The sequence below is a fragment of the Heptranchias perlo genome, chromosome 22 (genome assembly GCF_035084215.1).
Source record: "Heptranchias perlo isolate sHepPer1 chromosome 22, sHepPer1.hap1, whole genome shotgun sequence".
NCBI classification, from domain to species: Eukaryota; Metazoa; Chordata; class Chondrichthyes; order Hexanchiformes; family Hexanchidae; genus Heptranchias; species Heptranchias perlo.
Window position 1 is genome coordinate 38,243,852 of NC_090346.1, and position 72,089 is coordinate 38,315,940.

Consider the following 72,089-nt stretch of genomic DNA (forward strand, 5'->3'; position numbering starts at 1 on the left):
GCTCCGCCATTCAATGAGATCATGGCTGATCTGATTTTTACCTCAACTCCACTTTCCCCCCTTTTCCCCATATCCTTTGACTCCCTTGCTGATCAAAAATTTGTCTAACTTAGCCTTGAATGTATTCAATGACTCAGCCTCCACAGCTTTTTGGGGTAAAGATTCACGACCCTCTGGGAGAAGAAATTCCTCCTCGTTTCCATCTTAAACGGGCGACCCCTTATTCTGAGACTATGTCCCCTAGTTTTAGATTTCCCCATGAGGGGTAACATCTTCTCAGCATCTACCCTATCGAGTCCCCTCAGAATCTTGTATGTTTCAATAAGATCTCCTCTCATTCTTCTAAACTCCAATGAGAATAGACCCAACTTGTTCAATCTTTCCTCATAAGACAACCCTTCCATACCTGGAATCAACCTAGTGAACCTTCTCTGAACTGCCTCCAATGCAAGTATGTCCTTCCTTAAATAAGGGCACCAGAACTGTACACGGTACTCCAGGTGTGATCTCACCAGCACCCTGTACAGTTGTAGCATGACTTTCCTGCTTTTATACTGCATCCCTCTAGAAATAAAGGCCAATATTCCGTTTGCCTTCCGGATTACTTGCTGGACCTGTATGTTGACTTTTTGTGTTTCATGTACGAGGACACCCAGATCCCTCAGTACCGCAGCATTTTGTAGTATTTCTCCATTTAAATAATAATTTGCTTTTTTATTTTTCCTCCCAAAGTGGATGATGTCACATTTTCCCACATTATATTCCATCTGCCAAATTTTTGCCCATTCGCTTAACCTGTCAGTATCCCTTTGCAGACACTTTGTGTCCTCATCGCAACTTGCTTTTCCACCTATCCTTGTATCATCAGCAAATTTGGCCACAAGACATTCTGTTCCTTCATCCAAGTCATTGATATATATTGTAAATAGTTGAGACCCCAGCACTGAGCCCTGCGGTACCCCACTAGTTACAGATTGCCGTTTGAAAGTGACCCTTTTATCCTGACTCTTTGATTTCTGTTAGTTAGCCAATCCTCTATCCATGCCAGTATATTACCCCCCAACACCATGAGCTCTTGTGCAGTCATCTTTTATGTGGCACCTTATCGAATGCCTTTTGGAAATCCAAATATACTGCATCCATTGGTTCCCCTTTATCCATCCTACCCGTTACTTCCTCAAAGAACTCTAATAAATTTGTCAGACATGATTTCCCCTTCATAAAACCATGTTGACTCTCCTTGATTGTACTATGAGTCTCCAAATGTCCTGCTACTACTTCCTTAATAATGGATTCTAGCATTTTTCCAATGACAAATGTTAGGCTAACTGGTCTACAGTTACCTGCTTTCTGTCCCACTCCCTTCTTGAATAGGGGTGTTACGTTTGCGGTTTTCCAATCCGCTGGGACCTTTCCAGAATCTAGTGAATTCTGGAAGATTACAACCAATGCATCCACTATCTCTGTAGCCACTTTCTTTAAGACCCTCGGATGCAAGCCATCAGGTCCAGTGGACTTGTCAGCCTTTAGACCCATTAGTTTACCTAGTACTTTTTCTCTAGTGATAGTGATTGTTTTTAGTTCCTCCCTCCCCTTTGCCCCTTGATTTTCTACTATTATAGGTCTGTTATTAGTGTCTTCTGCTGTGAAGATAGATACAAAATATCTATTCAATTCCTCTGCCATTTCCTTGTTTTCCATTATTATTTCCCCAGTCTCGTCCTCTAAGGGACCAATGTTTACTTTAGCTACCCTCTTCCTTTTTATATACTTGTAGAAGCTTTTACTGTCAGTTTTTATATTTCTTGCTAGTTTACTCTCATAATTTATTTTCTCCCTCTTTATTATTCTTTTAGTCATCCTTTGCTGGTTTTTAAAGTTTTCCCAATCTTTGGGCTTACCAGTAATCTTTGCCATGTTGTATGCTTTTTCTTTTAATCTGATACCATCCTTTACTTCCTTAGTTAGCCATGGTTAGTTCACCCTTTTTGTGGAGTCTTTCCTCCTCACAGGGAAATATTTTTGTTGTGAGTCATAAAATATCTTTTTAAATGTTTGCCACTGCTTATCCACCATCATACCATCTAATCTGTTCACCCAGTCCACTTTAGTCAATTCCACCCTCATTCCTTTATAATTGCCCTTATTTAAGTTTAATACAGTAGTTTCAGACCCAAGATCCTCGCTCTCAAACTGGATGTGAAATTCTATCATGTTCTGATCACTGCTTCCCAAGGGATCCTTTACTTTGAGATCATTAATTAATCCTGTTTTGTTACCCATTACCAGATCCAAAATGGCCTGTTCCCTGGTTGGTTCCCTGACGTATTGGTCTAAGAAACAGTCCCTAATGCACTCTAAGAACTCCTCCTCGGGGCTATTTTTGCCAATTTGATTTGTCCAATCTATGTGAAAGTTAAAATCGCCCATGATTATTGCATTACCTTTTTTACAAGCCCCACTTATTTCCTGATTAATATTTTGTCCTACAGTGTAGCTACTGTTAGGGGGCCTATATACTACTCCCACCAGTGATTTATTTCCCTTGCTATTTCTTACCTCCACCCAAATTGATTCAACATCTTGATCATCTGATCCAAGATCATTTCTCACTATTATACCAATTTCATCCTTTATTAACAGAGCTACCCCACCAACTTTAACATTTTGGAAGGATAGGAAAAAAGGTAAATAACCCATAATATTTAGCTCCCAACCTTGGTCACCTTGCAACCACATCTCTGTAATGGCCACGAGATCATCCCCATGTGTTTCTATTTGTGCCGTCAATGCATCTATCTTATTACGAATTGTGCGCGTTCAGATAAAGAACCTTTAATTTTGTCTTTTTACCATTCTTTCCTACCCCATATATTCAACACTGAGGAGATCCCTGTACTGCATTCCAGAAAGAAAGGGTTATAATTGAGCAGTGCAATAGTTCCTGTGCTGCTTTCATCATGGATGGGTCATTGGTGGACTATGGTTGGTCAGAGCTGTTTGCCACTTGAAAGGTTGGGTTAATACATGTGTAGAAAACTTGAAAATGAAGGAGAAAGGTAGATCATGTATTATTAGGGACTAATCTTTATTCTCTGAATCAAGGTCACCAAATATCCAATCTGATCCAACCAACTTAGAATAGATGATGCTGTATAATGAGTTCTAAAACAAGAAATCTTCACTATTCTGTTGGTAATTTGATCAGATATATGGAGAGAGGAAAACCCACTACTTCAGATTTTATTTCTGCTAATTCTGGTGTAATGTTGAATATTAGCATGAAAAATTTATTAGTTTGAGTCCTTTCAGAAAATTCAAAGTTAAACAGTTTAATATGGAAGGGAGACAACTGAAGCCATGATGCGCAATAATTGTGATGAGAGGTTTCATGTGTCCAGGATTACCAAGTGCAAGAAGTGTCTCCAACTGCTTAGGCTTGAGCTTGAGGTTTCTGAGCATGTGGAGCAGATGGTGATGCTGTCACATCTGGGAAGTTGATAGGCACCCATCAGGCAAAACAAATTAGTGACAATAGGAAGCAGGTGACCATATATTAGGGTAGGAAGAAGAGACAGAATGCAGTGCAGGGATCTCCTCAGTGTTGAATTGACGAACGGGTATTGCTGTGACAATAACAACTCTTGAGAAGAACCAGGACCTAAAACGACAGCACTGTGGAACAAGTGGTTGCTAAAGAGGGTGAAGTGAAATGCAGAAACAAAGCAACAATAGGGGATTCCACAGTTGGGAATAGATATGCACTTGTGGTTGCAGCCTGAAGTCATGAAGGGAATGTTACCGCCTTAGTAAGTGATATCATGGAGCAGATGTAAAAGATTTTGGAGAGGGAAGGGAATAACGGAAGTCATGGTTCATGTTGGAACCAGTGACCTAGGAAGACATAGAATTGAGGCCCTCGAAAGGGAGTGTCAGTAGTTAGAAGCTAAAGAGTAAGACTTTGAGGGTAATAATCTCAGGAATATTCCTGCTACCATGCCCTAGGCAGTATAGGACTAGTAAAATAATGAATTAGGTGCATGGCTGCATAGGAGGGAAGTGTTCAGATTCACTGGGACCAGTGCAGGGGCAAGAATGTCATGTATAGGATGGACAGGCTTTATCTGAACAAGGCTGGGACTAATGTCACTTAAAACTATGAGGAAGCAGAAAGGAAAACACATGAGATGTAAGATCAGAGGGAGGAATTAAAATAAGTGCCAAATGTAGAGGTAGATTTGAGTTTATGTATGAAATATTCTAAAAATGGGTTAGCTGGAAACACATTGCTTTGGGGGGGTATGATGTAAAGCATTAATAGGAATGGGTCATAGGCCAAGGCAGGACTGGAAGCTGAACATTTCTGGTTACAAAATATTCTGAAGAAAAACCACTAGCAATGTTATTCAAAGATTTCATTACAGCAGTAGGACAGGGGAATGATATAGGGAATAGTGCAAGAGCTAATTCCTTTTGGTTAAAGCTAAAGAATATGAAAGGAAGTGGTACTCTATTAGGAAAAATATTAAAGGCTGCCAAACAGTGGTAAGGAAATAGAAAAGTGAACTGTACACAGGGACATAATGGATTTAATTAGCTAAAGATAGACTGGATAAAAATAATGCAAGTAGCAAAGATGGGTCCAGGACTGCTTTCTAGATCAGATTTTTAGTGCCAGAGGTAGTGCTGGATCTAATTCTAGGAAATTAAGAGGGGCAGGTAAAGCAGGGCAATATGTAGGAAACACACATCAACCTTAACAATTAGGCTTGATATAAAAATTGGAACAGCATGGGCACAAAGATAAAGGTACTTGACTACAAATTTAGATAATTAAAAGACTAACTCAAATTGGAAAGAAAAACAAGGATGGGACCTCTACACTAAATGGCAAAACTTAAGAAAATTACAGGATTAGATACACATCTTTAAAGATGAGAGGACAAGTTGCTTAGCTGTTTTAAAAGAATGTATTTTTTTAAAATCAGGGCATAGAGCACTAAAGCAGAGGTAGAGCTAAATTTAGACAAATCATTATTAGACTAGTATGCCTAGTTTTTAGCAACTTTAGGAAGGATGTCAACGCCATGGAGAGGGTGCAGAGATTTAAGATAAAACCATGATTGAGAGACCTTAGTTGAGACAGACCAGAGAAAGTGAGGCTATTAGAAGAAAAAAAGTTAAGATCTGATTGAAGTATTCAAAATTTGATGAGATAATCAGGAAAAAGTATTTCCAGGAAAAACCGAGTTAACTAGAGGCCATAAATTTAATGGGAGAGATGTTGTTAGGACATGGATTATGCTACCAGGAACAGAATCCATAATGGCTATTAAATGGAAACTGGATAATTTTTTTTAAAAATTAAGGAATGGGACAGCCAGCAATGGGCTGAATGGCCTCCTTCTGTGCTGTAATCAGTTTGCTTATTCCTAGCTTTGGGACATCCACCCTGGCAGAGGCGCTCAGGAGATGGGTGCATAAGACTGGCTGTGGGGATGTAATTACCCTGATTGATTGTGCAGCTGCAATCTTGACACCGCCCCCCCGCCCCCCCCAATATGTGCTGTGAACAGGCCCTGATCCTACACCAAAACATGTCAATTGGTAGTCATCCTGAGTATCCAGGATCAGATTCTCTAAATTGTTTAATCTCACCCACCTACTGTGGATAAATCCCTTCAGTTTATCTTCTTTACATGAGGATAACAACGACATGTTTATATAATGCCTTTATTCTAGTAAAATGTCCTAAAGCATTTGACAGCAGCGTAAATAGACAAAAAATTGACACCAAGCCAAAGGAGACATTAGGGCTGGCAACCAAAAGCTTGGTCAAAGAGGAAAACTTTAATGTGAAATAATGGTCCAGAGGAGAATTTTCTTCGTGTGGTGGGTTGGAGAATGAATGAAACACAGTGAGAAAAATCACAGCAGCCAATATATTTATTTAAAGCGTTTTTACAGCAGTGTATTGTTACTTCTGGAAGGATTCAGAAATCACAATGTAAAATAAACTCTATATAAATATTTTTAAAAATACTCTAGTCTTAAGAAATATAACAAACAATATAAATGATATGTTTATAATACAAGTGTAAGGAAGACTTTATTTTATGAACCTTCAGTTTCTGCTGCAACCTCAAATTCAACCAGATACCATGCAGGAGAGCTCCATTGTAAAAATTCTTAACAAAAAAGGAAAGCAAGTTAAATAAAGTCTTTATTTCATTACAATTTCACATAAATTGTACATCCGTCCATGGGTCGAGGTCTTCCTATCTGTGGAATGTAACCTACAGACACTGCAATATTCTATTAAGTATTCGCAATAAAGCTTCAAACAAAAGCTAATGGATAACCACCAAGTCACCTATGCAATTGAGGTTAAGAGTACTTTTCACTAAATGTCATTATTTTGATTATGATTCAGAAATGGGACTCCTGTTTTAAAAAAAAGTTCCACTTCATCCCACTGCAATGGCAGACGACGAAGAAAAAGAATGTGACATTTGCTTTGCCTACACTCTGCAAATTCAACTTGGTTATTTTATGAATTTTTTATTGGATTTTCTAAATGAGGCAGCAAGATTGGATGGTAACTGTCATTTGGCTGAATTCACAATGCATATTCTGCCCCACTTCAGGTCTAGGATATTGCTTTGGTTGAAGCGATTGCTGGAATGCTGCTGAGGTTCTTGCCAATTGGGGAATTGTACCTTCCAGAAAATTATTAGCTACAGGTAGGTGCTTTGTAACCACAAGTTTAATATGTTGTACACTTGCTCTTTACAATGAGCACACTGACTGATGATCAGAGCCTACTTAAACCAGAACATTTTTAAATTCTCTCACACAGATTGCTAATTAAAATAAGCAACATTCTATGCTTTATTTTTAAAACTCCGCTTGCAAAGCTGAATGGGAAGTTTGCAGAATGGTTGTTGATGCCTATTACATTGCCACATGATCCGCTCCGTGGGTCCTAAATATCACCCGACATTAAATTAGAAATAACACCTAAATAAATTTCCCACCTGCTCTGGTCCCTTCAACAACAAAAAAAAAGTCCAGAACATTAACACACTGATGTTTTACTTGAACTTGATGGACAGTTTTGTGCACAAAGTGCATACTATACAGAAGGCAGTGAATAACCCACTTCTGACTGCTAATAAAATTGGTATTCTATCACTGATGTGAATGATACTGAACATCCATATAAGCCTCTAATAAAAGCTTAAGCAAAATGCTTACTTTTTGAAGATAAGATTGGAACTGCTTCAGCTGTGTTCCGTCAAGTATCTATGTGTGTGCAAACAAATCTCAAAAGTATTCTGCACACAAACATCCAGCTGCTTGGACATGTGGTTAGTCTGAAAGTCCCGTTAGGCCTTTTGACCCACGATAAGTGGCATCCTACCCACTCTCTGAAACCAAAGTGGGATCAGTGCCCTTCGCTGTAATTAGCATCTTGATATATTAGTTTGTGGCTTTGAACCTGTGGGAGACATATTTCAGTACCTCTCGCCAACTGGAAAGCAAGCCAACATTTCACTATCAATAATGTTTTCACAAGCAAGTCACTGATTTGCTTTATGCAATAAGTTGTATTCATAGCATATCCCTTTTGGTAATTGATTCTTGATAATGCTGAGGGGACAGAAAACAATTATAACGTGAAAAAAAACTTCAAACCAAAACACTTCAGCCAATTGTCAGTCATCATATTTTCCACTATTTGAATTTAGCTAAAGATTTTCATGGTGAATGAGTCAACTTTCACTGACTGCACCCAACTTTAGCCCATTTTTTTGGTATCTGCAGCATATATTTTAAAACATCTCCGGAACAGTTACAGCGATGCCCACATCAAGGAGGACTTCAGCAGTTATTAGTCAGCCAGTGCTTGTTGGATGTCACTGAGTTTTTAAGCACAGCTTTCTCAGGTATATTCACAGAGGTGCCCACATCCAGCTGGGCAGTGGGAACTAGTCCTTAACCAGTTCATGATGTGCTGCAAGTGTCCACCATGGCTACATCCCTGGCACCAAACAAACAGCCCTTTAACAACTTGATGGCAAACAGCACACATGCTAGCACACTGGCGGCATCTAAAACACAAAGAAAAACATGCAACAGCAGGTTAGAGCGCAGATAATACTGGCAGTTACATTAAAACATTACTCTTCCAACATTGGTTCTACATAGTGGCCCTGAAATTCTACAGGCACTCTCCCACTGTAACTTTGGCAAGAAACCTGTGGAACCCCATGAGAAACAGTGTAAATGACCTATAGAATTTCAAGGCCAGTATGTTTACTGTAACAGCTTTATTTCCAGATTTTAGTGAACATTAAACAGTAATTACTTCTAAATGTATTTCTATCATCATTATTTAATGGAATGTACTTAACTCCACATTACAAAAGGTCGATATGCAGCCAGAAAAAGAAAAACCCAGTGCACCTTGTTCATTCAGGCAAGAACAAAGCCATCTTAAAATATATATTTGCAAAGCCATATTCATTCTTCTCACTAAAGATAGATATTTAGCATAAGGATCTTATTAGGAAATGTGTAGATCCACTCAGTCAGCTCATGATCATATTGTAATTTCAACTTGTAAATACCTAGTTTGTATAGTTTAGGGTCAAAGACTGGTTCGGCCACAACTGGAATATTGTGTCCAGTTCTGGGCACCGCACTTTAGGAGGGATGTGCGGACCTTAGAGGGTGCCGGGGAGATTTATTAGAATGATTCCAGGGATGAGGGACTTCAATTACGTGGATAGACTGGAGAAGCTGGGGTTGTTCTCCTTGGAATTGGAACAGAGAAGGTTGAGAGGAGATTTGATAGAGGTATTCAAAATCATGAAGGGTCGAGATAGAAAGAAACTGTTCCCATTGGCAGAAGGGTCAAGAACCAGAGGGCATAGATTTAAGGTGATAGACAAAAGAACCAAAAGGTGACATGAGGAAAAACTTTCTTCTTGGGATCGGGAATGCACTGCCCGAAGGAGTGGTGGAGGCAGATTCAATCATGGCCTTCAAAAGGGAACTGGATAAGTACTTGAAACGAAAAAATATGCAGAGCTACAGGGATAGGGCAGGGGCGTGGGACTAGCTGGACTGCTCGAGCAGAGAGCCAGCATGGACTCGATGGGCTAAATGGCCTCCTTCCGTGCTATAACATATGATTCTAAGAATGAGAACTCTGACAAAGTGGAATAATTCACCTTTATGGACTTTTTTTTGATTAGTTCTCAGGATGTGGGTGACATCGCATTTATGGTCCATCGCTAGTTACCCAGAGAATGTGGTGGTGGACATCGTCCATGAACCACTGAACTTTGTAACAATTGTTTACAACTGGGCAGCTTGCTAATCCACTTCAGAGGGCATTAAGAGTCAACCAGGTAATGTGGGACTGGAGTCACATGAAGGCCAGACCAGGTAGGGATAGCAGATCCCTTGCTTGAAGGACAAAAGTGAATCAGTAACGATCTGGAAGCTTTCGTGGTTGTCCTTCTGGTGCTAGCCCACCAATTATGGACTTGGATCTGGTTACACTGTACATACCAACTTTTCCTGGTTGCCCAAAGTGGTGGAAGGAAAAGAGATGGATGACACTATGGGGCTAATTCTATGATCAGGCCCTCACAGGGAGCGCTTTTCAGTACATTAGATGGAAAATGACTAGCTACAGACCGGCACTCATCTGAGCTGCGCTCCCTGGATCACAGAATCTGCCCTTATAATCTTAAGGAACAGAGAATCCAACACTACCATCACCACTGTCCAACCAGATATTACTTGATTTTTCTCATGTTCTATTTCTCCCCCCCACCCCCACCCAAAGATTAGTGATGTTCTACATTTTGAACCTTGGCCTGTAACCGAGGTTTCTCAATAAAACCTAAAGTTGCCTGTACTGCATCAGTAACTTGCATGTGGTGGAAAGAACTGCAGAAAACTCAACAAAAGGAGTAGATCTTAAGATGCTGTAACATGACAGCCAAGGACTCTCCCGATCTTTCCTAGACAGAAAAGAATAGCAAAGCTGAAGAATGAAAAATAACACTATGCCAAATTACTTTCAGTATTAAAAATGGGTTTGTTGGGTTCAGTCAGAAAGCAATTTTCTACGAGTGATAAGTTCAAACATTTCCAGCTTGCCCCCAATAGAATTTAATCATTGGGATTCTAGCTGTACTATCAGCAGAGGCACTGCACTCTTCCAGCTTTACTCCAAAAGCAGTTATTACAAGACACAGCCCACCTATCACAGATCCAGCCCTTGCTGCTCATTGGCCGTTTACAGTTGCTGCAGTTGATGTGAAGGGTGGTTGATGCCTGGTTAAAACAATTGATGGAGCTGCATGTGCTCAGCTTGATCACCTCATTTGAGACGTTCCACAGTTTGAAACGCTGTAGGAGATCGACGTATGATGTGTACCAGTGTTCCTGGCAACAAAGAATAAAAGGGAAAGTTCTAAATATTCAGTGAGATGGTCAATATTTCCCAAATAGGTTTAGTCAACAACTTGTATTTTTGCAATAAAACATCCCAAAATGCTACACAAAGAGAGCAGACAGTGAGCAACAACAGAAGCATTAGGAGGGAGAACCAAAAGCATAGCAGAAAGGATAGGTTGAGAATAAATTTTAAATTAGGAAAGTAGCTTAGGGAAGGAGTTTCAAAGAGTAAGGCCAAGATGGCTAAAGGCTGTCACCAATGGAGGAGTGATGGTACAGGGGAGGCAAGAATGCACATGAGGTCAGAGTTGGAGGATTGAATAGGATTGCTAAGACATAGGGCTAGAGGAGGTGACAAGTAGGGTGGGACAAGGCCATGAAGAGATGTGTAAACTAAAGAAAAAATTGTGAATTTAGTGCATTGTAGGACAGGGAGCAGCAGAGGCCAGTGAGGACAAGTGATGGGTAAGCATCCAGGGTGCAAGTGGCAGATTTTGGATGAATGGAGTTTGTGTAGGGTGGAGCTCAGGAGCAAGAGGAGTTGAGTCTTGAGGTAACAAAAACATGGCTAAGGGTTCCAGGGCTGTGGGAATGAGGTAGAGGCAGAGCTGGTATTAAGAGACTTTGTTATGAATATGATTTGGGAATGGAAGCTCAGCTCATCAGGAAGGTTGGACACTATCTGATTGAGCCTGATTTATGTAGCTGGGGAGAGGGATGCAATCAAGGGCAAAGCTACAGAGTTTTTGGCAGCAGCCAAACAAGATGTATTCAGTTATCCCAATGTTCAGCTAAAAAAAAGTTCCAGCTCATCCACAACTTGATGTCAGACAGACAAGTCTGACAAGGCAGGGACTGAAATGGATCAGAAGGTGGCAGTGGGCAGGAAGGTGTAGCACAGAAAGGGATTATAATCAGAAATGGCTGATTCAAATCACTTACTGAAATTTCAGAAGTGGCAGCGTCCATACATGATGACACCAAACGGCCAAGGGTGTAGGAGTGTCTGTGTGTGTTGGGCAAGGTTAAATAAGGATAGGAGACTAAAGAAATAGGAAGAGAAAAAACTAGGATTTTGTGGAGCTGAAGTTGTTATGGATGAGAAGTGGCTTGGTGCAAAGGCTATAGGAGATCTCAGCAAATAAATCATGGGACCTGGAAGGGTGGCAGACAACATATTAGCAGCAGTTGCTGCTCCAGGAAAGACAGCCTTGGGTGCTGTGGTGGAGGACATCTGGTGGAGCAAAGGGAAGAATGTGGGCATGTCCAGGTGGGACTCAAACCAAGAATGGCAGGAAAAGGGGTCAACATGGGTGTAGGGCTGAATGGGGTGGTGAACTAAGTGTGGCATGTTGCAAAAGAACACAAATGGGTTGGGGGTGAAACTATGAGCTGCAGAGACAGGAATTGAATAGGAGGGCACACAAACTTAAATTTACAATTATCATTTTTTACATTCAACTAAAACAAATTTAAATGTTGCATTCTCATAAAATCAATCATGGGGATCTGGGTGGAGGAGCTATTGAATTCAACAGTACGAGGCAGCTGAATTATTTGTAACTCAGTAACTCCTCCCTCATAACCTCAGCACTGAAGTATATGTTGTGAAGTCCACTCACTGAGTGGGAAAGTTGCATGCATGAATCTTTGTTGTATGGTCAATGGCACCCAATGTTGTGTACCACCAGGATGCTGGATATTTTTAGATTACAACTTCATAGCATATAAGTAACCATATTGTCCCCAGTTAAAATTTAAATGGTAAAGATCACTGATCTGATATATGAAAATTAGCCATCAGCATTTGGACCCCTTTCAGAAAAAAATACCCAACATTCAAACAATGGAAACTGATTTATTACCATATCTTCTCGACTTTTGATTAAAATCAAGATCACTGGTGCAGAATGCAAATGAAGCAGCATCCAATTCAAATAGATTGACTAACATTACATAAATAGTAGAAAAAAAGGTTTGACTTGTCATTTAAAGATATTGTAATTATAATTTCAGGAATTTTGATGATCTTCAGTAATCCACACAAGTTTCACATCACAGAACAGCTACAAGCAAATGTCATGATATTTAGATGAAGTATTAGGATGAAGAGGAAACCTTGGTACACAATGGGGATCGTTTCATTAAAGCGATTCCAATTTTTCATTTGATGGAGGACAATGCAACTCTAGTTTCAATACTATTTCGATGAAATGAGACAGAAATCTTCTCTCTCATGGCCATCACTGACCCAGACCCATTAGAAATGAAGTGACTATCATGAACTCTATTCCCAAATCTTATGCATAAAAAAGGCTCCCACCCCCATGATCCGAGAGCAGTATTCCCTTCTTTGCTTAACACTGAAATTGGCAGAAAACACGGTTTATTCCAACGTACACTTACCTGTGTCTGTTCATCAATTTCTTTCCGTATACGGTCACCGAGTACAATGAGGACTGATACAGCCATCTGTACATCTCCCTGCTCTGCATAGTAATGCAGCATGTCTTTAACAAGGGAATTAAAGTAATCAGTGGGCAGATAGGCATCATAGAGAGGCTGAGAGATTGACATGAGGGAAAAGGATTCAATTGGGGTCAAGCACACAGTCTCCGCTTCGTTTCCACTGACATGCGGAGAATCCACTTTATCCTGAAGATGGTCTGGAGCAGAAGGGTTATCAATAATTTCGTGACGCAGTTGAAACGCTTCCTGAGGCAAAATGTACTCGTGTTCTTCTGCTAACAAACAGGAGGCACTATATAAGGAATTTTTGGCATTGTTTAAAAGAAACAAGACAATTGAAATTCTAAAACAGCACTTTTACACATACAGACATAAAAAGGGGTAATTTTGAGAGTCCGCGCTGCCAGTGCAGAGCCTCACAAGCGGTGCAAATCAGAAATTTGGGTGTGCACTGGTTGCGATTTTTATGACCATTCATTGTAATAATCTGAAAAATTGTGCCTGAAATTCTGATGTTCCCTGCTGGTGGGCAAGGTTGGTCATCGGCAGCACCAATTTGTAAAATTACCCCCATTTTTGAATTCACATTAAATGGGGAACAAGAATTGTTGGACCAGTTTGGTTTTATTTACAAATTCACAGCAGCACTGACAGAATTGAGAAGCAGCAGCAGCTTGGCCACTTAGTCAAGTAATGCTGCATGGCACAAGGGAGGGAACCAAAAGTGATGGGGTGAGACAAGAGAAGTGAGTAACTACACCATATAGACAGGAAGTTCTTAAACTTGCATTCATATAGGACCTATTAATACTCTCTCAAATGCTTCAAAGCACTTCATATACAACAAATTAACTTAAAATGCATAGACTCAGCTTCACGCCCAGTTCTGTGCTGAGCTAGCTCATCGCAGTGCGGGTGACAAGGCGATAGAGGCAGTACAATTAGCCTCAGGGCCCTGGGTTAGGAAGGGGAAAACTGTCTGAGATTCCCATTCCTGATCACTACAAAACAATCCCCTCGATGAAAATGTGTGTGTAAAGGTGAGGTGAGGACTGGATCAAACTTGGCTGTGATGCCTTCTTGATCGAATAGCCTCCAAACACTCACAAAGTTCACGCGTGAATAATAATCACTAGAATGTGGTACAAGAGGGTGTCAGTGGAACCTTACTCCAGCAAGGAGTCAACACCTTCAGAAAAGTAAGCCAGGAGTGAAAATTGGCAAGTAAAAATGTCCCAAAGCATATAGCAGTAATTTGTCAAGAGGAAAATTATTTTCAAAATGGTTTACAAATGTTAGAGTCATAGAGTCATACAGCACGGATAGAGGCCCTTCGGCCCATCGTGTCCGCGCCGGCCATCAAGCCCAGTCTAATCTAATCCCATATTCCAGCATTTGGTTCGTAGCCTTGTATGCTATGGCATTTCAAGTGCTCATCCAAATGCTTCTTGAATGTTGTGAGGGTTCCTGCCTCCACAACCCTCTCAGGCAGCGAGTTCCAGACTCCAACCACCCTCTGGGTGAAAAAGTTCTTTCTCAAATCCCCTCTAAACCTCCTGCCTTTTACCTTGAATCTATGCCCCCTTGTTATAGAACCCTCAACGAAGGGAAAAAGCTCCTTAGTATCCATCCTATCTATGCCCCTCATAATTTTGTACACCTCAATCATGTCCCCCCTCAGCCTCCTCTGCTCCAAGGAAAACAAACCCAATCTTCCCAGTCTCTCTTCATAGCTGAAGCGCTCCAGCCCTGGTAACATCCTGGTGAATCTCCTCTGCACCCTCTCCAAAGCGATCACATCCTTCCTGTAGTGCGGCGACCAGAACTGCACACAGTACTCCAGCTGTGGCCTAACCAGTGTTTTATACAGCTCCATCATAACCTCCTTGCTCTTATATTCTATGCCTCGGCTAATAAAGGCAAGTATCCCATATGCCTTCTTTACCACCTTATCTACCTGTTCCGCCGCCTTCAGGGATCTGTGAACTTGCACACCAAGATCCCTCTGACCCTCTGTCTTGCCTAGGGTCTTCCCATTCATTGTATATTCCCTTGCCTTGTTAGTCCCTCCAAAGTGCATCACCTCGCACTTTTCCGGGTTAAATTCCATTTGCCACTGTTCCGCCCATCTGACCAACCCATCTATATCGTCCTGCAGACTGAGGCTATCCTCCTCGCTATTTACCACCCTACCAATCTTTGTATCATCAGCGAACTTACTGATCATACCTTTTACATTCATATCCAAGTCGTTAATGTAGACCACAAACAGCAAGGGCCCCAGCACAGATCCCTGTGGTACCCCACTGGCCACAGGCTTCCAGTCACAAAAACAACCTTCGACCATCACCCTCTGCCTTGGCCTTCTGCCACTAAGCCAGTTTTGTATCCAAAGTGCCAAGGCACCCTGGATTCCATGGGCTCGTACCTTCTTGACCAGTCTCCTGTGCGGGACTTTATCGAAGGCCTTACTGAAATCCATGTATACCACATCCACTGCGTTACCCTCATCCACGCGCCAAGTCACCCCCTCAAAAAATTCAATCAAATTAGTCAGACATGATCTTCCCTTGACAAAGCCATGTTGACTATCCCTGATTAATCCTTGCTTCTCCAAGTGGAGACTAATTTTGTCCTTCAGAATTTTTTCCAATAATTTTCCTACCACTGATGTTAGGCTCACTGGCCTGTAGTTCCCCGGTTTTTCCCTACTCCCCTTCTTGAATAATGGTACTACATTAGCGGTTCTCCAGTCCTCTGGCACATCCCCTGTGGCCAGAGAGGTTCTGAATATATGTGTTAGAGCCCCCGCAATCTCCTCCTTTGCCTCACACAGTAGCCTGGGATACATTTCGTCCGGGCCTGGGGATTTATCCATTTTTAGGCCTGCTAAAACCGCCAATACCTCCTCCCGCTCGATGTTAATATGTTCGAGTATATCACAGTCCCCCTGTCGTATTTCTATGTCGACGTCGTCCTTCTCCATATTGAAAACAGATGCAAAAAATTCATTTAGAACCCCTCCTACATCTTCCGGCTCCACACACAGATTGCCAGTTTTGTCCCTAATGGGCCCTATTTTTTCCCTAGTTATCCTCTTACCCTTAATATACTTATAAAACATCTTAGGATTTTCCTTTATTTTGCTCGCCAGTGTTTTTTCATGGCCCCTCCTTGATCTCCTAATTTCCTTTTTAAGTATCCCCCTGCACTTTTTGTACTCCTCTAGGGCTTCCTCCGTCTTTAGCCTTTTGTATCTGCCAAAAGCCCTCCTTTTTTTCCTAATCCATTCTCGTATATCCCCTGACATCCAAGGTTCCCTGGAGTTCTTGGAACCACCCTTGACCTTTACGGGAACATGTTGCCATTGTATGGTCTCAATCTCCCTTCTGAAAGACTCCCATTGCTCCGATGCGGATTTTCCTACAAGCAGCTGATCCCAGTCCATTTTGGCCAGATCCTGCCTTATCCTATTAAAATCGGCCTTCCCCCAATTTAGAACCTTTATTTCCGGCCCCTCCCTGTCCTTTTCCATGACCACCTTAAATCTCACCGAATTATGGTCACTGTCACCAAAGTGCTCACCTACTAGCACTTCTTCCACTTGGCCGGCCACATTCCCTAGAATTAGGTCCAGTACCGCCCCCTCTCTTGTAGGACTTTCTACATGCTGGCTCAAAAAGCTCTCCTGGATGCACGTTAAGAATTTTGTACCCTCTAAGCCTTTTACACTCTGAGTATCCCAGTTAATATTGGGGAAGTTGAAATCCCCCACTATTATTACCCTATTATTTGCACAATTTTCTGAGATTTGCCTACATATCTGTTCCTCTATCTCCCCCTGACTGTTTGGGGGTCTATAGTACACTCCCATCAAAGTGCTTGCCCCCTTTTTGTTTTTAAGCTCCACCCATATGGCCTCATTTGAGGAACCTGCTAATATATCATCCCTCCTTATGGCAGTAATTGATTCTTTAATTAATATTGCGACCCCCCCTCTTATACCTCCCCCTCTGTCTCGCCTGAAGATTCTGTACCCCGGAATATTGAGCTGCCAGTCTTGCCCCTCCCTCAACCATGTCTCTGTGACAGCAACAATATCATACTCCCATGTGTTTATCAACATCTTCAGTTCATCCACCTTATTTGCAAGACTCCTTGCATTAAAATAGATGCCATCCAGCCTTGCTCTTACATATTTGCCCTGTCTTCCAAGCTGACTTGTTTTTTTCCTCAATATTTGGCTGCACATCACCCCCTATTGTAGCTCCACTCTGTATCCCATCCCCCTGCCAAGTTAGTTTAAACCCCCCCTGGGTAAGCATTGCCATCATTTGACTACTATGTACAAGTCCACATGTAGTTGTTGGCTACATGTGGACTTGTACATAGTAGTCAAATGATGGCAATGCTTACCCAGACTCTGTGACCCATGAGGCTTTTCACCTTCAGATGGAACATGGGAAAGCTCTGTCATTCTGACCAGCATACAGTGTGAGCCCAAAGCATGAATTTGCATACTCAGCATTAGTGTTTGTATGTAAGTCAGATAGAAACTATAAGAAATTTTTAATTTGTATGCTAGCAAACTTTGCATGTAAATAACTAACTGTGAGGACCACGTTAAAGCATTGGAATATGCAAATCCTAAGGGTCATTGTTTCCATCAGTAATTTTTTAAGTTATCGGGGGGGGGGGGGGGTGGGGGGTGGAGGGAGTACTTTCAGGGTACAATACATTCCACGCATGGTTTAAAAATTTTCCTACATCATTGAGAGAAACTACCAGGTTTAACATTGGTTATCAGCCTGCTGAAGATCAGCCATGTTGGGTCTCCTTTGTGGTGAGCAGCCACTCTGTTGACACAAACAGTAAGTAGGCAGCTCTCATTGTGACAGGACATTCTGGACATCTCTAAGAATCCAAGATGACTAAACAATTTAGTACCAAGTATCTTCTCGCCGCCATTTAATCTTAGCTACCATTCATTTTCTTTAATCACCGTAGAGCATTTGGCACCAGAAATAGATCTAACTTTTGTTTACACACAATAGTTAAATAATGACTTCCATTTGTACCAGCGGGTGGGCTCTCTAATGGCTAGAAGACTTAATACAGTCAGTCTTCACTATGCAAGTGATAACAGAGGCAATTTCTAATAGGTATGTGAACAAATTCTCACCAGGAGCATTTTCATGGTCCACCATGTAAAGGTCATCTTCATCTCCTTCCACATCCCCAAATAGGTAATCGGCAGGCACATCACTACCTTCTGTCTCCTCATTCTCTGTGGTATGTCAGAAGGAAAATATCAGAGATAGATAGATAGATAATGAAAATCGATAGATAAATCTATATAAAGTGAGAACTTTGCTCACAATAACATTTAACCCACCGCATACAAGAAATCACAAACTATCAAGAGGAACACTAAACCAAGATGGCAATGGTGGCTGATTATTATAGCACTAACATACGGTACAAGGAGTGTGGGAGGGAGGGGGCACAGCTTCTACCTTTCACTCCCCTGCTGTTGAGTTCCAACCTTATTTTGATTGGGATAGAAGTGGGGGAGTAGACAGCTAAGGTTTTACACTGGTGTTGTTTACCTGCCAATGGGCAGAGATTTCACGTCCTGAACATCCTTTCTCCAAAATTTAAAAAAAGGAAGACGAACCGAGATAACGCAATTCTTTTGGTATTACTAAACCAAACTGTCCTGTGATGAAGAAATCCTAACTAGTGTGATGTGTTGCATGTGTGTCATTATCTTTCAGTATTTCCATTGAGGTCACAAAGCTGCAAGAAACAAGACACTCAATTTTTAGTGCCCAAGATGTAAGGTTAGGTAGCAATAGGATATAACAGAAGTAGGTGTAAGGCACTTCACGGGGAAGAAAGGGGTAAAATAAAAAGACTTAAAATAAGTCAAGCTAAGCTGCACTCGCCACCTTAGTGGTCAGTTACAGACCGGTGAACAGAATGTCCATCTGTCCTGTCAGTGTATGGATAACTAATTTGAGAGAGGAAAAATAAAACTATTTCAAGTGAAAAATACATTTCGTAATAGTGGAGATGGGTGGTGAGCACAGAGTTCTTTACTAGAATTATTTCACAGTCTACCACGAGAGAGATCACTGAAAAACTGTCAGTGTATTGATGGACATACGTTGCTCTTTGACACTGTAAAATCGACTTACATAATTTTTTGAACAATGCCATAACAATGTACATTCATCAGAACCTTTAGCACTCAAACCAGAACAGGCCAAGTAGCACTAGCATTGACACTGCAGTACTATATTTCATTAATGAGTTTAATTGGATAAACTTTAACTGGAGTCCTATTAAGTATGCACAAAAAGTAACAAGGCAAAAATCAAGTATTACTGTACCTTCATTTGCAGTAATCAAAGGGTTTGAGGAATCTAAATGATTAATTTCTTGCCAACTTTCAGCCTTCCCCCTCTCCAACCTTGTCTCATTGCTTAGTGCTGCAGAGATCTCTTTAAAACTGGGAAGGAAAAATAAAACATGAATCTATTAGATTATCTACTATAGTAAATGGAAAGAAATTGTACAGCTTCAAATATTCAACAGATCTGAGAGAAATTCAAGAAGGGAGGGGACTTTTGTATGTGGAAATTGTAACACATTAAAATAAGAAAAACCATACCTATAGTAGGTAACCAAACATACATTCAACGTGTACAAATTAATTATGCCAAAGTAGGACAAAAGGTAGAAAGCCAAGGCCAAATGGTATTGCTGATAGGCCAACTAATAAAACCCATTTATGGGCCATAAATATGGTTTTACCAAAGTATGCCACATCTAGAGCATAAATTATATTTTTAAAAATTACCTCTGCTTTTCTTACCTGTTCATAAGAGGTAAGCCTCCACTCTTGCCTATACTTTGATTCAAGTTCACAGATGAAATAGCACCTGGATTAGAGTACACAATCCTCAGCATCGTCCATGTTTGAGCCACCTAGACGCAGAGCAGGAACAAAGTTAAACCCCGATTGTATCATCGGTGCAATGCATCGGGAATACTGACAGTGCACAGTGAATCGGGGTACAGATTCAATTCCACCCCCCTCCCCACAACTCCCCGAGTTCCTAATCTCAGCTACATTATTCTAACCAGTGTTTTTATTTCATAGTGACAGTTATAATTGAGAACAGACTACATTAAGGGGGGGGGGGGGGAACGTCCACTGCAATGTCACCTGCACCATTATTCACTATGCATATCAATATAGTTCAAATTTTAAATATCTGTACCCAATGTTTACTATTCTAAGTTAACATATAGCCCAAATAGAATATATGACAAGCAGCCTTGATCAAATAATCTAAATCCCATTCCAAGGACTGACCACAACTCACTCAGAGCTTTGTCATTTATTAGTTATCAAGGCACCCTTTTTGGGAGGGGGGGGGGGGAGGGGGCATACAAGTCATATTTACTGTTCACGTGTCACATAACTTGACATCCCTCAGTCATGACTGGAATCAGAGCACATTTACTTTCCAGTTAACTGCAGAGTCCATGTATAACTGATATTGTACATACACGAACAAAAATTCTCCCCTGATCTCTGCTGAAGACTTTGATTTATTTTGAGGTGCAATTTCATGTGTGCCAGCAGCCCCTGCACACGCCCCCCCCCACCAACAACCAAACGCGGTACCCCAAGGGGTTATTTTTCAAATGTTAAATGATGGCCAGTAGGCTAATTGACTGTGGTGGAAACTTGTCCTCAACTGGCACACATGCAATTTCCAGCAGGTGTCACTAAACGGTTGTTTACACCGTTTCTCCTGGTCGTCCGCTGAAGTCACAGCAGATCAGAGAACTCCTGCAGAAATTCTACCCCTTTAACTTTTGGGCTGGGGGAATATATATATTTCCATCTTTGACCCAAGTAATCACAGTACCTGATAACGATACAATTTTTTAGCAATTTTGGCATTATGATCACAGAGCTCAGCCAGTGGCCGGCCAGTCAGAATGTACTGTTGTGCCATGTTGACAAACCAGTCCATGGAGTTGCTGCCCAGTTCAGTTTCAAACACATTAAGAGCACTGGATACATTTGCAAATTGCTCTGATAAATCTGGCTTCTTGAAGAAAAAAATGGGGTAGCGTCTGTCTCCGCCATAGGTTTTCCTATTCGAGTCACTAGCAAACAAGCTATCTTTTCCTGCAAAAGCCAAGTCTCCAAATAACCCATAGCACAATCCTTCAGGATTAGCACGATCGACAGGCCGGCTGGCATCCTTGAACATGTGTTGGTACAGAGTACTGTCTTTCGATCCTGAAAGGAGGTAATAAGGATCGTGAATATGACGCCACACAATTCCTGTGGTGACGTCCTTGTGCTCCTCAAACATTGCAAATGGAATGTATGGGCGTCTAATGTCCCAGACATAAATGTTGTGATCTACCATCATGGAGCAGGTTGCTAGATGGTACTTCATTTCTGGCCGCCATTTCACACGCGCTACGGAGGCAATAGTCTGGACACAATAGATCTCCTTGGCCCTGTTTGTCGTCATGTCCCATACTTTCACCATTTTATCCCGTCCTCCAGTTGCTAACCAGCCCCTGAGAGAAATCAAAAAAATACACATTATATCGCATTTAGTACTTACTCATGGTGACTACTAAGACCTATATACAACATGCCCAACCCCCAAAGAAATTTATTCTAAAAACAGAATAAATCAGATGTACATATCAGATTTCAACAAAAACATTGTAGCAATGTATGTTATGTGTGAACAATGTGTTACATGACCCCTTTAATTAAGGCACATGGTATTAAATGGGAGAGAAAGCAAGAGTACGGGTAAGAGCACGTTTTCAGTTTAGTCCAATGTGAGTAATGGTGTACGCAGGGAGTTGTGCTAGAACCTCATTTTCAATTTATATGACTGTTTTGCACGCAGGCACAAGAGGAATGATACTGAAGTTTGCTTATACTACTTATACTTAGGGGACATGGACAATTATGAATAAGAATGCTGGAGGATATAGGCAGGTTAGCAAATTGGGTAGATAGATGGCAGATGCAATTCACTGCAGAGAAATATAAAATAGTGCATTTTGAGAAAAGGAACAGCAAGCAGAAGTATACCTTAAATGGCAAGATTCTTAATAGAGTTGAAGAACAAAGAGATCTTAGGGGTGCAGATACATAAAAGGGGAGTACAGTGGAAAGGGCAAAGAAAAAGCTAAATGGGATCCTGAATTTTATATATAAGGTCATTGAGTTGATGTTGAATTTGTAAAGACGCTGCTTATACCACATTTGGAAGAGAGTGCGCAATTCTGGACACCACTATGTGAAGGAAATTAGAGCCATGGAAATGGTACAGCAATGATTCATTATAATTGCCAGAAATTAGAGATCATAATTAGAAGGAAAGGCTTGAAAGATTGGTGCTGGTTTCACTGGAACATTGAAGGGTGAGTGACTCCCCCAAGATCTAATAGAGGTTTTCAAAATCATGAAAGATTGAGGGTAGATGGTGTAAATGTATTTCTACAAGTTGTAAATATCAGTAACAAGGGGCATAAATTCTGCTTATGATTATGTTTTCACAGAGGTTATAACGTGGAATGCCTTACCACAATGGCTGTTGAGGCAGGGACTAACAATGTAAAAAGGAATTGGATTAGTTTTTGAAAACAAATATAAAAGTGTATGGAGAAAGGACAGGGAAATAGGATTTAGAGTAGATAGCTCCAGCTGAAGAGCAAACACCAATACTAGTGTGATAAGCAGACTAGCCTCCTATGCTATCATTTCTATGACTCTATTAACAAGGGACTCAAAGTGTTCCATATCAGATTATTGCAGTTAGGGGCAACTGCACAAGTTATTTTCTAATTTTTAAAAAGCTCAAGAGATTTGTACAGCAAAATCTACGTTTAACAAGATGGGTAAACAACTGCATCGTGGTCTGTAGTCAAATTAGGTGCAAAAATGGTATAAATGCCCATTCAATACAGCTTGCAGCATTCCCTAGGCTCTAGTTATAGATATATTTTACTGAACTTGAATGGTGCTGCTCATGAGCAGTTAAACTCTCTGGCAGCATCTAGTTCAGTCCATCTGAAGGACACAGAGGATTTCTGAAGATCCTCCACAGTCTTTTAGTTCAGCTTTAAAGAAGCTGCGCGTAGCTGGCACAAAGTGTTGAAGCTCCAATATGCTGTCACCTAGCAGGACGCTGTCACAATATTTCAGTTAACTATTAGCAAAATTTCTCTGCCTCTTCCCAATTTATTTACTCCATCTGTACCGCAATCTTCTTCAGCCTTTCCTTGTCTCCAGGGCTCCCCTGTTTTGTGAATAGCTGCAAATTGCTACAAGATCCATTGAAGTGACATGCCTGCCAATTTTCCCCACTGTATGTTTATGGGATGCAGCTTCTTCTCGCATTAGCACTTCCCTTTTTAGTTCCTAAGTGATGATACGGTCTGGTAAAGAATTCCACAGGCGGAAGCTGCGTATTAAGCTTTCCCGCTGGCTGCTGCCTGTGATTCCCCATATGCCGAGTTTCCAGTCTCAACTGTTTAATTAGCAGGTGTTGAGTACAGAAAGCAAATATGAAAAAAAGAAAAACATCCGGACACTGCAGTGCACCTGCTGTAGCTACGTTTACAGCAGCTTTGCGAAAAGCTTGCAAACAGGCTGCCTGCCCATCATCTTAGCCATGGTAGAGCATTGCGTAGCTTAGGAGAAAACAAGAGAGGGGTAGCGGAAAATAATTTACAAAACAATGGATGTTATTCAGGTCAGTTACAACAAAAAGAACGGAGATGCTTTAAGGTATTACATATTTGTTGGAAATTTGACTGATTAAGACCTGCTCAATAAATCAGGGCTGAAGTTAAATATTCCACAATTAGCCTGCAATTTTCAAAAAAAAATTTATTGCTTAATATTGCATATTTTCATAAAATTTTGACAATTAATTTCTTTCTAGTTTTTGTCTGACGCAAAAATAACGTGGGTTAAATTTGGCACGGCAATAATTTAGGAGTGGCTCTATGTGCCTGTGCAAAGTTTGAGTGTTCAGACCAGTGACTGAACCTTTGTGCATGATGCCCCCTCTGATTTGTATATACTACATACAAAATAGTAGACAGGCATCAATGGGTATGAGCCAAGTTATACCATAGCTCACTTCAAGATCACCCAAGATCAAATTACACCTTGATGAACTCTCAATTTGGCAAAAGAAGTCAGTCTTATCAGGACTCTAAACGTAAATACCGAAGGTTGCAAGAGCCTCTCTGTACTCACCTATCATCTGGGTGCCAATCACAGCAGAAGACAGGTCCATTATGTGCTGTAAACATGCGCTCATATCTATCTGGCCGTCTTATGTCCCAGAGCTGAACATTACCATTTTCAAATGAGGCAGCAAATGTGAAATAGTCTCTTACACTGAACTGGACATCCCGGACACTTTCTGACTGACCTATAGAAGATAAAGTTCCACTCGCAAGATTACCAAAATAGGCTCAATAGTTATGGCAATTAACATCTAGTAGGACTTATTGCAACACAAATATTTAAGTCAATGAGTATGACTCACTGACAGACTAAAATCTAAAGAGATCAAAAGTCCTCAGGAATATTATCCATACTGCAGAATTAGCAATGATCTTGGAGATCAGCAGATCCATACACATCTACTGAAGACTAGAAAGTGGAACACACGGAATTATTCACTTTTAGATATATAGATGATCTGCCCACATCTTGCGTACTTTCCACTGATTTTCCCCCAGTACCCGAATATTTTCCCCCGAAACTGCAAGTAAAATTTTATGGAGTTTTTCAGGTAGGGTCTTAATTTGGTAAATGGTACTCATTTTTAAATGACAAAAGACACAGCATTCAGTTTGGTGAATAGTTTTCTGGCATCTTGTATACAAAACGGAACTATCCCAGGATGTAAACAATTTAACTACTTAAAGACAAGGAGATTTTAAAAAGTTTTATGGTGTCAAAGTGTGGGTTTTGCTGTATTTATATAACTGGAAAGTTAACAGAAGGGATAAATACTTGAAGGGGAAAATTTTGCAGGGCTATGGGAAGAGAGTAGGGGAATGGGACTAATTGGATAGCTCTTTCAAAGAGCAGGCATAGGCACGATGGACCGAATGGCCTCCTTCTGTGCTGTATCATTTTATGATTCTATAAGCACTTTGTAGTACCTTTTCATTCAATTTTAAATGTGCTTGTCTTTGCCCTGCAACCAGATCATTGTCCAGTCGCTTCTGTGCTCCTTCCCTAAGAAGGAGGGAGGGAAAGGAATCAAAAAGGGCTCCCACTCTATCCAGTGACCTTTATTGGGCAGTGCAAGTGTTTTGGTCATCAAACAAGGACTGGATCAGGTTCAGTTGTCATTTCTGAACACATGCTAGTAGTGTATTGTATTGCCTTCTGCAGTCAAATAACTAGTCAAGCATCATTGTTCAGTAAGACCAAGAATGGCCAATTGGGTAAAGTGCCAAAGAGCTGCCAGCATCCATACCTTAATTAAGAGTTATGCCTTCAGAGACATGGGGGGATGAAAGTGGTAAATAAAAAACAAATATGGGTCCTGGGGCGATGTGTGGGTTAAGAACACCCGTCCTTTACCTTGGAGACCAGAATCCAGCTCAGGCTGATGAGATGAACGTCTTCTCTGTGCAACATCTAAGTGTTCTGCATTAAATAAATTTGATAGTTCCTACTGCTTGTGGGGCTACAGCCTAAACCAACCTACAATTCAGCAGCAATCTTATTAAGAAAGGTACTGAGGACAGCTGGTGTGAGATGTGGAAAGTATCAACCTAATGCTCATTAGGGTGGGTTAAGACACATTGTTGGAGCAGAGTTTGGGGGGGGGGGCATGGAAAGGGGGTTGTTCTGTATCTAATTCACACAGTAATTAATCTGGCAGCACGTACTAAGATTGGGTACTCAATGCAGAAAAGGATGTTCTATTCTATAGCAGTCACATCCCTCACCCTCAAAAGACAAAAATACAATGTAAATATATATTTTTTTCATTCAACCTACAAAAGGGCTCCAACAGCTGTTTAGATAATTGAGTTTCCTCTCCCTCCCACACAACTATGTTATCAAAAGTCCAATTTTCTCCACAATAAAATGGAAACATTTTAAAGTACAGAAACAGACAACGGGACAAGGGAACACAGATCCAAACTAATAAAAGGCAAATAGGGACCGATATCAGAGTTCTCTTCACACAAAAAAGTGATCAATACATGGAATGGACTTCTGGATAGAATAGTGGAAGTCTTCCTGAATGGATGCAATGAATCACCTCCTTCATCCATAATTATCTTGTAAACAGATAATTACTATAAATAGTAGTGGCTGCTTCAATTAAACTTATCAGTAGTAATCTTTTCTAAAAGAAAGGTATTAAAGGCACACCACACTGGATGGCAGCACCACAAGCTGAAAAAACTTGCATTTTAATTTTGTCAATGCTTCACTATCAGAGAACTCAGAACAGCAACAGGTGCTGTTCACCATTCAGATGTAGAAGCAGTTAACTTTTCACTTAGAAAAGATTGTGTGTTTTTGTAGTACTCAAACAGCAAATGGGACAAGTTTAGACATATTCTGCTATAATATTTCAGGGAGACAGGCCATTGAGGGAGAAAATACTACTTAGTGAAACTTTAACCTATTAGCCATCACTGCTATTATTTCTACAGCTCATTAACAGACAGGAAATTAACTTATAAAACACTTTCATTTTAGTGGAGGATTTTCCAAAACATGAGAAATTATGCAACTAAAATTTTAAAATATGAATTGCTAATAAAGGAATACTGGTTTTATAATTAAACAGGTCACACTGACTTTACAAGAACATAGGTAACTATATCCTTTACCAGAGAAGGTGCTCACAGATTCCCTCTTCCTGAGATCGAAGCACTTCATGTAGCCATCCTGGGAGCCACTCAGCAGCATATGGACCTCAGTGGGGTGGAAGCACACCTTATTGACTGTGCGCTTGTGCTCAGTGAAAAGCTGGTCCTGTTTGTTGCGAGATGGTTTGCCCAGATTCCACGTCACCACGGCTCCATTTGTGGCTGCTGTCGCCAGCAAGTTGTCATCCATCTGATGCCAGACCACATCAGCGCAGCTGAAGTTCAGAGAGAGCTTGCGGCCCACTCGGAGATTTGCCTTTTCCACAAATTGTTCCTCCTCTATAGAGTAGATTTTGAAAATGTTGCGTCCAGCCACTACCACCTGGGCAGCGTCCCTACACACGCTAATAGCATTGGCAGGTGCATCAAGGTGGCAGAACATAGTTCGCCCTGTGATGGCTGTGCCACTCAGGGCTGTGGTCACTCGTGCCATCTTCTCCATTGAAAACACAAGTAATTTCTGGCAACACTGCCAGTTAGGAAATGAGAGTTGTTGTTATCAATTACTTCTGTCCTACCAATCTGAAAAAAATATTGTAGTTCCACACTTTAAGCAGTTTCCAATGGGTCCTTATTGGCAAGCCAGCTTATCCAGTTTTATTGTACATCAGTGCAGATACCAGCAGATCTTGAAGAATGTGAATCGGCATTATTTCAATGCAATGAACACGATCAGATTGGATTACACCCATTAAATTTAAGGCATTTCACTTTACGATAGAGTCTTTGCTCATCAACGGTCGACAGTATATTGAAGAGAATATATAAAATGAGTGTCAGTTACAGTAGAGTCTAGGGCTAGCAGAGTGCAAAATTCATGTAAATTTCATTAAAAACCTGAAAGCAAAAGAGGCAAATATTAAGATTTAATCATCAATAGAGTCAGTTTGGAAATAAACAAAGAATTTGTAATTGGCCACAGCAATGTCACCTCAAGACATAACATCACTCATTCATATTGCAAGTTCACACATTTCCGTGTTTCTACGGGCTATATAGGATATCCCACTAGAGCATGCAGAATTATTTTGCACTGCACCCCCTTCAACATAAATATTAAACAGTAGAGCTATTTATAAAACAATTATATTTAAAGTTATCCATATTGTCTCAGGGATCCATCATTTGCCCTCTTTGCAGTTCCTTTGGGTAGAATAGCATTAATGCGTTCAACTTTTATTAGAAAAACGCACAGGAACCAAAGCAAAATTTAAAATATTCTTTAGATACATTTTTAAGATATATGATCTGTTTCCCCGCCCCCACAATTGTTACAAAAAAATCAAACTGTAGCCCTTGACAGTTAGGTACAGTTTGACTGAAAGAGCAGCCACGCAGAAAAGATGAAAAATTATACAAGTTTACAACTATTCAGTCCTTCATAACTGCAATACGTTTCCTTTCAATGTGGCATACTGCTGCATATTTTTTCATATCATGTGTAGTTAATCGTATTATTTTAACACTATACTGAAAATGTAATGGGGCGCCCCTTCTCCTAACTTGAACACTAAGCAGACGTGTGTATTAAAAACACTAAGATGCAGTGTAGTACGTTAGATGTTCTAACAGTTATGGATGATACAGAACACTGATTTGGGAACATAATCTCTTACACAATAAACTCCCAATCTTATTTGTGCCATCACGTGCAGGTGTCAAGCTTCTGTGTCAGGCAACATCGCAATCTGGAGGGTGGGCAGGTTATTTTTTTAAAATTTGTTCATGGGATGTGGGCGTCGCTGGCAAGGCCAGCATTTATTGCCCATCCCTAATTGCCCTTGAGGAGGTGGTGGTGAACTGCTGCAGTCCATGCGCTGAAGGTTCTCCCACAGTGCTGTTGTTAGATAGGGAGTTCCAGGATTTTGACCCAGCGACGATGAAGGAACGGCGATATATTTCCGAGTCAGGATGGTGTGTGACTTGGAGGGGAACGTGCAGGCGGTGTTTGGTGTTGTTCCCATGTGCCTGCTGCCCTTGTCCTTGTCCTTCCAGGTGGTAGAAGTCGCGGGCTTGGGAGGTGCTGTCGAAGAAGCCTTGGCGAGTTGCTGCAGTGCATCCTGGGATGGTACACACTGCAGCCGGTGGTGAAGGGAGTGAATGTTTAGGGTGGTGGACGGGGTGCCAATCAAGCGGGCTGCTTTGTCCTGGATGGTATCGAGTTTCTTGAGTATTGTTGGAACTGCACACATCCAGGCAAGTGGAGAGTATTCCATCACACTCCTGACCTGTGCCTTGTAGGTGGTGGAAAGGCTTTGCGGAGTCAGGTGAGTCACTCGTCACAGAATACCCAGCCTCTGACCTGCTCTTGTGGCCACAGTATTTATGTGGCTGGTCCAGTTAAGTTTCTGGTCAATGGTGACCCCCAGGATGTCGATGGTGGGGGATTCGGCGATGGTAATGCCGTTGAATATCAAGGGGAGGTGGTTAGACTCTCTCTTGTTGGAGATGGTCATTGCCTGGCACGAATGTTACTTGCCACTTATCAGCCCAATCCCGGATGTTGTCCAGGTCTTGCTGCATGCGGGCACGGACTGCTTCATTATCTGAGGGGTTGTGAATGGAACTGAACACTGTGCAATCTTCAATGAACATCCCCATTTCTGGCCTTATGATGGAGGGAAGGTCGTTGATGAAGCAGCTGAAGATGGTTGAGCCGAGTACACTGCCCAGAGGAACTCCTGCAGCAATGTCCTGGGGCTGAGATGATTGGCCTCCAACAACCACTACCATCTTCCTTTGTGCTAGGTATGACACCAGCCACTGCAGAGATTTCCGATTCCCGATTCCCAATGACTTCAATTTTACTAGGGCTTCTAGGTGCCACACTCGGTCAAATGCCGCTTTGATGTCGAGGGCAGTCACTCTCACCTCTGGAATTCAGCTCTTTTGTCCATGTTTGGACCAAGGCTGTAATGAGGTCTGGAGCCGAGTGGTCCTGGCGGAACCCAAACTGAGCATCGGTGAGCAGGTTATTGGTGAGTAAGTGCCGCTTGATAGCACTATCGACGACACCTTCCATCACTTTGCTGATGAATGAGAGTAGACTGATGGGGCGGTAATTGGCCAGATTGGATTTGTCTTGCTTTTTGTGGACAGGACATGCCTGAGCAATTTTCCACATTGTCAGGTAGATACCAGTGCTGTAGCTGTACTGGAACAGTTTGGCTCATGGCGCGGCTAGTTCTGGAGTACAAGTCTTCAGCACTACAGCCGGGATGTTGTCGAGGCCCATAGCCTTTGCATTATCCAGTGCACTCAGCCTTTTCTTGATATCACGTGGAGTGAATCGAATTGGCTGAAGACTGGCTTCTGTGATGGTGGGGATATCGGGAGGAGGCAGAGATGGATCATCCACTTGGCACTTCTGGCTGAAGATGGTTAGAATAGAATCATAGAAGTTTACAACATGGAAACAGGCCCTTCGGCCCAACATGTCCATGTCGCCCAGTTTATACCACTAAGCTAGTCCCAATTGCCTGCACTTGGCCCATATCCCTCTATACCCATCTTACCCATGTAACTGTCCAAATGCTTTATAAAAGACAAAATTGTACCCGCCTCTACTACTGCCTCTGGCAGCTCGTTCCAGACACTCACCACCCTTTGAGTGAAAAAATTGCCCCTCTGGACCCTTTTGTATCGCTCCCCTCTCACCTTAAATCTATGCCCCCTCGTTATAGACTCCCCTACCTTTGGGAAAAGATTTTGACTATCTACCTTATCTATGCCCCTCATTATTTTATAGACTTCTATAAGATCACCTCTCAACCTCCTACTCTCCAGGGGAAAAAGTCTCAGTCTATCCAACCTCTCCCTATAAGTCAAACCATCAAGTCCCGGTAGCATCCTAGTAAATCTTTTCTGCACTCTTTCTAGTTTAATAATATCCTTTCTATAATAGGGTGACCAGAACTGTACACAGTATTCCAAGTGTGGCCTTACTAATGTCTTGTACAACTTCAACAAGATATCCCAACTCCTGTATTCAATGTTCTGACCAATGAAACCAAGCATGCCGAATGCCTTCTTCACCACCCTATCCACCTGTGACTCCACTTTCAAGGAGCTATGAACCTGTACTCCTAGATCTCTTTGTTCTATAACTCTCCCCAACGCCCTACCATTAACGGAGTAGGTCCTGGCCCGATTCGATCTACCAAAATGCATCACCTCACATTTATCTAAATTAAACTCCATCTGCCATTCATCGGCCCAATTTATCAAGATCCCGTTGCAATCCTAGATAACCTTCTTCACTGTCCACAATGCCACCAATCTTGGCGTCATCTGCAAACTTACTAACCATGCCTCCTAAATTCTCATCCAAATCATTAATATAAATAACAAATAACAACGGACCCAGCACCGATCCCTGAGGCACACCGCTGGTCACAGGCCTCCAGTTTGAAAAACAACCCTCCACAACCACCCTCTGTCTTCTGTCGTCAATCCAATTTTGTATCCAATTGGCTACCTCACCTTGGATCCCATGAGATTTAACCTTATGTAACAACCTACCATGCGGTACCTTGTCAAAGGCTTTGCTAAAGTCCACGTAGACCACGTCTACTGCACAGCCCTCATCTATCTTCTTGGTTACCCCTTCAAAAAACTCAATCAAATTCGTGAGACATGATTCTCCTCTCACAAAACCATGCTGACTGTTCCTAATCAGTCCCTGCCTCTCCAAATGCCTGTAGATCCTGTCTCTCAGAATACCCTCTAACAACTTACCCACTACAGATGTCAGGCTCACCGGTCTGTAGTTCCCAGGCTTTTCCCTGCCGCCCTTCTTAAACAAAGGCACAACATTTGCTACCCTCCAATCTTCAGGCACCTCACCTGTAGCTGTCGATGATTCAAATATCTCTGCTAGGGGACCCGCAATTTCCTCCCTAACCTCCCATAACGTCCTGGGATACATTTCATCAGGTCCCGGAGATTTATCTACCTTGATGCGCGTTAAGACTTCCAGCACCTCCCTCTCTGTAATATGTACACTCCTCAAGACATCACTATTTATTTCCCCAAGTTCCCTAACATCCATGCCTTTCTCAACCGTAAATACCAATGTGAAATATTCATTTAGGATCTCACCCATCTCGTGGTTCCGCACATAGATGACCTTGTTGATCCTTAAGAGGCCCTACTCTCTCCCTAGTTACTCTTTTGCCCTTTATGTATTTGTAGAAGCTCTTTGGATTCTCCTTTGCCTTATCTGCCAAAGCAATCTCACGTCCCCTTTTTGCCCTCCTGATTTCTCTCTTAACTCTACTCCGGCAATCTCTATACTCTTCAAGGGATCCACTTGATCCCAGCTGCCTATGCAGGTCATATGCCTCCTTCTTCTTTTTGACTAGGGCCACAATCTCCCGAGTCAACCAAGGTTCCCTACTTCTACCAGCCTTGCCCTTCACTTTATAAGGAATGTGCTTACCCTGAACCCTGGTTAACACACTTTTGAAAGCCTCCCACTTACCAGACGTCCCTTTGCCTGCCAACAGACTCTCCCAATCAACTTCTGAAAGTTCCTGTCTAATACCATCAAAATTGGCCTTTCCCCAAACGCTTCAGCCTTGTCTTTTGCACTCACGTGCTGGACTCTGCCATCATTGAGGGTGGGGATGTTTACAGAGCCTCCTCCTCCCGTTAGTTGTTTAATTGTCTACCACCATTCACGACTGGATGTGGCAGGACTGCAGAGCTTTGATCTGATCCGTTGGTTGTGGAATCGCTTAGCTCTGTCTATAGCATGTTGCTTCCGCTGTTTAGCATGCATGTAGTCCTGAGTTGTAGCTTCACCAGGTTGGCACCTCATTTTTAGGTATGCCTGGTGCTGCTCCTGGCATGCTCTTCTACACTCCTCATTGAACCAGGGTTGATCCCCTTGCTTGTTGGTAATGGTAGTGAGGAAAATGCCCGGCCATGAGGCTACAGATTCTGCTGGAATACAATTCTGCTGCTGCGGATGGCCCACAGCGCCTCATGGATGCCCAGTTTTGAGCTGCTAGATCTGTTCTGAATCTATCCCATTTAGAACGGCGATAGTGCCAAACACGTTGGATGGTGTCCACAGTGAGAAGACGGGACTTCGTCTCCACGAGGACTGTGCGGTGGTCATTCCTACCAATACTGTCACGGACAGATGCATCTGCGACAGGTAGATTGGTGAGGACGAGGTCTAGTAGGTTTTTCCCTCATGTTGGTTCGCTCACCACCTGCCACAGGCCCAGTCTGGCAGCAATGTCCTTCAGGGCTCGGTCAGTCGTGGTGATGGACATTGAAGTCCCCCACCCAGAGTACATTCTCTCTAGACCTCTAATCGTCACTCTTTAACGAGTTATCAAACAGTGTATGGTTCACCTTCTAATTTACCCTCCCTCTCCCCTGGAGCTGCTAAAAACCTTCCCCCAGCAACATAAATGAGACATGGACTCCCACACTAACACCTCAAACTGACAGACTTGGAACCTATTACTTTAGTACATGTTTGACTGCCAAATGTGCAATTCATGCATCATCTTGGCTCAGTTGGTACCATTTCACTTTAGGACAGATCGTGTTGTGTTTGAACCCATGCTCAAGGATGGCATTCTAGTAAAGTGCAGAAGGAGTGCTGCACGGTCAGAGGTGACGTCCTTTGCATAAGGTATTGATAGGTCCTGCCTATTTCTGCTTATGATGTATCATCTTATTGACTTTTTTTTCTTTGTCCCAATACTTACAGGGGCAAAAACCAGGAATACTGAGAAAATAGCCCAGCTTGTTTTTGATGCACAATAACCCCAGAACAGACTATAATTGAGGTAGGTATCCGACAGAAGGGCCAGGTCATTCAAGGTCAAATGAACTTGCATTTATATAATACCTTTCACGTCTTCAAGACGTCCCAAAGTGCTTCACGGCCAATGAAGTACTTTTTAAGTGTAGTCACTTTTGTAATGCAGCCAAATTGCACATAGCAAGGTCCCACAAATAGCAATGAGAAAAATTACCAGATAATCCATTTTGGTGGTGTTGGTTGAGGGACAAATGCTGGCCAGGACAAAATGTTTTGTTTGACTTTATTTGACCAGCAGCTCTATAAGTGTTTAAAAGATAGATACTTTGTTCCAGTCAAACTCATTTTGAAATTATGTATCAGTCTGTCTTGTTCCAATTGATTTGTCAATCTACATCCATCAAAGATACATAGGGAGGCCACAGCTGCCACTTGGAATGTCAGCAACAAATCACCACACAAGGTTGAGTCAGGGATCCTGAACTAGGCCCAGTTCACACTGAGGATTAGTGCAGAAAACACGACTGCTATTTTTCTATGGTCTGAGGAGGGATAGTTAAGACATCAGCTACTGTAAATCTACAGTGAGTCATTGGTACTGTTCACTTATTCATTCACCATGTAAGAAACTTTTTGGCAGTTTATTGCCTTAGCCATGGCTTAACAGAGTTTATTCTACTGCCTTCCAAAGTTGAGGAAGATCACGTAAAGGCACGTGATACAACCAGTAAACCAGAATATTCAACCCATGGATGTACCACAAATTATCTAGATATTGGTTAGGTAAATGGCACACTTCGGTTCATAAGAAGTGAGGGATCACCTACAGGAATGGCCTAAGATACCGAACCAGAGAAAAATATCTGGAGTAACCCACAAAAACCTGTATGGTTGTTCTGGTGAATGATAAAGATTCAGCGGCACTACTGAAAAGATTTAGCCAACAATAATCTCTCAACAAGATATCACAAAAAGTGAACTAATTAGTCATTCAACTCATTAGCGTTTCTTGGATGTTGCTGGTGGAGAATGACTGTTGCATTTACCTAAATAACAGTTACTGCATTTCAAAAGTAACTAATTGTTTGAGATGTTTCAGAGTAATAAGATACAATACAAATGCAAGTATTATTCTAAATACTATTATATGTTAGTCAAAGACCACCATTCATTATGCACTACTACACAAGAGGGGATGAATAGTGAGAACAGACCAAGAGTATTCTGTCTTTAGTACTAGATTTGAACCACTTTACATGAACAATTAAATGGATTCAGTCAAATTATATGTACTGATCAGACATGTGACTAAAATCCAACTAATTTTGATGAAATGGGCAGGGATTCTGCTACATCAATAGACACCGACTGGAATGAATCAGTTTGTAACAAAAATGGAGAAGCAATCAGATGAAAATCTGAAACTAGCTGAGGGATGAACATTGAAAAATTCTTTTCTTAAGGATTTATTATTCCATTAGTCCCCTAACTAGAATAAATTCTAAAAAAGAGCAGTGAGGTGTGAAGCTCATCATCAGTACATTTAGAGGCAGAGTGGGTCTGGGGTGAAGTAGTTCAATCAGGCCAAGACTTCTGTCAAAATTAAATAAAAATCAAAGCTTTGTTTGATCGCTAATCTGCATGAGTCATTTTCAAAGAGCTAATTTGCCCAATATAGATCTAAATAGGCCATTTTTAATTTGAATAATTCCTACCCCCTCTTTTTGTTAGTGTCCACAACAATATTAGATTAACAGCTACTAATTGCCAGTTCCAACTGCTGGAAATGGCACTTACATCTTCAAATTTCAACATTATCAAACTTCCAGTCGACAGGCTCGTCGGGTTTGGTGCTAAAAGCACTCCAGCAAAATCACCCAATTCACAATTACGCAATCCTTTTCTGACCCATGATATGACAACAGCATGTGTGGGAACAAACAAATCATAAAACGGCTACACAATGTATACGTGCAGTTCGTGCTTCCTCCCACAAGATTGGGGTCAAATCACAAAGATCAACTAATTGTGGAAATCCTGTGCTAATAACTTCAGCACATGACAAACGAGAGGCATTGTTCATTTAAAAAATGTAAGCTGTATGAAAGAAATATAGCAGCACATTCCTAACTAGTCTGACCTCTGTTTCCCACTCAAATGCAGAAAAGGCATAAATCGGAAAAGGATATAGAGAAATGTACACTGAATCTAGTGATAAGGATGGGACACAGTTTTAAGTTAAGCAATCTTCATACTAAATCCAATTTAAAAAGCAAATACTGCCACTTAACAGTAAATCCAAATTCAAATAAGTTAGTGATCACTAGAAACATGTGGTACCAGTGCAGAAGGGAAGACAAAATGCCTGAGCAGGCCAGACAGGAAACAAAATTCTCAATCTTACTTTATTACATCTCAGTACTTTGTCTAGCACTGCACCAGACTTGAAAACAGTGGGAATGTGGGATTAGTTGGATTGAGGTTTTATGTAGCAAGTTATGATCTGGAATGCACTGCCTGAAAACAGAAGGGAACTGGATAAATACTTGAAGGGAAAAAATTTACAGGGCTATGGGGAAAGAGCAGGGGAGTGAAACCAACTGGATAGCTCTTTCAAAGAGCCGGCACAGGCACGATCGACTGAATGGCCTCCTTCTGTACTGTTTCATATTATGAAACAATCTCAAAAATTCTTTTTACTAGAAAATATATTTTTAATCATTTCAAGAGAGATGGCATAACCTACCATTTTTTTTCCAAAGCATACCACACAATTAAAAGTAATGTTCCTTAATTCTGCAGCTTTACCAACAATTCTGCAGATTAAGCAAGTGTGACCCTCTCTTAGCATTAGTGTCTCAGTCGGTACATTAACTGTCCTGCATGCATATAATCTATAAAAACACATAACTCCGGAGAGATGTTTACTGCACTCATGCAGTATGTCCGCATTTGTGCAAAGTAGCTATGACCAACGTAGAACACTTTTGCACTTGGCCACATAAACAGCCAAATAGACCAGTGTCCTTTTAAACTCCAGTAACAATGGATTATAGCAGCATTTACCATATCAATTGGGACTAGCTTAGTGGTATAAACTGGGCGACATAGACATGTTGGGCCGAAGGGCCTGTTTCCATGTTGTAAACTTCTATGATTCTATCACGTGCAGAGTGTTCCCAGCCTCCCTCTTACAGCAGATTCTCCCCCAGCCCCAACATTAAATATATAAAAATATAATTCTGGAAACTAGGAACAAAAACAGAAAATGAAACACGCAGCTACGAATTTTAGCTTTTTTCCTAAATCTGTTTTCTATTTCCAGTGTTACCATAATCATTGTAGGACTCCGCCCTCGGGCCCTGTAGCCCAACCTTAACCCCTCGGCTGCGCCCGCGGCCCGGGGACTGTCCAAAACCCTTCGCCGTTTCCCTCACTCTTAATCCAAGACTCTTTCCTCTTTCACCCCGAACACAAACTCTCACCTTCTCCTCGCCGCCATACACCGGAAACCGTCGCAGTATCGCTTCCGCCGTCGCAAACATTCCGCATAAACGTTCCGACCTAAAGTCGAGCGTTTCCGTTTCTCGTGCCCCGTTCCGTAAAACCTTTCCCCTGCTGCGCCTACTCGACTAACCGGGCACTATAAGCCACTAGGTTCCCGCGATTCGCGGTTTTCAATTTTTCTTTTTACTCGGGATAAGCCGGTTCGGTCTGGGAGAAACTACAACTCCCGACATGCCACACGGCAAGCGGGCCACGTGAGAGGAGCGCGTGATGCAAACATACGTCACGTGAGCGGCTCCCGCGCCCGGCGCTTCGTAACCATGGTGACAGCGAGTCGGGCCCACGCCCAGGGCAGGATTCCAGGAGCCGTGATGTTGACAGGGCGGGCGGGCATGGTAATGCTGCCGGCCGCTAGAATCGGCTTCAGTTGTAGTTTGGACTCAAAAATCAAGAATCGTATTAATGCCTTGGAGAAAGCAACGGGTTGCATCATGCAGCTACCATTAGTGATAGAAGATAAAAAATTTTTTATTCGTTCACGGGATGTGGGCGTCGCTGGCAAGGCTGGCATTTATTGCCCATCCCTATTTGCCCTTGAGAAGGTGGTGGTGAGCCACCTTCTTGACTTTTCATAGCAAGATTTTACAACTGAGTGGTTTGCTAGGCCATTTCAGAGGGCAATTAAGAATCAACCACATTGCTGTGGCTCAGGAGTCACATATAGGCCAGACTGGGTAAGGGCAGCAGGCTTCCTTCCCTAAAGGGCATTAGTGAACCAGATGGGTTTTTATGACAATCCAGTAGTTTCATGGCCATCATTACTGATACTAGTATTTTAATTCCAGATTTTTTATTTAATTAATTGAATTTTAATTCACCAGCTGCCGTGACAGGATTTGAACTCATGACTCTGGATTTTAGTCTAGGCCTCTGGATTACTAGCTCAGTAACATAACCACTATGCTACTAGGCTCACCTGATGAAGGAGGAAAGCTCCGAAAGCTTGTGATTTCAAATAAAGCTGTTGGACTATAACCTGGTGTTGTAAGACTCCTTACATTAGAACAAAAGGTCTGTGATAGGGTAGAGGGCAAGGGTGATTAAATGACAAAAGGTTTTGATGGTGTAAGGCAAGGAGGGTGGTAATGGGACAAGTAAAGAAACAAAATATCAGTCTAAAGTAGCTGTGAATGGCAACAGAGCCATAACCAGCAGCTGCAGTCCAATAAATATTAAAAAATGTTTTCAAAATTTATTTAAAAATAAAATGGGTGCAGTGGTTATGATCTGAAGTTATTGAAATCAATGTTGAGTCCGGAAGGTTGTAAAGTGCCTAATGACACAAGATCTGAGAACAGAGACCTCAGAAGCTCGTCACCGGATGGTGCCAGCAAGCCATGCCTCACTCCACCTGCAAGGAAAAAAGGAGTTCCAAATTAAGTAAAATGACAAAGTAAAGAACATAGGGTTCGTTTTACCAATTTGTGCTCCTGGGCTGTGAAACTCAGTGCAAATTCTTAAAATTACCCCTCGTTGCAATGACTTAAAAAAACCACACAGCTGTAGTTGTTGGCTGTGAGACTGGAACTGACTGAATACAGCCACTGGCTGCCTCAGAGCAGCTGAAGACTGCCTGTGACTAGCCAACTGATCAGCTGGCGAGTGATTGACATAGAATCATAGAAAGTTACGGCACAGAAGGAGGCCATTCGGCCCATCGTGTCCGTGCCAGCCGAAAAATAGCTATCTAGCTTAATCCCACTTTGCAGCATTTTATCCGTAGCCCTGTAGGTTATGGCACATCAAATGCGCATCCAAGTACTTTTTAAATGTGATGAGGGTTTCTGTCTCAACACCCTTTCAGGCAGTGAGTTCTAGACCGCCAGCACCTCTGGGTGAAAAAAATTCTCCACAGCTCCCCTCTAATCCTTCTACCAATTACTTTAAATCTATGCTCCACGGTCACTGACCCCTCTGCTAAGGGAACTAGGTTCTTCCTATCCACTCTATCCAGGCTCCTCATAATTTTAATGAGGCTGAGAGGTGATTTAACCGCAATTAAATCACCCCTCAGCCTCCTTCGTTCCAATGAAAACAACCCCAGCCTATACAATCTTTCCGCATAGCTAAAATTCTCCAGCCCTGGCAACATCCTTATAAATCTCCTCTGCACCCTCTCTAGTGCAATCACATCTTTCCTGTAATGTGGTGACCAGACCTGCACTCAAGCTGTGGCTAACCAATATTTTATACTATTCTAAGCAACTTCCTCACAGAATATAATCCAGACCCTTTGAAGTTTTAAGAGATGAAATCCATTTACAAAATGCTGCACTTGTTTTAACAACACTAGATCAAATAAACGTTAATCAATATTGTATGCATGACCTATCTATGACAATGGTAATGATGTCTGTGATTGCAAATAGTGTCCCTGGGTTGATTAACTAATTATAATTTAAGACAACCTTTGAGTGGGCCATAAAAAAACTAGCACCTTAGGGACTCCTTTTCAGACAACTTGTGATATCTGAACTGATACCTTTTGCTGAAATGATGATTTGTGTGGCCTTGGCTGTTAGTCTCTTACGTGCTGTTTTTAGCAACACAATATCAGCTTTTTAAAAATCAACACTGGCGAAAACCCATTTTCACTGAAGCATGGTGTTGTGGGTTTGAGAAAGTCATGTCAAAAGTTGTACTGAATGGGCCAGAAAGTTTTGCAGGCTGCTCTGGGAGAGACGCATCTTTGTTCAGTTTGTGTCTTCGATGTATTGCTGGCTTAGAACTGTGATTGGCATTTGATTATATGCAACATTTGATCTGACCACATGCATTACACAACACATTTTTAAGGTAAACATTAGCCAAAAATAGGTCCATTCTTCCAACACAACAAGATCTGTTTGCAGTAGTTGAGCATCCTCTACACTCGCAAAAATCTTGATCCTCAAACTTGCGGATCATTTCCCCAACACCTACATCGAAATTATTAATACAAATAGTAAATAGCAAAGGTCCTAACACCAATCCCTATGAGACATCACTGGTAAACCAGTTTCAGTTGACATTCAGAGTTGTGCAGTCACTTTGCTAATCAGACGTGTACTGCAGATTTTTCCAAAAATATTTGATTTTTGTTATCTTTCCATAGTATAGTAAGGTTTTCCTGATTGATGCAAAGACACTATTTTAAGGCAGACGAAACAAAAAAAGAGAGTATGGGAAATATTGAATTTATTTGGTATAAACATATTAAAAATTTTCACAAAACTAAGTTCTTTCCTCATTCAACTATTTGATACCTGCAGTTGAAATTGGAACCATTGTAGAACTTAGGATATAAGCTAGTAAAATTAAAAGGAAAAGCAACAAATGCTGGAAATACATGCCAGCATCTGATGAAGAGTACATACCTGAAATGTCATAACTTTCCTTTTCTTTTTATAGATGCTGACTAGTCTGATTTGTTTTTCCAGCATTTCTGTTTTTATTTTGCAGACTTGAACTACTTTCTTTTCCCAAATCTGAATGAAGAATCTTCACTGAGGAACAGATAAACGGACTTCAAACTGTAGCCAAGTTATGCTTCCCTAGTGGGATTGCCCAACCTCTGGGAAAGAGACCTCCAGTGCTTAGTCCTGATAGAAAGATGGAAAACGATATGGATAGTTGTTGGGAAATCGAAACAAATACCACCTAGGGTGGATAGAGAGAAACTATTTCCGCTGGTTGGGGATTTTAGGAGTAGGGGGCACGGTCTAAAAATTAGAGCCAGACCTTTCAGGAGTGAGATTAGAAAAGATTTCTACACACAAATGGTTGTAGAAGTTTGGAACTCTCTTCTGCAAACGGCAATTGATACTAGCTCAATTGCTAAATTTAAATGTGAGATAGATAGGTTTTTGGCAACCAAAGGTAATAAGGGATATGGGCCAAAGGCAGGTATATGGAGTTAGATCACAGATCAGCCATGATCTTATCAAATGGCGGAGCAGGCACGAGGGGCTGAATGGCCTACTCCTGTTCCTATGTTCCTATGTACCTATACCTAATAACACTACAAAATAGTCAATAAAAAACACTTACCTCTGTGTAAAATTAACATGAGTTTAATTACTTCTTCCAACTGATTGGATTTAAAGTAGCTTATGTAATGCAATTTGGTGCACTTATGTTGAAAGTTTAATATAAACAAATACAGATCATTAAAAAGATGGTAATATTGCATTCAAAACTAACTTTTATTATGAGAAACAATGACTTTTTTGATTACCTCATAGGATATTTAACAAACTTCTTGTTTCTGTTCAGTTTCCTTCTAAAATGTCATCTGCTATTTCTATGTTCTCAGCTGTTAGAAAGATTGAACTTCATTTATATTGCACCTTTCACATCTTCAGGTTGCCTCAAAGCATTTCACAGCCAATGCATTACTTTTCGAAGTGTAATTACTGGTAAACAGAGCAGTCCATGTGCACATAGGAAGGTCACACAAACAATAATTATATAAATGACCAGTTAACTTGATGTTGGTTGAGGGACAAATGTTGGCCAGAATATCAGGAGAACTCCCCTCCTCTTCTTTCTTTGAATAGTGCTATGAGATTTTTATATCCCCTGAAAAGGCAGATGAGGACTTGGTTTAACACCTGACCTGAAAGACAGCACCTCCGACAATACAGCGTTCCCTCAGTTTTCATCAATTCCAAGTCCTGCAGCGGGGCTTAAATGTATGACCTTTTGAGTACAAAGCAAGAGTGCTACCACTGAGCAGAGTTTACACTTACCAGCCAAACTAGTCATTCCCTGTTGGTTTTAGAGGAACTTTGCCAGCAACAGAACATATCCTGCCCTGGAAAGGGTGCATGCAGTGTCCGCCAGTACGCTTGAGGCCTTCCGTGACCGATGGGCACCGCAGGGATTGGAGTGCATGCTTGATAGTGGAAATAATATTCTTATTTAATTTGATAAGTTTCCTTTGTCCTCTTTTTTTATAATTTGGGTGTTTAGTGTTTGTGCCCCTTTAAAAAGGGGGCACTTTTGTTAAGTTTATTTGGGTCGATGACACTGGGGCAACCCAGTGTCTCCTAATCGGTTACAAGAGAAACAGAACATATCCTCTAATTGACTTCAGGATCTACCAAAGCGCAATTAACCTCTAGTTGGCCTCAGAATGTGTAAATACAGCAATTAGACCAATTTGCTCTAAAGGGATATACAAAGTACATGCAGCTGCACCTTAGCAGTAGTATAATACACTGTGCGTTATAGCATGCTAGTCCTTATAGAAAGTATATTATCTGACATTTAGCTGGTGTATGTGGGGGTAATTTTGACTTTGTGTGATACTGTAAAATGGGCAATAACTATCACCCGTTTTACTCTATTGCACAAAAGTCAAAATTACCCCCTATATGTCTTGTATCTAACATGCATTCATCATAATTAAGGTATAGGAAAAGAAAGTTGGTTTATTCTGACCCTGACCCAGAAATATACAAGCACATGTCATGCTGCAAATTCCCTTCACCAGCTGCAATTAACCGCTAATTGGCCTCAGAATTTACAACAGTCTGTGGCCTTCAAGGGACAGGTCACTTTAAACATAGCTCATAGCAGCAGAATAATATATTCTATGTTACCTGGTATATAACATTCCTGTCGTTATTAGACAGGTACCGGCTGGTTTACTGGGATTGTAATGCATACACTGGCAATAACTACATTTTTCATCCTCAGTCTGTTCTAAACATGCCCCCCCTATTTATAAGCATGGTTTAGTCGTCGATTTCCCATATTAAACGCAATTTTTTTCTGGCTTCTTATTCTGAGTGTTGACCCGTCTTTCTATCTGTCTTGCTGTTGGGAACCTTTATAGACTGTTGTGTATTGAAACATTTAGAATCAGAAAAGAGGGATTGTGCAGAGGACGATGCTAGGGTAATTATCTATGTCTCTCAAAGATCATACTTGCAGGTTCATTTAGGTATTTGTAGGATGTTGAATACTATTTCTTATCATCTGCATCGCTATCTCTGCGGACTGGCCTGCGTGTCAATGGTAATGCGGGTAGGAAATTGTCCAGGTCGCTTCAAGTACTAGGGACAGAATTAATATAATAATACGTAGAGATTTCAATATTATCAGCATCTAAAAGGTTTACATTGGCGATATTATATATACTAATTCTAAAACTAATTATAGATTCACTGCATTGTTCCTCCAGTCGCAGGCTGGAGATGAGAATTTGGCTCCGGAGGAAACGAGCTCCGGAGAGTGCTGCAATGTCAATGGGGACGGACGGGGCTTGGTCGCGGGCCTTTCCTTTATAATATAAACTGTGAGGTTTGGAGGGAAAATTAAAATTGGTACCTTTTGGAAATACGAGCATTGTGCATCAAATGCAATATTTTTGAAACCAATTAAAGTGTTGATGCACATTAGCACTGCAAGCCCATGTTCTGAAATCCTCTCTGCAATGCTCAGCCTCATCGCTGTATTTCTAGTGAACTACAGTGTAACACGTTAGTAGCTGGATTAACGCGGCATATATTGCTATATTAATACACCAAGCAACCCATTTTGATTAATCCTGCTTTAAGAGAGAATAAAGATTTCTAATTATAAATCTGTAATAAATTAAATTCTTGGTCATTTGAAATAAGTGCGCAGGGAGTAAGTAATCAATTTGGAAAAAGATTAAATTGTTTTCCAATAAATATATTGAGGACAAACCAAAAGAAACACACTATATAGGTTAAACATTATCGGTATGTGGAAACCATTGTTATTTGAATATATAATAGTATTTACCAAGTAATTAGGTGATGCTAAGTGACAGTAAAATGTAAAAGATCTGAAAACCAGGAATATTTTCTGATTGAATACAGAATCTTAAAAGCAAGACCTGGGGCAGGGGGAACAAAAGATTCCTCTTTCAATAAAAAAGCAAGAGAATATTTTTTTTTTCTACGTCATTTATGACCTGCTAACAAAACAGCATTTTCAGAAATTGCAGATTTCAAAGCTGCATGTTTCTGTGACTTGGTTAGTGAGTCATTGATTTCAGAGGGATGACAGAAGGTCTCCCATTCCACAAATGAGTGAAATATGATCATAGCACACAAGCTTTTCATACGCTTACTATTTCATTTCCTTACTTGGAATTTTGGCCTAGAAATTGGTTTTGGCCTGTTTTGGGGCACAGAATGGTCGGCGCACTGGGACCACTCCAGAAGCCAGAAGCCAAAGGCTCATCCAAAATTAGTCCTCTGGCTCATCAGCATATTTCCAGTGAGCTGCAGACAGCAATTGGGTGACCAGAGGCAGCTCGCCAGATTGTAGAGTACCAATGTGGGCTGGCTGCCTCGCCAGCACCAGCCCTCGGGTAAGCCCCGGGAAGGAGAGGCAGGAGAATGGGAGGGAGGGGCAAATGCTGGCTGATAGCAGCAGAAGGAACCAGAAAACTGAGCAGAGCAGTCCCAATGCCTGCTCTACTCTCTTGGTTCTACTCCTTTAAAATACAATTCTGGGTAAACTTTTTTAATACCCTTAACCACACCGTATACCTCTATAAGATCACCTCTTGGATGCCTCCTTTCCAAAGCTTAAGTCTCTCCATTGTTTCTTTATAACTCAGACCTCTGACTCTGGGAATCATCCTTTTGGCCCTTCTCTGTACTGCCTCCAGCACTTGAGTGTCTCTCATTTTTGGTGATCAGAACTGGACGCAGTACTTAAGATGTGGTGACCAGAGCACTATAAAGTTTGATCATTACCTCCTCTGACATATTCTACTGTATTGGCTTTGTGGATCACTACTCTGCATTGGTTGGACTTATTTAGCGTTGAGCCTAGGTGTCTCTCAGCTTCATCCTTAGCTATTTCAACTTCATTCATGGAGTATATGTCATCTATTTTTTCTTCCCATGTGTAGCACTTTAACACGTCTGCATTAAATATCATTTGCCATTGTTCTACCCACTTGCATATCTGTCCAATTCATTCTGTAATTTTTAAGCTGCCTCTTCTGATTCCACTGCCCCTCCTAGTTTGCCATCAGCTCCAATATGACCATTTTATTTCGAATTTCTGAATCCAGATAATTTACTTAAATTAGAAACCATAGCGATTCCAGCACTGAGCCCTGAGGCACCCCAGTCAATTCTTAATTCCCACCCCCCCACTTCCCAACTCTGACATAACTCCTCCAATGACTACTCATGGTTTCCTACCCTTCAGACAATTTCTTATCCATTCCCAAGGTTTACCCTGAATCCCCACAGTTTTGTGTTTAAAGCAAAGCCTTTCTAAAGTCCTTTGGAAGTTTAGATACACCACATCTCACTTGGGTTGTCATTTCCTCAAAGACGTTAAGAAGGTTGGTCAGGGATGATCTTCCCTTTCTGAATTCATGCTGAATGCTGTTAACTAGGTTATTGTTGTACAGATGATCCTCAAATTTACTCTTGATAATTGATTCCCATTATTTTACATGGAAACTATTGGCCTGTAGTTGCCTGTATTTGCTGTCGCCCTTTTTGAATATCGGCACCACAATAGCCTGTTTCCAATGTACTGGTACCTTCCCAATGTCCAATGACTCTGTCATAATAATTGTCAGGGCCACACAAATCTATTTTGCTGGGGGGGGGGGGGGTGTGGGGGAGGGGGTGGGGGGTTCCTACAACTTCCATTTCTCATACATTTTCTGGAGAATGTCAGGTCAGGAGAATGCAGCTCTCAAACTGCTGTTCGAAATTAAAGGAATGTGCACTTAAAGGTAAGTAGCTTCATGTATGGGGATAAAACCATTGGAGTCTTTTTAAAGGCTGAAAGGTTCACTCATGTTTTCAATCTTTGCATTGGCTTTATAGGGTGAGGTTGGAAAAAAATGACCAATTAGGGTAAAAGGGAAGTGAAGGCACAAAATGGACTCTGAGCAAATGGCAGAGCAGTGCTGCCCCTGAATCTGTCTTTGGCTGGTGGAATGGATATTCTGCTGCATGAGTTGGCAGGGTGAGGGGTGGTGGGGGTGGGAGGCTTGCCATGTTTGAAACGAGGGGGCACCCTCTCCACAAGACAGCAGTGCACCATGCTAGGCAGAAGGAAGTGGCGGTAAATCTGAACATTGTAGGACAAGGAAACAGATGTGAGAGAAAAGGGCAACTCTGGAAAGGAAATATCCAACATTACCCTGGCGCATCCTGGAAAGTGTAGCCTGTCGACCTGTTGCATATTTATTGCTCACCCATGCCAAGTCCTCAGACACATTTACAACTCCCTTATTGCAACTCATGTATAAGGGTCCCTCGGCAGAGCACATTGTCAAGGTGCAATGTACAATTGAAAGCATTACTACACTCGCATCTTCCAAGAGCTTCAGATTGGGTGCATGGCCGTGAATGGTGAACCCCAGTACTTTGGGAAGTGCACCATTGTGTTGATACCGGGCAGCCATATCATACTGTTCGATGAAAAAGATGATGGAAGTGCTGGCCATGCTCACCAATGCAGTATCCTTTTTGATCCTTATATGTACCCGATATTGAAGTGCTGCTGGGATTGAGCTAGAGGCATAACAATTCAGGGCAGCGGTGACTGTGCCAACCATGGGTACAGCTGCCCCCTCATTGCAATTTGGTTGCAGGAGCCCTTGCTGCAGATGGCAAAGTTTCACCCTGCTGATATGCAGCAAACTGAAGCAGTTGTCCTGAATTATTGGTAGATAGTTGTTTCAAGGTCTGCGGAGTGGGCTGGGTCCTGCAGATCTCCCTGGCCTCTCTTCTCTCATCTTGCATTACTTCAACCGTGTAATAATGTATTTGAGGCACTTCAAAAGCAAGCTTTAGGAATTAAAAAGGCTTCCGAAAATTCTGAAGTCAATATTAAATAATGTCAAATACGGAAATTTATCTAACAAAAACCATTGTACTAAAAATGTACTGTAAACATTGCCAAAAAAAAGTTATTTAAGTTGCTCATGTGTCCATGGAGCTTCCCTGACTTCCATTCCAAATGAGAACAGAAGGGGAAAAAAGCAAATTCAACAGAAATACCGAAGTTCTGACGAAAGGTCTTCGACCTGAGACGTTAACTCTGTTTCTTTCTCCACAGATGCTGCCTCACTTGCTGAGCTTTTCTAGCATTTTCTGTTTTTTATTTCAGCAGAAATAATGTTGTATTGTGCTAAGTGTTCATTTATATTTGTGCATTAAATCTGGTGTCCTAACGAAGCTTGTGTATAAAATGGGAGCAGGCACTTCAGCTCACTAAAGATAGAAGGGCACTGAATTGCAGGCCAGAAAGAAATCGGCTCGTTGCCTGCTCTTCCAATTACACCTTTTCTCCCAGCACACAGGAATGCTGAACCACTCCTCTGATCTATTAGCTACCTGTACATTACACTAGTCCCCTTCATTTGAGCGGATATGCAGATACAGCACATGCTACAATGGAGAGGACATGAATGGTAATTCAGCTTATCCATCTGTGTGGACTTGGCCACATGAATAGATCCTTACTGAGGGTTAATTCCATACACATTACATGGTAGAATGTATTCCATTTATGTTGATGCTACCTTCAATAGTCAAGATCTATTTAAGAGTCAGTAAGATAGTTTATGTACTACTGAAACTGGATGCATTGTGTATTATGTAAATAATTCTCTTCTTTTCAGAGATCCAATGATTTCAACTTCTACATTCTTCAATATGGAAGAACTTGAACAACTTAAAACCAGTTATAACACTGGTGGATTAGAAGCAGTTATACCAGAGATAAAGAACAAATTGGATGACTTGGATAATGCACAACTTAATATTGCAGTTACAGGTGAAATAGGATCAGGGAAATCCACCTTTATCGATGCTGTGAGAGGTCTTGAGATAAGTGAGAAGGTAAGAGTTGGTAATGAAGAAACCAATAAGGAGCCAATCGTATATCCCCATCCTACTCTGCCTAATGTTCAATTCTGGGAACTTCCAGGAATAGATTCTTGTAATCTACAACTGAATGATTACCTAAAACTGGTCAATATTGAAAGATATGACTTGTTCATTATTGTGTCAAACTGTCGATTCAAAGGAATTAATGGGGAGTTTGCCAAAGCGATTCAACAGGAGGGCAAACAGTTCTATTTTGTGCAGTCTAAAACTGATAATGACCTCCCTCCAATGGAAATGGAAGGTACGGCTTTTAATGAAGAATTACATAAAATCAGGATGGACTGTGTCAGCAACTTAGAAGACACAGGGATTACAGCACCAGCTGTTTTTCTGATTTCAAGTTTTCACCAGAATAAATATGATTTGCCTGCTCTAAAAGACACCCTTGCAAACAATCTGCTAAATATAAAGAAGATTGCTTTCTTGCTCTCTCTTCCGAATGTAACTTCAAAAATTATAGAACAGAAAAGAAAAATGTTGGAGAAAAGAATTTGGATGACTGCAACACTTGCTGGAGCCATGGGAGCAGTGCCAGTTCCAGGCTTGTCCTTTGCCACTGGTATTGGGTTGCTGGTTGCAGGACTGGTGTATCTCTGGCACCATCTTGATCTACGTGATAAGTGTTTGCAAAGACTGGCTGCCACAGCTGGTAAACCCTTGACAGTTCTGCAAACTGAAATTCAGTCGCCGGGTAAAATAACCCGCGTACTTATCAGACTACTGTTAGGCATCACCGCCATTGCCTGCACAATAGCTGAGGTCAAACTTGACTTCACACCACTGATTATTTCTGTCTTTGGAGCAGTGTCATCCTTTTGTTTCACTGCCATGTTACTGAAGGATTCACTAAATGAACGTGTGAAAACCACACAAAGGGCAGTCAAGACTGTATTTGAAACAGATTAAATTTATCTATAGCATATTATCTAACTTCATATCCAGTCCTATACTATACCCTGGGTTCCCTCAGCTTTTGGCCTAATCAAAAATCATTCATGCAGAACCTTATCGAAACCTTCTGAAGGCTCGAGTAAACCATATGGTGGCAAATTCTATTGGCTACTTTATCTAATGTTCTCAGAGAAGTCATGGAGCTTTGTCAGGAAGATTGTGGGGTGGGCTTCTGCAGTTTCCCGATATGTGCTCCTGGTGGGTGAGGCTCCACATTAGGAGCGTACTCTCTGAAAATGAGCCCTGATCTTTCCCTTCTAAACCCATGTTGACTATTCCTTGTCAGGTCATTTTTAGCTTAACAGTTAGAATGGTTTCTGTTAATTTGCTTAAATAAAGCTAACGGGCTTAATTGCCCTTTGTTTCAACCAATATCACTAAAAAGTACAGATTATCTGGCCATTATCACATTGCTGTTTGTGGGACCTTGCTGTGCGCAAATTGGATCCTGTGTTTCCTACATTACATCAGTGGCTACACTTCAAAAGCACTTCACTAGCTGTAAAGCGCTTTGAAAGACTTAAAGAGAGACTTGGGGATGTCCTGAGGTTGTGAAAGGCACTATATAAATACTTTAAAAAGTACAGCGCATATCGTTGTTAGTGGCGAAATTGAGGAACAAGTTCTGGCGTTCGCACGTGCGCTGTGAAACGCGGAAATCGGAACTTGCTCCCCTGGTTCGCCGGCAATATGACAGCTTCGAATTAAAGGGATATCGCTGGCTGGAATCAGTGGAAACAATGTACCAGCGCCAACTTGCTCATTTGCCCAGCTGGAAAGTAACTAATATCAGCACAAAACAGGTACACTTAAAAATATCAGGTCCAAATTAAGTTTTAATAGTGGTAAGTCTAAAAATTAATTTTTAAAAATGTGGAGTCTCATTACTCTTTATTTTAATAGTTTTTGGTCATTTAAAAAAAAATTATAATTTTTTTTCCTCTTTTTCCCTTCTGTGTCTTTTATTTAATGCGATTATTTCATACCCTCTCTTTTTTTCACTGGCTATAACTGTTTTTAGAAACGATTTTAGTGCTGTATCTTTCGCTTCCTGGATGTAACGATCCAGCTTGCAGAAACTGTTCACAGCTTGTCAAAAGTGCTGCAGTTTGATTGGTCAAGGAGAGAGAGTGATCCTCTTGCTTCTCCCATCAGTCCTAGCTTTGTTTGAACTGACGCTGGGCTCTTCTCCGCTTCCTATTAGAGAAAGTGCACCCAGTAAAGACAGCGTAGGTTAGCGGGTTAGTATGGAGTGGTGAGCACTGTTGGTTTGCCGCTCTGAGCAATTTCTGGGCCATAATATTAAAGTTCTTCAGTGCTATATTATATCATTTTTATAAATTGTTTAGATAAATTGGTATAAAAAGCAATTAAAGTTAATTGAAAGAAAACGATTTGAATACATGGAGTGGTAGGTGGAGCATATTGATGCACTAATGCCATTGAGTGTTCTTCATGTATTAATTTCTTAATCTCATGGGCCATGTGGGATAAGGAGACAAGGCATTGTTCCAGAGAGAAAGAGGGAAAATTGGAAAGTGCACTTAGCCACAATTGGCACATGCTTCACAGTGGCTGGTTACAATTAAATATTGTTGGAGACTTGCCAACAGGTTGCTTGCTGATTTTTTGGTCAGGGGATGCTACAAATTGCAAGGAAACCTATAGGAGGAAGATAACATCGAGTGTGAGTGGGAACCCAACATTTATTTAATAACTAGATAATAGCAAACAAATTCTCCCTATGAAAGTTGCCATAGATCAATCAGAACAGTATAAAATGGGCTGTTAATTGCTAAGAAAATAGCTTGCATTTTGTCTAAAAAATCTGTTATAAGCACTCTCAAACCCATTGACAACAGTGTTGTGAGATAGTGTAAAATGGGGGTGATAGTGACCGGCAGGCAGTTTTACATCTCTCACGATTTTTATTTTCATTGAAGTCAAAATCTACCTCTTTGCGTGAAGAAGAACATTCTGATATCGGTCCTAAATCTGCCTTTTAAAAATCACCTTATATTTTATTAGAAGACTGCTACAGTACTGTCAGACACATCCCATGTTTTGTAATAAATGTATTTATTTCATTGGTACATTCTATCCCATGTTTTCTTCTGCTCTGGTGTTCTTATTCACTATTATTATACAATCATAGAATCATAGAAGTTACAACATGGAAACAGGCCCTTCGGCCCAACATGTCCATGTCGCCCAGTCTATACCACTAAGCTAGTCCCAATTGCCTGCACTTGGCCCATATCCCTCTATACCCATCTTCCCCATGTAACTGTCCAAATGCTTTTTAAAAGACAAAATTGTACCCGCCTCTACTACTGCCTCTGGCAGCTCGTTCCAGACACTCACCACCCTTTGAGTGAAAAAATTGCCCCTCTGGATCCTTTTGTATCTCTCCCCTCTCACCTTAAATCTGTGCCCCCTCGTTATAGACTCCCCTACCTTTGGGAAAAGATTTTGACTATCTACCTTATCTATGCCCCTCATTATTTTATAGACTTCTATAAGATCACCTCTCAACCTCCTACTCTCCAGGGAATAAAGTCCCAGTCTGTCTAACCTCTCCCTGTAAGTCAAACCATCAAGTCCCGGTAGCATCCTAGTAAATCTTTTCTGCACTCTTTCTAGTTTAATAATATCCTTTCTATAATAGGGTGACCAGAACTGTACACAGTACTCCAAGTGTGGCCTCACCAATGCCCTGTACAACTTCAACAAGACATCCCAACTCCTGCATTCAATGTTCTGACCAATGAAACCAAGCATGCTGAATGCCTTCTTCACCACCCTATCCACCTGTGACTCCACTTTCAAGGAGCTATGAACCTGTACTCCTAGATCTCTTTGTTCTATAACTCTCCCCAACGCCCTACCATTAACGGAGTAGGTCCTGGCCCGATTCGATCTACCAAAATGCATCACCTCACATTTATCTAAATTAAACTCCATCTGCCATTCATCGGCCCACTGGCCCAATTTATCAAGATCCCGTTGCAATCCTAGATAACCTTCTTCACTGTCCACAATGCCACCAATCTTGGTGTCATCTGCAAACTTACTAACCATGCCTCCTAAATTCTCATCCAAATCATTAATATAAATAACAAATAACAGCGGACCCAGCACCGATCCCTGAGGCACACCGCTGGACACAGGCATCCAGTTTGAAAAACAACCCTCGACAACCACCCTCTGTCTTCTGTCGTCAAGCCAATTTTGTATCCAATTGGCTACCTCACCTTGGATCCCATGAGATTTAACCTTATGTAACAACCTACCATGCGGTACCTTGTCAAATGCTTTGCTAAAGTCCATGTAGACCACGTCTACTGCACAGCCCTCATCTATCTTCTTGGTTACCCCTTCAAAAAACTCAATCAAATTCGTGAGACATGATTTTCCTCTCACAAAACCATGCTGACTGTTCCTAATTAGTCCCTGCCTCTCCAAATGCCTGTAGATTCTGTCCCTCAGAATACCCTCTAACAACTTACCCACTACAGATGTCAGGCTCACTGGTCTATAGTTCCCAGGCTTTTCCCTGCCGCCCTTCTTAAACAAAGGCACAACATTTGCTACCCTCCAATCTTCAGGCACCTCACCTGTAGCGGTGGATGATTCAAATATCTCTGCTAGGGGACCCGCAATTTCCTCCCTAACCTCCCATAACGTCCTGGGATACATTTCATCAGGTCCCGGAGATTTATCTACCTTGATGCGCGTTAAGACTTCCAGCACCTCCCTCTCTGTAATATGTACACTCCTCAAGACATCACTATTTATTTCCCCAAGTTCCCTAACATCCATGCCTTTCTCAACCGTAAATACCAATGTGAAATATTCATTTAGGATCTCACCCATCTCTTGTGGTTCCGCACATCGATGACCTTGTTGATCCTTAAGAGGCCCTACTCTCTCCCTAGTTACTCTTTTGCCCTTTATGTATTTGTAGAAGCTCTTTGGATTCTCCTTTGCCTTATCTGCCAAAAGCAATCTCACGTCCCCTTTTTGCCCTCCTGATTTCTCTCTTAACTCTACTCCGGCAATCTCTATACTCTTCAAGGGATCCACTTGATCCCAGCTGCCTATGCAGGTCATATGCCTCCTTCTTATTTTTGACTAGTGCCTCAATCTCCCGAGCCATCCAAGGTTCCCTACTTCTACCAGCCTTGCCCTTCACTTTATAAGGAATGTGCTTACCCTGAACCCTGGTTAACACACTTTTGAAAGCCTCCCACTTACCAGACGTCCCTTTGCCTGCCAACAGACTCTCCCAATCAACTTCTGAAAGTTCCTGTCTAATACCATCAAAATTGGCCTTTCCCCAATTTAGAATTTTAACTTTTGGGCCAGACCTATCCTTCTCCATAGCTATCTTAAAACTAATGGAATTATGATCACTGGTCCCAAAGTGATCCCTCACTAACACTTCTGTCACCTGCCCTTCCTTATTTCCCAAGAGGAGGTCAAGTTTTGCCCCCTCTCTAGTCGGGCCATCCACATACTGAATGAGAAATTCCTCCTGAATACACTCAACAAATTTCTCTCCATCCAAGCCCCTAATGCTATGGCTGTCCCAGTCAATGTTGGGAAAGTTAAAGTCCCCTACTATTACCACCCTATTTTTCTTGCAGCTGTCTGTAATCTCCTTACATATTTGCTCCTCAATTTCCCGTTGACTATTTGGGGGTCTGTAGTACAATCCTATCAAAGTGATCTCTCCCTTCTTATTTTTCAGTTCTACCCATATGGACTCAGTGGGCGAACCCTCGGATATATCCCCTCTCACTACTGCCGTGATGTTCTCCCTAATCAAGAACGCAACTCCCCCTCCTCTCTTACCTCCTGCTCTATCTTTCCTATAGCATCTGTACCCTGGAACATTGAGCTGCCAGTCCTGCCCCTCCCTTAGCCATGTTTCAGTAATAGCTATAACATCCCAGTCCCATGTACCCATCCATGCCCTGAGTTCATCTGCCTTGCCCATCAGACTTCTTGCATTGAAATAAATGCAGTTTAATCTAGACTTCCCTTGGTCTTTGCCCTGCTTTCTCAGACCATCTGTCCGGTCATGTTCTGTACACTCTCCCTTACTGCCTTTTGTTTCTGTCACCACTTTATTTCCCACTGACTTCCTGCATCGGTTCCCATCCCCCTGCCACATTAGTTTAAACCCTCCCCAACAGCACTGGCAAACACTCCCCCTAGGACATTGGTTCCAGTCCTGCCCAGATGCAGACCGTCCAATTTGTACTGGTCCCACCTCCCCCAGAACCGGTTCCAATGGCCCAGGAATTTGAATCCCTCCAGCTTGCACCATCTCTCAAGCCACGTATTCATCTTAGCTATCCTGTCATTCCTACTCTGACTAACCCGTGGCACTGGTAGCAATCCTGAGATTACTACCTTTGAGGTCCTACTCTTTAGTTTAACTCCTAACTCCCTAAATTCAGCTTGTAGGACCTCATCCTGTTTTTTACCTATATCGTTGGTGCCTATATGCACCACGACAACTGGCTGTTCACCCTCCCCCTCCAGAATGTCCTGCAGCCGCTCCGAGACATCCTTGACCCTTGCACCAGGGAGGCAACATACCATCCTGGAGTCTCGGTTGCGTCCGCAGAAACGCCTGTCTATTCCCCTTACAATCGAGTCCCCTATCACTATAGCTCTGCCACTCTTTTTCCTGCCCTCCTGTGCAGCAGAGCCAGCCACGGTGCCATGAACCTGGCCACTGCCACCTTCCCCTGGTGAGCCATCTCCGCCAACAGTATCCAAAACGGTATACCTGTTTTGGAGGGAGATGACCGCAGGGGACCCCTGCACTGCCTTCCTACTCTTCCTCTGTCTGTTGGTCACCCATTCACTATCTCCCTCAGTAATTTTTATCTGCGGTGTGACCAACTCACTGAACGTGCTATCCACGACTTTCTCAGCATCGCGGATGCTCCAAAGTGAGTCCATCCGCAGCTCCAGAGTCGTCAAGCGGTCAAACAATAGCTGCAGCTGGACACACTTCCCGCAGGTGAAGGAATCAGGGATACAGGAAGGAGCCCTGAATTCCCACATCCCACAAGAGGAACATGACACGGCGCTGGGATCTCCTGCCATGACTTAACCCTTAAATTAGCTTAAGAACAACTACAATGTCAAGAGAAAAAAAAAGGAAAGAAAAACTACTTACCACTCCCTTTAAGGAGTTTACTCCTTTAAATTGTTCTCAATTTAGAGAATGTTAACTACACTAGGGACCTTGATTCACTAAAAAATAAACGCTACTTCCTATAAGACCTGCAGACCTTCCCTTTCCTTTTACTTCAGTTACTGTCGACAAGTAGAAATACTCACCTGAACCTACTCACCAATCAGGTGCCTCCCCTGTGTCGCGTCCCGATCTGATTCCTGACGTCACTTCGAACTCGGTCGCAGCTCCGCTCCGCTCGGCTCCTCTCAGCTGTTCTCAGCGCTCTGAAATCCCGCCTTTTATCGGACGCTCCCTCCGCTCGGCTCGGCTCCTCTCAGCTGTTCTCAGCGCTCTGAAATCCCGCCTTTTATCGGACGCTCCCTCCGCTCGGCTCGGCTCCTCTCAGCGCTCTGAAATCCCGCCTTTTATCGGACGCTCCCTCCGCTCGGCTCGGCTCCTCTCAGGGATTGTATCGATATACTGTGATCCAGCAACCTGCCAAATAGACAAGAGGAATTATTCAGATGCTTCACTATCACAAAGTCACCTACCAGCCTCATAACTGGACGACCAGAGACAATTCAGACGCTGCACTGCTAGGAGCCATCAATCACCTTATTTACTGGACTACTAGTGACTGTATAGCAGTATCAAGATCAATGTAAAATATACAGAATTTTCAATAAACTTTGTACCATCATCTAAATATATTGTTATGGGCTTAACCTGTCCACTGCCATCTTTATTACTCTTAAATGTTGGATTCAGGAGAAAGATCGTACATGCGATAGTTTTGCTAACACCATCCCTGGATTTGAGGAGAGCGCCACTGTCTGTTGTAAGGGCAAAATCCAGGTGAACCTATAGAAATTGTAGCACCTTTAATGTAGAAAAGATTCTAAGGTGCTTTACAGAGGGTGGGGAAAGGATAGACAAAGGAAGAAATGGACAACAAGTCGTGAGGAGACATTAGGAAGGGGGACTGAAAGCTTGGTTGAAAACGAGGGTTTTAAGAATATTTTTAATGGTGCAGAGGGAAGAGGACATGTGGAAGGGTTTAGGGAGGGAGTTCGAGCAAATAGGGCTCATGTGGCTGAAGGCTCTGCCACCGATGAAGGGGCAAAGGGAGGGTGGGAAGCACAAAACCCCAGAATCAGAGAAATAAAGGATGGAGGAGGTTACAGAAGTAGAGTGGGGTAAAGACATGGAGGAATGTGAAGACAAGGATGAAGATTATAAATTGAATGTATTGGGCGACAGTGTAAGTTAGTGTGGACGGGGGTGATGGGTGACCACGTCTCAGAGAAAGACAGCATATGGGTGCCAGAATTTTGGAGTTTATGGAGGGAAAGGAAGAGAGGTCAGCAAGGAGGACACTAGAAAAATCGAGTAGAGTGACAAAAGCATGAATAAGGGTTTAGGTGGAGGATTTGAAGTAGGGGCGGAAGCAAGCAATGATGTGGGGGTAGAAATAAGTGGTCATGGTAATCAATAGGAGGCAAGGTTTGAAGCTTAGCTCTGGTTCAATGATTTTGCACAGACTGCATGAATGAATGGCGGGGGAGGGAGATTATTCTAATGGCAAGGGAGCGGACTTTATGGTGGGGGCAAAATCGATGGCTTCAGTCTTCTCTGAATTCAGGTGGATGGAATTTTAATTCAACCATGACTTGATGTCAGGCAGACAGTCTGATTTAGGAACTACATTGATTTTGAACTACATCAATTACTTTTTACAGTTTGTTTGGGAGCTATTTACTTGCGATTTGAGTCATTGCACGTACCTGAAATGCACAAAGGATTGTGGAACATTAAGTTTACCATCAGTTTTTAAAACAAGGACTGGTTAGAATTGGGGCCTCAGTAAACATATAGGAGTAAATTTTAACCCCAAGAACGGGTGGGAAGGGAAAAGTTATAAAAAAGTAAAACCCGAACCCAACCCGCCCGCTTCCGGTTTTAACGGAGGGGGGTTGGGGGACCGGCGATCAATCCGCTCTCAGGAGGCGGGTTGGTCACTGAAATCTTTTAAGGAGGCTGCGGGCCTCCATTTAACCAGCATTTTTATTTTTAATTCCTGGGGGCCGGGATTCCGGAGCCTTCTGATTCTCGCCACTTAAAAGGAGGCGATCCTACCTGCTGCGATCGGACCCCCGCGTTCGGCTGATCTGCCCCCCACCATGATCTCCGAACCCCACTATGAGCTCTGACCCCCCCCCCGATGACTGAGCCCCGATGACCGACCCCCCCCGATGTCCCTCCCAATGACTGACCCCTCAATGTCCCCCCCGATGACTGACCCCCCTCCCTGATGTGCGACCCCCGACACCCCCTCCCCGATGAGTAACCTCCCCCACCATGACCGACCCTCCCCCTCAATGACTGACCCCCCCCCCCCCCCCCCCGCCCGAAGACTGGCCATCAAACTGCACCCCCCCACCCGACCTCGGATCTCAAACTCACCTGCTGGCATCTGCTCCCTGGCTGCAGTCCCGTCCGACTGACAACCAGCTTGTTAATCTGGCTGGCCCGTCGGGTGGGAAACCTACAGAAAAAAACTGAAAGATGTCCTTACATCAAAATCGTAAGGACGTCCAGGAATCCCATACTTCCGGGTATCGCGTCCGGAAACCCCCTCCCCCTCCCTGCTCTCTTCCCAGCGTTAAAATTTACCCCATAATATTTCCTTCCTCTTTGTTTTTCTCTATTTATCACTGATTCTACAGTCCCCTCTACATCTCTGTGCTTCTTACACCACAGGAATTCAAAATGACCGTCCAGGTTGTGAAGGGTAATATAATTAGAGGAAGAATGATGGATTCATGCTGAGGATTTGATAGGATAGATGCATATTTGCTCTGGTAGGGGAATCCAGAAAAAGAAACACAATCTTAAAATTAGAGCTAAGCCATTCAGGAGTGAAATCAGGAAGTACTTTTTCACACAAATGGCACTGGTAATCTAGAACTCTCTTCCCTCAAAAAGCTCTGGATGTTGGGTCAATTGAAATTTTCAAGACTGAAATCGATAGATTTTTGTTGGGTAAAGGTATCAAGGGATATGGTTCAAAAGCAGATAAATGGAGTTGAGGTACAGATCAGCCATGATCTAACTGAATGGTGGAACAGGCTTGAGGAGCTGAATGGCCTACTCGTAATCCTATGTTCCTAATTCCTGATTTTATGGGCTGTTGACATTAGGACTGACAGGCAAATGGTATGTTGTCTGTAAATGTCTTTTGCCTTTCACAGAGGCTTATTTTCTAACCTTTTCTCATGTCTCGGCAAAGCCAGCTTAAACTCAAGTTTTAGGCAGGTCAAAACAGGGTCAGTTGGCCAATCAGAAGACATGATTTAATTTTTTGTTGCACCTCAGCTTTGGACTACCTCTCCCACGATTCAGCCTCTGATTCTCCCTCCTGGGCCTCTGCTTCTGATCACCTCACCTAGGCCCCAGCCTCTGATCACCTCACCCACAAAGAAAAAGGGTGGGGCTGCCCAATCTAGAGCCGCCTGGATGTCAAGGAGCATGCAGGGTAAGATAAGGCAGAAAAGAAAAGCTTATGTCAGACACCGAGAACTCAATACTGCAGAAAGCCTAGAGGAGTATAAAAAGTGCAGGGGTGAAATTAAAAAGGAAATTAGGAAAGCCAAGAGAGGGCATGAAAAATTATTGGCAAGTAAAATCAAGGAAAACCCAAAGATGTTTAATAAATACATTAAGAGCAACAGGATAACTAAGGAAAGAATAAGGCCTATTAGAGACCAAAAAGGTAAGCTATATGTGGAGGCGGAAGATGTAGGTATGGTTCTTAATGAATACTTTGCGTCTGTCTTCACAAAAGAGGGGGATGATGCAGACATTGTAGTTAAGGAGGAGGAGTGTGAAATATTGGATGGGATAAGCTTAGTGAGAGAGGAAGTATTAAGGGGATTAGCATCTTTGAAAGTAGATAAATAACCAGGGCCGGATGAAATGTACCCCAGGCTGTTAAAAGAAGCAAGGGAGGAAATAGCAGAGGCTCTGACCATCATTTTCCAAATCCTTACTGGATACAGGCGTGGTGCAGGAGGATCGGAGGACTGCTAACGTTGTACCGTTGTTTAAAAAAGGAGCGAGGGATAGACCGAGTAATTACAGGCCAGTCAGTCTAACAAATTATTGGAATCAATTCTGAGGGACAGGATAAACCGTCACTTAGAAAGGCACGGAGTAATCAAGGACAGTCAGCATGGATTTGTTAAGGGAAAATCATGTCTGATTTACTTAGAGTCATAGAGTCATAGAGTTATACAGCACGGATAGAGGCTCTTCGGCCCATCGTGTCCGCGCCGGCCATCAGCCCTGTCTACTCTAATCCCATATTCCAGCATTTGGTCCGTAGCCTTGTATGCTATGGCATTTCAAGTGCTCATCCAAATGCTTCTTGAACGTTGTGAGGGTTCCTGCCTCCACAACCCTTTCAGACAGTGAGTTCCAGACTCCAACCACCCTCTGGGTGAAAAAGTTCTTTCTAAAATCCCCTCTAAACCTCCCGCCTTTTACCTTGAATCTATGTCCCCTTGTTATAGAACCCTCAACGAAGGGAAAAAGCTCCTTAGTATCCATCCTATCTGTGCCCCTCATAATTTTGTACACCTCAATCATGTCCCCCCTCAGCCTCCTCTGCTCCAAGGAAAACAAACCCAATCTTCCCAGTCTCTCTTCATAGCTGAAGCGCTCCAGCCCTGGTAACATCCTGGTGAATCTCCTCTGCACCCTCTCCAAAGCGATCACATCCTTCCTGTAGTGTGGCGACCAGAACTGCACACAGTACTCCAGCTGTGGCCTAACCAGTGTTTTATACAGCTCCATCATAACCTCCTTGCTCTTATATTCTATGCCTCGGCTAATAAAGGCAAGTATCCCATATGCCTTCTTTACCACCTTATCTACCTGTTCCGCCGCCTTCAGGGATCTGTGAACTTGCACACCAAGATCCCTCTGACCCTCTGTCTTGCCTAGGGTCCTCCCATTCATTGTGTATTCCCTTGCCTTGTTAGTCCCTCCAAAGTGCATCACCTCGCACTTTTCCGGGTTAAATTCCATTTGCCACTGTTCTGCCCATCTGACCAACCCATCTATATCGTCCTGCAGACTGAGGCTATCCTCCTCGCTATTTACCACCCTACCAATGTTTGTATCATCAGCGAACTTACTGATCATACCTTTTACATTCATATCCAAGTCATTAATGTAGACCACAAACAGCAAGGGACCCAGCACCGATCCCTGTGGTACCCCACTGGCCACAGGCTTCCAGTCACAAAAACAACCTTCGACCATCACCCTCTGCCTTCTGCCACTAAGCCAGTTTTGTATCCAAAGTGCCAAGGCACCCTGGATTCCATGGGCTCGTACCTTCTTGACCAGTCTCCTGTGGGGGACTTTATCGAAGGCCTTACTGAAATCCATGTATACCACATCCACTGCGTTACCCTCATCCACACGCCTAGTCATCCCCTCAAAAAATTCAATCAAATTAGTCAGACATGATCTTCCCTTGACAAAGCCATGTTGACTATCCCTGATTAATCCTTGCTTCTCCAAGTGGAGACTAATTTTGTCCTTCAGAATTTTTTCCAATAATTTTCCTACCACTGATGTTAGGCTCACTGGCCTGTAGTTCCCCGGTTTTTCCCTACTCCCCTTCTTGAATAATGGTACTACATTAGCGGTTCTCCAGTCCTCTGGCACATCCCCTGTGGCCAGAGAGGTTCTGAATATATGTGTTAGAGCCCCCGCAATCTCCTCCTTTGCCTCACACAGTAGCCTGGGATACATTTCGTCCGGGCCTGGGGATTTATCCATTTTTAGGCCTGCTAAAACCGCCAATACCTCCTCCCGCTCGATGTTAATATGTTTGAGTATATCACAGTCCCCCTGCCGTATTTCTATGTCTGCATCGTCCTTCTCCATAGTGAAAACAGATGCAAAAAATTCATTTAGAACCCCTCCTACATCTGCCGGCTCCACACACAGATTGCCATTTTTGTCCCGAATGGGCCCTATTTTTTCCCTAGTCATCCTTTTACCCTTAATATACTTATAAAACATCTTAGGATTTTCCTTTATTTTGCTCGCCAGTGTTATTTCATGGCCCCTCCTTGATCTCCTAATTTCTTTTTTAAGTATCCCCCTGCACTTTTTGTACTCCTCTAGGGCTTCCTCCGTCTTTAGCCTTTTGTATCTGCCAAAAGCCCTCCTTTTTTTCCTAATCCATTCTCGTATATCCCCTGACATCCAAGGTTCCCTGGAGTTCTTGGAACCACCCTTGACCTTTACGGGAACATGTTGCCATTGTATGGTCTCAATCTCCCTTCTGAAAGACTCCCATTGCTCCGATGCGGATTTTCCTACAAGCAGCTGATCCCAGTCCATTTTGGCCAGATCCTGCCTTATCCTATTAAAATCGGCCTTCCCCCAATTTAGAACCTTTATTTCCGGCCCCTCCCTGTCCTTTTCCATGACCACCTTAAATCTCACCGAATTATGGTCACTGTCACCAAAGTGCTCACCTACTAGCACTTCTTCCACTTGGCCGGCCACATTCCCTAGAATTAGGTCCAGTACCGCCCCCTCTCTTGTAGGACTTTCTACATGCTGGCTCAAAAAGCTCTCCTGGATGCACGTTAAGAATTTTGTACCCTCTAAGCCTTTTACACTCTGAGTATCCCAGTTAATATTGGGGAAGTTGAAATCCCCCACTATTATTACCCTATTATTTGCACAATTTTCTGAGATTTGCCTACATATCTGTTCCTCTATCTCCCCCTGACTGTTTGGGGGCCTATAGTACACTCCCATCAAAGTGCTTGCCCCCTTTTTGTTTTTAAGCTCCACCCATATGGCCTCATTTGAGGAACCTGCTAATATATCATCCCTCCTTATGGCAGTAATTGATTCTTTAATTAATATTGCGACCCCCCCTCTTCTTATACCTCCCCCTCTGTCTCGCCTGAAGATTCTGTACCCCGGAATATTGAGCTGCCAGTCTTGCCCCTCCCTCAACCATGTCTCTGTGACAGCAACAATATCATACTCCCATGTGTTTATCAACACCTTCAGTTCATCCACCTTATTTGCAAGACTCCTTGCATTAAAATAGATGCCATCCAGCCTTGCCCTCACATATTTGCCCTGTCTTCCAAGCTGACTTGTTTTTTTCTCTATATTTGGCTGCACATCACCCCCTATTGTAGCTTCACTCTGTATCCCATCCCCCTGCCAAGTTAGTTTAAACCCCCCCCAACAGTGCTCGCAAACCTCCCCGCAAGGATATTTGTCCCGCTCTGGTTCAGGTGCAACCCGTCCGACTTGTACAAGTCCCACCTTCCCCAGAAGCAGGCCCAGTGATCCAGGAAACTGAAACCCTCCCTCCTGCACCAACTCTTTAGCCACGCATTCATCTGTTCTATCCTCCTATTTCTATACTTGATTGAATTTTTTGAGGAGGCAACAAGGAGGGTCGATAAGGGTAGTGCATTTGATGCAGTGTACACGGATTTTAGCAAGACTTTTGACAAAGTCCCATATGGCAGACTGGTCAAAGAAGTACAAGCCCATGGGATCCAAGGGAGAATGGCAAGTTGGATCCAAAATTGGCTCAGTGGCAGAAAGCAAAGGGTAATGGTTGACTGGGGTTTTTGTGACTGGAAGGCTGTTTCCAATGGGGTTCCGCAGGGCTCAGTACTACGTCCCTTGCTTTTTGTGATATATATTAATGATTTGGACTTAAATATAGGGGGTATGATTAAGAAGTTTGCAGATGATACAAAAATTGGCCGTGTGGTTGATAGTGAGGAGGAAAGCTGTAAACTGCAGAAAGATTTCAATGGACTGGTCAGGTGGGCAGAAAAGTGGCAAATGGAATTCAATTCCGAGAAGTGTGAGGTAATGCATTTGGGGAGGGCAAACAAGGCAAGGGAATACACAATAAATGGGAGGATACTGAAATGTGTAGAGGAAGTGAGGTACCTTGGAGTGCATGTCCACAGATCCCTGAAGGTAGCAGGACAGGTGGTTAAAAAGGCATATGGAATACTTTCCTTTATTAATGGACATGATGTGGAGATGCCGGTGATGGACTGGGGTTGACAATTGTAAACAATTTTACAACACCAAGTTATAGTCCAGCAATCTTATTTGAAATTCACTAGCTTTCGGAGGCTTCCTCCTTCCTCAGGTGAATGTGGAACTGTTCACCACATTACAGTAATTGCACTAGAGAGAGTACAGAGGAGATTTACGAGGATGTTGCCAGGACTGGAGAATTTTAGCTATGAGGAAAGATTGGATGGGCTGGGGTTGTTCTCTTTGGAACAGAGGAAGCTGAGGGGTGATTTAATTGATGTGTACAAAATTATGAGGGGCCTAGATGAGTGGATAGGAAGGATCTATTTCCCTTAGCAGAGAGGTCAATAACCAGGGGGCATAGATTTAAAGTGATTGATAGAAGGATTAGAGGGGAGCTCAGGAAAAATTTTTCACCCAGAGGGTGTTGGGGGTCTGAAACTCACTGCCTGAAAGGGTGGTAGAGGCAGAAACCTTCAACTCATTTAAAAAGTATCTGAATGTGCACCTGAAGTGTCGTGACCTACAAGGCTATGGACCAAGTGCATAGAATACAAAAGCAAGAAGTTTATGATGAACCTTTATAAAACACTGGTTCGGCCACAACTGGAGTATTGTGTCCAATTAGGGGCACCACACTTAAGAAAGGATGTGAAGGCCTTAGAGAGGGTGCAGAAAAGATTTACTAGAATGATTCCAGGGATGAGGGACTTCAGTTATGTGGATAGATTAGAGAAGCTGGGGATGTTCTCCTTAGAGCAGCGAAGGTTGCGAGGAAATTTGATAGAGGTGTTCAAAATCATTAAGGGTCTAGACAGAGTAGATAGAGAGAAACTGTTCCCATTGGTGGAAGGGTCAAGAACCAGAGGACACAGATTTAATGTGATTGGCAAAAGAACCAAAGGCGACATGAGGAAAAACTTTTTTACACAGTGAGTGGTTAGGATCTGGAATGCACTGCCTGAGGGGGTGGTGGAGGCAGATTCAATCATGGTTTTCAAAAGGGAATTGGGTAAGTACTTGAAGGGAAAAAATTTGCAGGGCTACAGGGATAGGGCGGGGGAGTGGGACTAGCTGGATTGCTTTTGCAGAGAGCCGGCACAGACTCGATTGGCCGAGTGGCTTCCTTCCGTGAAATTAACAGCGCAAGGATGGAGAAGAAAGTGTAAATTGGAGTGGGAGAATTCAATGTCAAATCAGGTATGGAAAGAGAACTAAAAAGAGGGAAAGAAAGATTGGATTAAGAACGAGAAGTAAAAGAGACAGAAAGAAAAAATGTTTAAAATAATTTTAAATTTGACGTCTTTAAAATCTCCAACAACAATTCAAACCTGAAGGAATGAGACTCCACACATGTAATATTAATTTTCAGTGCCAGAGAGGTTGATTAGTAGTAATTAACACCTTTCCCGTTGTTAAAAGGGTACTTAGACTGAAATGGACAAGAATTAACTTTCTATGGCGAGTGTAGTTCGTATCTACCGCTCAAATACAGCAACTTCATGCAGTTCAATGGGAGGCAGACAATGAGATGGCGTTTCCACTAAGCTAATGGGGGAGCGGCGCAACTCGGGCAGCAACTTTTGGATTTTTGAGTTTATCCACGCACCTGAAGTTGCTGCACCATTTGTGCATAAGTAACGGCGAGTGTCATTAGTCTCACCGTTATTTTGACAGCAAATTCTGGCCCATTGTCATTTACGTCTTTTAAATGCAAAAATTGAAAATGAACCAACACCAATAGTCAAGAGGATTTTAAAGACAAATCATTGCCACTTAGGGCAATAGGAATAAGATTCACTTGGTTTGGAAGAGCTGGGTGATATTTGATTGTGGCATGTTTTAATGATGTCATGCATCAATGATGGAGTTCTTTGCAATGTGAAATATGTCATATGATGTCAGTGTGCTGCATGTTTATAACTGGAGTTCCAATGCTTGATTAACACTGCATGAGTGACAATGGCCCTTAAAGTTGTTATCAATCCATTGCCCCTTGTTTGATTTTTATATGAGTAGGAGTGAAGCTCTATTTATTTATCTTCCGAGTATTGAAAATAAGTATTTTAACAGGAGCTGTCACATTGGGGGGCTATAGGCAGGGCCATTGTTTTAATGACTGGAGAAGTTAAATTCCATTTTCACTACATGGGATCCAGGATTATTACTGGTGTTTTGGGGATCGTATTCCACAACTCTATAGTTTAGAATTAGGGCCACTGGTTCTTCAATTTCCTCGACAACTATGCCTCTTCCTAACTTTGTAACCTCTAGCTCCATATCCTTGTCCGCATCCTCCATTCCTCCTACTCTGGTCTACAGTGTGTTGCCATTGGAGGCAAAGCCTTGATCTCTTGCCCCCGCACTCTAAAACTCCACTGCCCCAACTCCTTTTCTTGCTACATCTCTCACTACCTCCAAAATCTTCCTTAAAACCAATCTGTTTAACATCACCTTTGGCCACCTCCTCAATCTCTCATCCCATTCCTACTTGGATCGGACCTTAAACATTTTACTGTGTTCCTCTTGCGCATCCCCAATTTTCATCACTCCACCATTGGCGGCCATGCCTTCAGCTGCCTAGGCCCTAAGCTCTTGAATTCCCTCCCTAAGCCTCTCTGCCTCTCACTCCTCTTTTAAGACGCTCCTTAAAAACTTTGACCAAGCTTTTGGTCACCTGTCCTAATATCTCCTTCTTCGACTTGGTGTTAAATTTTGTTTGATATCGTTCCTATGAAGTGCCTTGGGATGTTTTATCATGTTAAAGGTGCTGTATAAATGTACATTATTGTTGCTGTTGTGTTAAAGATGCTGCATGAATGCAAGTTGTTGGCTGATAAGTCAAATTCATTTATCATTAGATAGGATTTTCTGGAATTCTTTCTGTTTTGGGGATCACAGTCTGCAATTTCATCAGTTCTCTGAAAATCACAAACCAGTGGCTTTGATTATACTCTGTGAAACAACTGTGAATTATATATAGTGATGCTAACAGTTTGCAGCAGTTACTAAGTGATCAGTGCAGTTTTATAAAATATACACTGTGGGGCACTCTGACACCATGCTAGCTGCCTAAGCTTAATCTCCCTCCACTGTAAGTTTTTACACTGCAACAGTGCATGAACAGTTCTATTGTTTTGGTTTATGGGCTGTCAAGTAATTGTTTTGGTTGGGCATCCAACTCTGTCAACCAAAAATAGCTTTCAGTTGTCAATCTTCCCTCCTTTCCCCCAGCCCCCAGACTCCATTTATTGCTGGGCTATACATATACATCTTTCTCTTTGTCTATAATGTAATATAGGATTTCTGTTTGCTGCAGGGCTGACCTCTCTCACACAGTTTGTTCTTTTGCTGTTCATACCCTTTGCCCCTCCATCACCAAGTTCAGGTGGAATGCAGGGCACAATCATTGTAGCAACAAAAGCAGTTTATTTAAAACGCAGGAAGCCAGGCTTTTGCTGATTTGCAGCACAGCACAGTTCCCATCCATGCTATGCTGCCAAATGATTGGATATACAATTCTGTATGTAGCCTTTCTACATATTTTTAAGCCTATCTCATCAGGTAACACCTATAATGGCAATGTCTTATTCTGATTAGTTTACATAATGTTATTAATAGATTAAACTTAAATTTGCATATGGTCTCAGCCCAATGGAGGGACTAAACCTTACTTCTGTGTACGTGCCGTAAGGTAACAAAGTAGGTATATCACTACTTAGTTACTCCTTTAATTCATCAAAGGTCAATGGTCGCCATTATAGAATGGGGGTTAGGGAGGGGGTCGTAAAATTAGGTGGGTATAAATGTTGCCAGAGATCTACTCATTCAGCGTTGTGTACAAACTTTTGGTTGGTTCTGAAGTCAGGCGTAAGAATCTCTTGCCAAAAACAGGCGAGAATTTCATTTTAATATTTCAATATTTAAATCTCGTGTAATTGGATGCATGTTCATACACACCCAATTTCCTGCGATTTTCAGTGGGAATACATTAAGTGCTGAGTTTGCCCATGCAAAATCAGTGGTGGAGGCAGGCACATGCTGGGCTGGCAGGATGTAAAATTAGAGCTATGCCTTTCAGGAGTGAAATCAGGAAGCACCTTTTCACACAAAGGATAGTGGAATTCTGGAACTCTTTCTCCCAAAAGGCTGTGGATGCTGGGTCAATTGGAGCTATCAAGACTGAGGACAATAGATTTTTGTTAGGTAAGGGTATCGGGGGATATGGAGCAATGGCGGGTAAATGGAATTGAGTTACAGATCAACCATGATCTAATAGAATGGCGGCACAGGCTCGAGGGGCTGAGTGGCCTACTCCTATTCCTATTTAAAGATCCTTTTCAGATTTTTGAGGTAATGGAAGCTGTGATTTTCTTAGAAATTATTGGATATCTGAAGCTCAATTGCAATACAGTTTTTCATTTGCAACAGACAGTTGGACCGTACCCTTGGACTGTAATATGGAAATTGATTGGCAATTAGCCAAGCAAGATATCTTGCTCTTCCATCTGTTTGCTCATCTTCAGGCACCTTCTTCTATGGGTCTCAAGATGTCACCAGAGGAAGCCTGGCAAGATTATTGAGGCAGCTTCATGTACCAATGTAAGTGATATACGGCTCTTCTCAGAGGCTGAGCAGGATCCTTGCAGTGATTCCACCTCCTGAAGTTACACGATTCATTTTCAGAGCTTACAACAATAATAATTAGCACTGAACTACTGACTTTTGATTTTTACTATGCAAATGTATCAGTGTCATTTTCTCACCGTTTGAAGGGAGGCTTGTCAAACAAAATACTGCTATTCTCAAATAAAAACAGAAGATGCTGGAAAACATTCAGCAGGTCAGGCAGCATCTGTGGAGAGAGAAACAAGAGTTAACGTTTCAGGTCGAAGACCTTTCATCAGATGCTTTTCTCACTTCTGTATCTTTTCCCTCAATGCTGGAGTGCATTACCATTTCAAATTAATATAAAGAACAAAGGGTGAAATGTACCCTGCACTTCACTTTCTGGAGTGTACCGCCCCTTTAACCTCATTGTATGCACGTAAGCAATGGTTTGCATTGTTCCCGCTAATTCACTCTGTAGGTTTGTAGAGTGCACTTTCTATTTATAATTGGTACTGTTTTTCTAAGTCAATGTGATAATATAATTCAGGCAGTGTGGGAAGCTTTGAAATATATAATGCATTTAAGATCCTAAGACTCCTCTGTAATAAGTCCCTGTAGATAATAAATCACAACAGTTTGAACATAACATATTTGTGACTAAGCATTTGTCGAACAGTGGGGGAGTTACTAAACCTTACATTCGATATGGCACCAAATGTATGTTCAGTGCACAAAAATACACAAAGCAGCCTCAAGGCCTGTTTTGATCTAATTGTTGTTTTAATCACACGGCCCAGTCCGTTACAGCTGAGTTTAATTCAATATAAAAAATGTGAAGCTGCAATAATTATGCTAAAACCTTTCCAAAATAGACAGGAAGTGGTTGTAACATCACAAACTGAATGATTCCAGATAAATATTGGTACAAAACCGCTGATTGAAATGATAGCAATTATAGCTCCTTCACATTTTATACTCGAGCATGTTTTATTCTGACGGTGTATGTTTGTTCAGCTTTTGTTGTGGTTTAATGGAGCACCAGTACAGTCATTTCTGACCTTTGTTATGATCAAATTCACTTAGAGGGGACTTACAAAGAACATCCACTGCTGGGTTTATCTGGTTAACCTTTGATCCCATTTGTGGGCTTCACAATTGGGGACTGGTGTGAAGGTGTTGATATTCATGTTGTAAGGTTAACGTTTATTGGTGTAAGTGTATTAGCATCCTGTAGGCACATGCCCACATAATGTGCATTTGTGCTCTTATTATCATAAGCACAACCTACAATAGAATTAGACTTGGTTCAGGGTGAGGAGGTAAATTTTGCACCAAATGTGATTGAAAATGTACCATTTTAATCATAAATTAATAATGCACAAGGCACAATGTTACTAAACACTTAGAAACTGCTTTTCAATTCTATTTTTGCAGGTTTACAGAAATATTACAGAAGAACAGATTTTTTAACCTGAGGCTGGTGGGGTCCTTCTTTAAATATGCAGATCAGGCTCTGATGACATCATCTGGGGCCAAACAGGTAACTTTTTTTTAACTTTCTTTGTGCGAGCAGGAAGAGCAGGAATACTTCTCCTGGTCCCACAAGGAACATTAGGCCTCCCTTGCCCCAGGCCCTCCCTACTCTTCCCTCGGACGAGACCCCTCCCGAAATCCCTTCACTGCGACTCACCTTTTTGCTGGCGACTGTTCATTTGGTGTCAGCCGGCGGTCTTCTGTCCCCCTAAATTCTGCTCCTGCACACTGAAGCAGCTGCTGCTTCTCATCCCTTTCGGGCAGGCAGTTGACTCTATACAGCATGCAGATGAGTCCCAGGAGTTAAAATTGCCTGGGCCTCATGCTGGCAAGCGTGGGCGGGGTGGGGGGAGGGGTGGTCACCTTGGAGGTCACTTTGCCCCTCGCCCGCCCGATTTCCACATTGAAGAGGAATCATCACCATTAGGATCCCTTTTAAACAAAATTGTGTCCTTTCCTGTAACTGTCTCTCTTTTCTTGTCTTCCACGCTCTGCTTTTTTCTGTCTTTCTCTCTCTTCGTTTGTCTTCCATTATTGTTGTTTACTTCTTTCTTTGTCTCGCTGTTCATTTCTAGAGGGATAGAATTGAAAAGCAAAGAAGTTATGTTAAACTTGTACAGAACCTTGGTTAGACCACACTTGGAGTACTGTGCTCAGTTCTGGTCTCCATATTATATAAAGGATGCAGAGGTATTGGAGAAGGTGCAAAAAAGATTTACAAAGATGATACCAGAACTGAGAGGATATCCTTATTAGGAAAGGCTGAACAGGTTGGGGATCTTTTCTCTAGAAAAGAAAAGGCTGAGGGGTGACCTGATAGAGGCCTTTAAGATAATGAAAGGGTTTGACATGGTAAACGTAGAGAAAATGTTTCCACTTGTAGGGGAGTCCAAAACTAGAGGTCATGAATATAAAATAGTCGCAAATAAACCCAATAGGGAATTGAGGAGAAACTTCTTTACCCAAAGAGTGGTAAGAATGTGGAATGTACTACCACAAGGAGTAGTTGAGGCAAATAGCATAGATGCATTTAAGGGGAAGCTAGATAAGCACATGAGGGAGAAAGGAATAGAAGGGTTTCTTGATAGGATTAGATGAAGTAGGGAGGGAGGGGGCTCGTGTGGAGCATAAACGCCGGCACAGACCAGTTGCACCGAATGGCCTGTTTCTGTGCTGTAGTTTCGATGTAACTCGATATAACTCGATGTATGGCTCTCACACATTTTCCCAAGTATCTCAATCTCTATTTGCCTCTGACTCCTTTTCTCATTCCTTCTCTCTCTCTTCCTTGTTCTATAAGAATAATTAAGCAGATGTTCCATTTTACATAGAGTTACGTAGAATTTATAGCACAGAAACAGACCATTCTGCCCAACTGGTCAATGCCGCTGTTTATACACCACATGAGCCTCCTCCCTCCCTACTTCATCTAACCCTTTCAGCATATCCTTCTACTCCTTTCTCCCTCATGTTCTTATCTAGTTTCCCCTTAAATGCATCTATGCAATTTGCCTCAACTATTCCATATGATAGCAAGTTCCACATTCTAAACACTCTCTGAGTAAAGAAGTTTCTTCTGAATTCCTTATTGGATTAATTAGTGACTATCTTATATTTATGTCCCTAGTTTTGGACTTCCCCACAAGTGGGAACATTGTCTCTGCGTCTACCCTATCAAACCCTTTCTTAATTTTAAAGACCTCTATCAGGTCACCTCATTGCCTTCTCTTTTCTAGAGAAAAGAGCCCCATCCTGTTCAGTCTTTCCTGATAGATGTAACCTCTCAGTTCTGGTATCATCCTTGTAAATCTTTTTTGCATCTTCTCCAGTGCCTTTATATCCTTTTAAATTAATCTATAAATCTTCTCTTGATATATATTAATGACATGGACTTGGGTGTACACGGCAGAATTTCAAAATTTGCGGATGACACAAAACTTGGAAGTGTAGTAAACAGTGAGGAGGATAGTGATGGACTTCAAGAGGATATAGACAGGCTGGTGGAATGGGCGGACACGTGGCAGATGAAATTTAATGCAGAGAAGTGTGAAGTGATATATTTTGGTAGGAAGAACGAGGAGAGGCAATATAAACTAAAGGGTACAATTTTAAAGTGGGTGCAGGAACAGAGAGACCTGGGGGTATATGTGCACAGGTCGCTGAAAGTGGCAGGGCAGGTTGAGAGAGCAGTTGAAAAAGCATATGGGATCCTGGGCTTTATAAATAGAGGCAGAGGGGCCGATTTTTGGATGGTGGAGCGGGTGTGCTGGGGGATGGGGGGAGCTCCTAAAATGGCGGAACCCCAGAGCGGGTTCGGAGCCCGGCTCCAACCCGCTGACTTCCGGGTTCCCCAGTGACGTGTTCAGGTGCGCACGCAGCTCCCGCATGCGGGACTCCCACCGGTAATTAAAGCAGTTGGGATGCTACTTTACATAATTATTTAGATACTTGAGGTACTTGACAGACCTCATTGACAGGAGATTTTGGCAGGGGTGCAACTTTGAAGGAT

General features: G+C 42.2%; 2 protein-coding genes across 5 annotated transcripts; one reads left to right on the forward strand and one right to left on the reverse strand.

The window, feature by feature from the left end:
• Nucleotides 1–5,914: 5,914 nt before the first annotated feature.
• Nucleotides 5,915–37,227, reverse strand: wdr24 (WD repeat domain 24). 4 transcript variants are annotated; one of them, XM_068003321.1, is made up of 10 exons: nt 37,201–37,227; nt 26,893–27,768; nt 24,275–24,452; nt 20,895–21,564; nt 19,829–19,941; nt 19,344–19,462; nt 18,131–18,235; nt 12,886–13,220; nt 10,283–10,467; nt 5,915–8,114 (listed from the first exon to the last, which is right to left on the reverse strand). In XM_068003321.1, exons 2-10 carry the CDS (start codon nt 27,371–27,373, stop codon nt 7,946–7,948), a joined length of 2,355 nt encoding a protein of 784 aa, XP_067859422.1. In that variant the 5' UTR covers nt 27,374–27,768; nt 37,201–37,227; the 3' UTR covers nt 5,915–7,945. The 4 variants fall into 4 exon arrangements, with proteins under 4 accessions (XP_067859422.1, XP_067859421.1, XP_067859424.1 ...); XM_068003320.1 differs by having other exon boundaries at nt 12,886–13,223; XM_068003323.1 differs by having other exon boundaries at nt 8,005–8,114; nt 10,402–10,467; nt 12,886–13,223.
• Nucleotides 37,228–47,940: 10,713 nt separating this feature from the next.
• LOC137340547 (interferon-inducible GTPase 5-like) lies at nt 47,941–49,080 on the forward strand. Its single transcript, XM_068003064.1, has one exon. It carries the CDS (start codon nt 47,941–47,943, stop codon nt 49,078–49,080), a length of 1,140 nt encoding a protein of 379 aa, XP_067859165.1.
• The last annotated feature ends 23,009 nt before the right edge of the window (nt 49,081–72,089 follow it).

Excerpts from the sequence above, each read along its gene's own strand:
- wdr24 (XM_068003320.1), bottom strand. The coding sequence starts at position 27,373 with ATGGAGAAGATGGCACGAGTGACCACAGCCCTGAGTGGCACAGCCATC. Across the intron at positions 21,565-24,274 it reads GATTGGCACCCAGATGATAG|GGGCTGGTTAGCAACTGGAG; the intron begins GTGAGTACAGAG and ends GATTTCTCTCAG. Across the intron at positions 19,463-19,828 it reads GGCTTACCTCTTATGAACAG|TTTTAAAGAGATCTCTGCAG; the intron begins GTAAGAAAAGCA and ends TTTCCTTCCCAG.
- LOC137340547 (XM_068003064.1), top strand. The coding sequence starts at position 47,941 with ATGGAAGAACTTGAACAACTTAAAACCAGTTATAACACTGGTGGATTA.